At 34.3% G+C, this 72089-nt stretch overlaps 1 protein-coding gene, 1 long non-coding RNA gene and 1 other non-coding gene across 7 annotated transcripts; 2 read left to right on the forward strand and 1 right to left on the reverse strand.

The window, feature by feature from the left end:
- The first annotated feature begins 30724 nt into the window (after positions 1-30724).
- On the forward strand, positions 30725-30831 carry LOC121228649 (small nucleolar RNA R71). The gene has a single exon (XR_005926225.1). It is a non-coding gene; the product is annotated as a small nucleolar RNA R71 (small nucleolar RNA).
- A 9730-nt stretch (positions 30832-40561) lies between these two features.
- Positions 40562-46998, forward strand: LOC107931233 (TSL-kinase interacting protein 1). Of its 5 annotated transcripts, none has more exons than XM_016863054.2 (14): positions 40584-40767; positions 41588-41943; positions 42045-42237; positions 42358-42440; positions 42516-42563; positions 42667-42776; positions 43190-43274; positions 43375-43654; positions 43993-44124; positions 44214-44365; positions 44465-44703; positions 44788-45160; positions 45691-46245; positions 46371-46998. In XM_016863054.2, exons 3-14 carry the CDS (start codon positions 42111-42113, stop codon positions 46593-46595), a joined length of 2409 nt encoding a protein of 802 aa, XP_016718543.2. In that variant the 5' UTR covers positions 40584-40767; positions 41588-41943; positions 42045-42110; the 3' UTR covers positions 46596-46998. The 5 variants fall into 5 exon arrangements, with proteins under 5 accessions (XP_016718541.2, XP_016718543.2, XP_040967250.1 ...); XM_041111316.1 differs by having other exon boundaries at positions 43993-44100; XM_016863055.2 differs by having other exon boundaries at positions 41810-41943.
- A 12110-nt stretch (positions 46999-59108) lies between these two features.
- On the reverse strand, positions 59109-60087 carry LOC107931205 (uncharacterized). The gene is made up of 2 exons (XR_001693172.2): positions 59718-60087; positions 59109-59396 (listed from the first exon to the last, which is right to left on the reverse strand). It is a non-coding gene; the product is annotated as an uncharacterized lncRNA (long non-coding RNA).
- Positions 60088-72089: the final 12002 nt, after the last annotated feature.

Below are 72089 nucleotides of genomic sequence, written 5' to 3' on the forward strand. Positions count from 1 at the left end.
TCCCATTTTACATGAAGTGGCTAGCCATCATGTTGTTGTAGACAATATGAGCACTTGATATCCATAATTTATGGTACAAATTGATAGAAATTGATAATAGGTTAGGTAAATGTTCCATGATAATAGGTTAGGTAAATGTTCCATGATAATGGGTTAGGTAAATGTTTCATGATAATGGGTTAGGTAAATGTTTCATGATAAGAATTTCATGTCTTTTGTATTAAAGAATTAAATGGATGAAATATGAAGTTTTATTAAAAGAAAAAGGGGTGAAAAGAACAAAGTTTTGTCCATCTTTGTTCATCATAGCTGAAAGTTAGAGAAGAGAAAGGAGAGGAGAAAGCTCTTGAGTATTCGGTCATTAGGAGGAGGAAAATTGAAGGTAAGTTCTTGGTACCTTGCTTCTATTTTGAGGTTCATGAGTTCTTCTTGATTCTACCTTAACTCTCGAAGTATATTTTGATTTTTAGTTGTGTTGTGAGCATTTAGTCATGAATTAAAATGAAGGAAATGGTTGTTGTTTCATGTTCTTTTGATGAAAAATGGAAGATAGGTGAAGTTGAGCCAAACAAATGAGCATGCATGTGCCTTAGATGTTAAAGGGAAAAATCAGCTAACATGTTGTGCTTTAAAATGATGAAATGGAGATTATACTTAAGTAAAATCATAGATATGTGATGATTGATTGGTGATATACATGTTTAAATAACAAGCATGCAAGTTAGGTGTGAAAGAGTGATTTGGTAATAAATCTGCTTGGGACAGCAGCGGTAACGTGACTTTGGAAAATCACCATAAATTGTGGGAGATGAGTTAGAAGCTGCATAAATTATGTAATTAAAGCTTAATGAGTCTAGTTGCAAATAGAATAAACTAGAACATATTTTGAATTCTGTACAATGAGAAATTTGATTCGTAATGAAGAGTGGTCAGATTAGTCAAACAGTGAAACATGGGAAATTTTAAGAAAAATCTGGTATTGATTGGCCATACCAAAAATTCTGAAAATTTTATGGATAGAAGATATATGAGTCTATTTTCAGGGAAAATTAACGGAACTTGATTTGGAGTTTTATAGCTCCAGTTATAAATAATTTAGTGATTGTTGCTCAGGAAGACAGCTTGCAGTGAAATTATGATTATGTGGTAAACATTGACAAAAATTTGTTAATGAGTTGCTTATTGATTTCTTATAAGCTTACTATGATCTGTAGCTGTGCTTGGTCGAATATTGTAAGGGGTTAATACGTAGTTTGTATTTGAATAGTTAGATTAACGTGTTAGTAATCCAATTGTAGGCGGTTCGTGTGTGGATCTCGGCAGCATATCGTCGCAAACAGGTGTGTAACTAACACCCTCTTTCTTAGTCTAGATCGGCAAAAGTCGAAAAGCCGAAAAGCCGAAATGCCGAAAACCGGTATTTTGTAGATTTGCGAGTGTGCGAATGCTCGTGAGGTAAATCGATTAATGTTTTTGGTAAGCTGCAATGTTTGGACTGCAAAGTGCATGATTTCTGTGCCCTTGATATTTTTGGGCTTAATGGGCCAAAATTGGAATGATGGGCCAACGGGCCCAATTCGGTAAGAACCCTCGGTAGTGATTCTGTTAGTACGTGAAAGGTAGGAATGTGCATGAAAAACCCTAAAATAGATAAATTACTGAAATACCTTTAAAAGTGGAAAATTTATAGTTTTACCCCTAGGAGATAAATTACCGAAATACCCCTAGGGTTAAATTAACCTAAATGCATGTTTGACTGTTGTTATTTACTGCATGCCATGTTGTTATTATCTGATGCATGGGACTGGGATATTGACGGAGGAAGTACTGAAAGTGGCTTGTCCACGTACTGGAGGCTTTGCCTCAATTTACTGTTAACTGAGCAGCAAGGCTGCAACTGTGGAGTGTTGGGCTGGGTGGGTTGAGCTATTCCCCACATGGAGTGTATGGCTGGTACGGGTGGAGTGTAGTGGTTGGTAGGTTGAGTAGTCTCCCCAAATGGGCTTGCATATGTTTACTGATGTTGCATGTATTTTGAAATGGGCTTATGGGCCATACTGTTATCTGAATAAGGGGCTAAGGCCCAGTTTATTGTAATCTGAAAAGGGCTCTGGTCCAGTACCACTGTTACCTGAATGGGCTTAGGCCCAATAGGCTTGAGCTGACTTGGGCTTTGAATGGGTTTTCCTTACACACTGAGTTTCCCCAAACTCACCCCTTTTATTTTCATCCACGCAGGAAATCTCCAACCATAGTGGGCTTGGAGCTGTGAGGGAATTCGGAGTGGCCACCCGTTCTGAAAGTTTGATTTTCTTCTGGTGAACTGGACATCCTTTTAATTACGTTTGAGGTTTTGGGCTTTTAAATGTAATAAGGCCGCTTATTTATTTTTGATGATTTTTATATGTTTTATTAAGATAGGTAATATTTATATTTAACTGTTGAAATTGGATAGCTTTAGGGCGCGTTTTCAAAAACAGTAATTGATTTCAAAACAACACGAAAACAAGCAAAGCTTCCGCAATGAAGATATTTCCAAAATTAACCACTTTTCCTAAAAAGGACTTAATCAAATCGGTTTCCTAGAAATATACATGACGTTAAGGTATGGCAATGGTGGTTTGCATGTCTAGGATTGGATCCGAAGGGAGTTTGGTACTTAAGCAGTCCGATGGACTCACCTCCTCTTTTCCGGTTTCCTACCTGGTGCACAGCTTCCATTCACTTTAACCTATAATGAAATCATCTTTTAAAACACTTAGTAAGTTTTCTTTCTGGATCAGAAATGTTTTAAATGCTTCGATGTGGCATGTCGGATCCGGCCATGACGTCTGGGCCGGGTAAGGGGTGTTACAGTATTGACTCTTCAACACTTTCATTTAAAATCAGTTGAAGCTTTGTGTAAATTGTTAATTTATCTTTCACTTCTACCTTTACGATTACATCTGCTACTATGTCTATTGGATCAAAGACAACTTCAACTATATTCAACTTATCCCCATGATCTCTGGTTCCAAGCTCTCGTTGAATTTTACCATGAATCTCATCATAGTTGTTGATAGTACAGGGGTCCTCATAATCAAAGTTGCGAAAATCAAGCATAACCTCTTTTCTTGGAGGCAGTGCTTTGAATATTTCTTGAACCATTTTCATCATTTGTGCCATCATGTCTAACATGTTCAATAATACCTCAGAGTTGAATGTCTTAGTGGTTTCACATGAAGGCATCTCATACGAATCACAGGGAGGCTTGTCTAAATGTTCGGGCATATCATAACCTTCTTCAATGTCCTCATACAACTTACTAGAGGACTCGTGTGGATGTTTGACTATATCAGTGCCTTGGTCATTTCTCCACTGGTTCGTTGAAGCTTCGTTTCCTCGTTGGCTCAACTCTATCATGAACATTTTTTTATTCTCTATAATCTCCCATTTTTCATATACTGCTTTCAGAGAAAAATAAAGAAGTTAGTAAATTAAATTAACAAAAGAAAAAATACAAATCGTATCTATAATTCAAAAAATTTCTAACTATCCTATTAAGAACAAAAATTAAAATTAAAATTAACTTAGTGGTGTTGCCTCCCTGACAATAATGCCAACAACTTGATCACCTCTAGACATACTAACGTCTAGAGTATGAATAATATAGCCAAAATATAAGCACTAGACAGTTTCCATAAGTATATGAGTTAGGTTGTAATATAGTTTTACAAAGAAGTATGGAAGTACTCTGAGGATTGTACCCAAGTGAAGTGAGATTAAATTAATCCTAATCCTTACGCTAACAGGTCTAATTAGTAATTTAGTTAAACTATATTACTATTAATCCTAAAGTGATAAAAAATAATAGTTTATAGAAAACCCTAAAGAACATAAAATTAAATAAGAAAACTAATTGTAGATTTTATCAGATCTAATTGACAGAAGACTAACTCATTTTGGTGTTCATAACTAACTCTTATTTTGAGTTCTATCCAATCAACTAGTTATTAACTTGGCAGGGTCTCTCGACCTTCCACTAACCTAATGAATCAACAAGAACTATTTATCTTTCGACCTTACAGTCCAAACCGGATTGGGGTAAAGTTTTTACAGATAGCCAATATCAATTTTGGGTTAATTTCCACCTATATGACTTCCTAGTGTCGTTAAGGTCCTTCCTATCCCAACCAGATGATCTACTAAGAAACCCTACATAGAAGTTAATTAGTCCTACGTCCACTTGTTAATCTCTCATTAACAAATTAGTTCCCCAAAGATTTAGCAAACATCATAAACTTGATTAGAACGATAAACATTAGAAATAAATCGAGAAGAGAGTTTAGAAAAATCATGGTATATTTATAGCAGTGCGAACAGTAATCCGTCAAATAGTTTGGTGAATCCACAATCTAAATTCTATGAAGAACGAAATAAACTAATTAAAGTTACAACTAAAAGGAAATCGAATTTACAAATAGAAAATAAACTAATTAGGAAACAAAAAATAAAACTAAAATAAAAATTTTCCTTTAACTGAGCATAGCAATCCTATTTATAGGCCTAGGGTTGGTCGTCAGTCCTTTACCTAATTTGGTTGACTATTTCTCATTAAACGTTGTCGTGCGGACGAAAACACCTTGGCAAATTAATTGACCTCGTCATGTCGGTGTTATAACACCGAAGGTAATCTGCTCCTTTTGAGTACTCTGTTTGCTATGTTGTGACATTGAAGCTTCATGTTGCAACATCGCAAGTGGCCTACTATCTCTAGGCCTCCAAATGGTGTCCTACACACTCAATGAGTAGGTTAGTGTAACTTTATGCCTCTCTTAGCCCACATGGCCATATAAATAGTCAAAATTGGTCATTTTATAATTTACAAACTAAAAATTAAAACTAAACAAAAGCATAACTAAATTAATTTCTATGAGCTCCGTCAGTACGAAAAGTAGTTTAATATGATACAACAAATTGCAAGATATCAGTCTTTAAAGAATATTTCTTTAAAAATCGACATTCATTCTTGAAATGTCCCGGCTTACCACAATGGTAGCATGAGCCCTTTTGTTTCTTTTTGAACTTAAGTGCTCTAGCAGTCTATTTAAACTTTCTCTTGGATAATTTAGTAGTCTATACTTCCTCCGTAACATGCACTTTGGCACTTTCAGAATCTAGGTTCTTATCTTCTTGTTAATATTCTTCTTCAATGCGAAGATTATTTTCCAAAGCTTCAAGAGATATTTCCTCTTTCTTACTTTTTAAACTTCTTTCAAAATCTTTCCAAATGGAGGAAGTTTGTATATAATGAAGGATACAAGTAACACCCTTACCCGACCTAATCGTTGGGTCCGAGCTACAAGATGCTATATTTATTGCTGAAGAAGTTACGATCAATCAAACAACACACAAGCATTACTACACATGATTAAATGTTCATCAAGTTCTAAATATGTTAAACAATCATTTACAGGTCTTAATCGAGCTTACAGAAGTACAATATCATCCCTATAACAGCCCATTTTTCAATAAAATCGAAACAGTAGTTTCGAGACCACAAATTCGAACCCAAAATAAGGTTTATTTTTATTTTATTATATGGCCTGTGCTATAATAGGCATGTCATGTGAAAATTTTGACACGAAAATTTTATTGATTAAGTGTTTAATTACGAGAAGGACTAAATTGCATAAAATGCAAGAGTTGAATTCTAGTAGCTATAAGGATTAAATAGCTATGGAATTCAAAACTTAAGGTCCTTATATGGTAATTAGATCATTAAGAAAAGTATGTAGATTTTTCTTGATGACTCATCCATGGAAAAATTAGAAAAAGACAAGGACTAAAATGGAAATAGCAAAACACTTAATTAATTAAAAAGATGATAAAAGAAATCATCTTATTTTATGTCATCTTCAACCTTAAACACATAGAAAACCTAGGAGAGCGAGAAAAATTTCAAGGCCTAATTGGATCCATACAACACTAATTCGAGGTTAGATCGAGGAAAAAAAATGTTTCGGATTAGTAGACTTTTTACGCGAACAAGTGTCGAGGTAAGTTCATGTAACTTAATTCGGCATGCAAATATGTTAAATTGAATGTGGTGTTGTATGGAATGTGACTTATATTTATATACATTACTTGTATGCTATGATGGAAAATTTGATACATGCTTGAAATGGTGATAAAGGGTTAAATCTCGATTGAATATTGAATTCCGATGATTATATGTGCTTTCCCGAAACTAATAAGGTCTTGCATTTTTTGCGAACAGGATTTAGCTCGGCTGAGTAATCCCATTGACCTTGTTATAGAAAAGATTTAGCCCGAACGGGTAATCCCGATATAATACCTTCGAGCATACGTTATGATTAGGGTTTAGCCTAGACTGGTAATATTAATCAAGCTCTTCTAAACTTACGTTATACAAAGGATTTAGCTTGGACTGGTAATCTTGTTATACGATAAGTGGCTCGAGAGAGTGTTTCTTGGTTAAATGCCCTAATGGGTACCCTTGAATAAGAAATTGATGGATTATTAAATCGTACACTTCGAGTGTACTACTTAAGCATCCATCGAAATTCAATGATTCAACGGATATATAACACTAGACGTGGCATGAAAATCTTGAGATGAAATGATAATGACTTGAAAGAATATTGCTTGATGAGGTTATCTATGTTACTTAATTGATATGAAGTTTTTGGTGACTAACATGTTTGATTGAATGCATGTGTTTAGGCAATTTAGCCAAATGGATGGAAAACTTGTTATTGTATGCTTAGATTTGATAAATGGGATTGGTAAGTTTAGTTTCCGTTATACGAACTTACTAAGCATGCAATGCTTACTCTGTTTATTTTTCCCCTGTTTTATAATGCTCGGAAGCTCGCGAGGGATGGAGATCACTGAAGCATCGTCACACTATCAACTAGTCATTTTGGGTATACTTAGAAAAATCATTTTGGTATAATGGCATGTATAGGTAAACTTGGTCAATAGTGGCTTGAAATGTTATTTTGAAACCTAGCCATTGGAATGACAAGTAATGTTTCATTTTGGTATGACTAAGTGGATTTTTATGATATGTATATACACGTGTTATGTTAAGCATAGGTGATCAATGTTGTGAATGCCTAAGTTAAACTAAGGTAAGGTTGTAATCATGTATACTTGTTGTGATAAGCCTCGTGAATGATGAAATTTACTCAAGTTGAATGCTTGGATTGGTTGGTATTGGTTGTGTATTTCAAGTGCAGGTCTTAGGTGAAGTTTTGGGTGAGAAATGAAGCTAGGAATAGATTCATTTTGTCCACATGGGTATGTGTCTATACCGTGTGTGACACACGGCCTGGTAACATGGGCATGTGGTTAGGCCATGTGTCCCCTGCACCTAAATTTTGAGAAACAGAATGCTCAAAATTGGGCACACAGGTAGAGACACGAGCGTGTGTCTCAGCCATGTGTCCCACACCACCTAAAACACGGGTGTTTGTCTTGACCGTCTGAAACCTGGACTTAATTTTGAATTGAATTAATTAACCACACGGCCTAGCTCATGGGCATGTAGCATGGTCATGTGTGCAAGTTAGAGAGTTACACGGGGTCGAGCACGGCCTCCAACACGGGCGTGTCCTAGGGTCACACGGGCGTGTCCCTTGGACCACACAGACATGTGAGCCCTGCACCTTGAAAAAATTTTGCAATTTCGCGAAAAATTCTTAGATCTCCCAATTAAGTCCAGATTCGATTCTAATACTCGTATTATGCCTCGAGGGCCCGATCAAGGGACGTTATGGATGATCTCAATAAATGAATAGTAATTTACATATATTAATGGAAAAATGTTTTGAATATTCTGGTAATGCTTTGAAACCTTGTTTCGATAACGGGTACAGGTTAGGGGTGTTACATTTAGTAGTTTCAGAGCTATGGTTTAGCCGATTCTCGGATTTAACGTAGCGAACACGAGTTTAGCTATGCATACCATTATATAAATTGTGATTGTGTGATGACTCCTGATCATTTTAAAATGTGTTTTTCATATAGTAATGTCATCCAACCGAGCTAGAGCTGAATCCGAGGAAGCTGAGAGCAATGCTTCTGCTTTAGTGCAAAGAGTTGGGTCTGCGTCTGGTAGTGAAAGGCCCGTGTCTGAGGGCTAAAGTGAGGAAGCAAAACAAGCCTTCTTTCAAATGATGAATGAATGGTTTACCCAGTATCTAAGAACAAACCCTACTGTACAACGACCTCCCCCACCTGCTCCCCAACTAATTCTTGAGGTACCACAAGGTGTTGAACCTGTTAAAATTGGTAAGCCTCCGATAGATAAAATCCACAAACATTAGGCAGAAGAATTTAGAGCTACCGCAGATAATGATCTGGAAAGGGCTGAGTTTTGGCTAGAGAATACTATTTAGGTTTTTGATGAATTATCTTCTACACCTGCTGAATGTCTAAAATGTGCAGTATCCCTAGTGAAAGATACAGCTTATCATTGGTGGAATACCATAACTTCAGTGATACCGAGAGAGAATGTTACATAGGAATTCTTCCAGGCTAAATTTAGAAAGAAGTATGTGAGTAAAAGGTTTATGGATCAGAAAAAGAAAGAATTTCTAGAGGTCAAACAAAGAAATACGACTGTGTTTGAATATGAACGAGAATTTGTTCGACTGAGTAAATATGCCAGAGAATGGGTTCTGACCGAGGATAAGATGTGTAAACGCTTTGAAGAGGTTTTAAATAAGGATATCAAGTTATTGATTGGAATTCACAAGATAAGGGAATTTGCAGTGTTAGCTAATCCAGCCCACAAAGCTGAAGAATTGAGTAAAGAAAAGAGACAAGTCGAAAGAGAGGCTCGAGTTTCTAGAGAAAGAACTATGAGTAAATCACAATCATTTGTTTCTAAGAAATTAAAGAAGTATTATGATCGTGTTACCACCTCTACGTGATATTCTGAAAGAAAGCGGGGCTCTCAACGTTCTAACCCAAGGTCTTCATCTCCATCTGTAACCAGTGTGGATAGTGTTGGTAACCCCAAACCTAAATGTAAACATTGTAACAAATTTCATCATGTCGGTCTAGAAGTAGAGCTTGTTTCGGATGTGGTTCACTTGATCATTTTCTCAGAGATTGTCCAGAAAGAGTTGAAAAGGAGATAGAACCAGCTCCAAAGCCGAGTAATCCTGTCTCGAAGGGTAGACCACCCCATCACCCTGGTAATGTTAATGGTAGTCGAGGTACTACCAAGGATACAATAATTATCCTGTAAGGACATATGCTATTCATGCTAGAAAAGATGCCTCTGCGCTAAACGTCATTGCTGGTACATTTTCTCTACTTAATACTGATATTACTGCATTGATTGATCCTGGTTCCACATATTTATACATATGCACAAACCTAGTGTCCGTTAAAATTTACCTGTTGAATTCACTGAATTTATGGTTAAAGTTTCAAACCCCTTGGGCCAGTATGTTATGGTGGATAAAGTTTGTAAGAATTGTCTGTTGATGGCAAAAGGTTATTGCTTTTGGGCTGACTTGATGTTATTTCCATTTGATGAATTTGATGTGATCTTGAGGATAGATTGGTTAACCCAATATGATGCAGTGGTGAATTGTAAACAGAAATATATTGTATTGAAATGTGAGAATGGTGAATTACTTCATGTTGAATCTGATAAACTGGATGGATTACCTAATGTGATTTCAACAATATCAGCACAGAAATATGTTAGAAAGGGGTATAATGCCTATCTTGCGTATGTGATGGATACCAAAGATCTGAGTCAAAGATTCAGTCAATGCCGGTTGTATGTGAATTTCCTGATGTATTCACAAAGGAATTACCTAGTTTACCACCGAATAAAGAAGTGGAATTCTCTATAGATCTTATTCAGGGTACAACACCTATATCTATAGCACCCTACAGAATGGCTCCTACTGAACTGAAAGAGCTGAAAGTACAATTACAAGAATTGATTGACAGAGGTTTTGCACGACCTAGTTTGCGTCGGTTCTATTTGTAAAGAAGAAGGATGGAACATTGAGGCTGTACATTAATTATAGACCGCTCAACAAAGTTACAATAAAGAACAAGTATCCATAGCCTCGTATTGATGACTTGTTTGACCAGTTAAAATGCGCCACTATATTTTTGAAGATTGATCTCCATTCTGGTTATTATCAATTACGGGTAAAAAAATCGGATGTACCAAAGACAGCTTTTAGAACCAGGTATGGACACTATGAGTTCCTTGTGATGCCATTCAGCTTGACAAATGCACCTACAGTGTTTATGGATTTGATGAATAGAATTTGCAACCCGTATTTAGACAGGTTTGTGGTGGTATTTATAGATGATATTTTGGTTTACTCTCGAAATGAAAATGAGCATGCTGAGCACTTGAGAATAGTGTTGCAAACTTTGTGAGAGAAACAACTGTATGCCAAATTCAGTAAATGTGAATTTTGGTTACGGAAAGTCAGTTTTCTTGGGCATATAGTATCTGCTGAAGCTGTCAGAGTAGACGGGAATAAAATTTCAGCCATTGTTAATTGGAAGCCACTGAAGAATGTGTTTGAAGTTTAAAGTTTTCTGGGACTAGCTGGTTATTATCGGAGATTTGTAAAAAGTTTTTCAATGATAGCTTCTCCGATGACTCATTTACTGCAAAAAGATGTAAAATTTGAGTGGACTGATAAATGCCAATAGAGTTTTGAGAAGTTGAAAGCTTTATTGACAGAAGCATCAATGTTAGTTCAGTCAGAATCGAGTAAGGAATTTACAGTTTACAGTGATGAGTCATTGAATGGTTTAGGTTGTGTTTTGATGCAAGATAGTAAAGTAGTAGCCTATGTTGTAACAGCTTAAAATTCAGTGGTGTCAGAATAGTGATTTGAGATCACTAAATCCAACAAGTGAGATTAGGAAATTAAAATAAAATAATATTTAGAAGTCGAGTGAGGTATTAGAAATATTTTTAAATAGTTGAAATTAAGATTTAAAAAGAAATTATTAAATAAATTGAGTTGAAAACAAGGTATCGAGACCTCAATTTCGTAAAACCAAGTCAAAAATATTTTTATAAATATTTATGGAGTGTTAGTAATGTGTTATTAAAATTTTGTTAGAAAATTTTAACGTTTGGGTAGTCAATTGAATAAAAAAGAGTAAATTGAAAAAGGTGTAAAAGTTTCTAGAAAGATTAAATAGCTCAATTGTCAAACAATGAAGGACTTAAAGAGCAAAATAGCCCAAGGGAGATATTTTGGGCGACATAAGCAGAGAAAAATCAAAAAAATTGATGAAATAAGGGCAAAATTGGAATATTGCAAAATTAACTAAATAAAGATAGGACTAATATAGGAAATATCTAGATTTCTCTTCATTTTTCCTCATTCTCATCAGCCAAAAACTCCATAGGAGGGTTTTCTAAGCTAGTTTTTCATAATTTTTGCATCAAATCAAGAAATTGAAGATAAACGAGGAAAAGATAAAGTTGTCGAATAGTCCCTGAAATTTCTACAACTACTGCAAATCGTTCTGGGTAAGTTCATACGGTTAAATTATCAATAATTTAAATTGTTCCTGAATGATAATTAGTATTTATTCATATTAATTGTTAAAAGTAAGAAAATCATGTGCTAAAGCTATGAAATTGAATCGATTATTACGGAGAAATGGAACGCAGGAAATGAGTACGATCGTTCAGTGAAAAAGATGAATTGATAGTGAATTACCCAAGGAAACCGAGATTCAGTATTTGTTGCAAATTCTCGTGTTTGGTTTCTGTTTAGCTCTCACAGGCTTTCGTTAACTCATATGAGTTTTAGTTAACCCTTACGGGTTTCAGTTCAACTCTTAGGAGCTTCAGTTTAACCCTTTCGAGTTTCAGTTTTAGCTTTTTTAAGCTTCCATTTAACTCTTATGGGTTTCCATTTAGCTCTTATGAGCTTCCATTTAACCTTTTTTAGGTTTCTGTTTGGCACTTATGTGCTTCAGTTAGCCTCTGAGCTTCAGATCACGATGTACTCAAATCCATAAGTCGTTCCTTGAATGGAAAAGTTGGTAAATAGACAGTGGATCATGTGCGGAAGAATGTGAGTAATATTATTATTGTTATTATTGAGCTCAATTAAGTGATTTTATCAAATAAGTTGTGGTTGACAGGATAAATGTCAATTAATGAAATGTCCTTTTGTTTTAATTATAATGTGTACAATGTTCGGTAAGATTTATATTTAAAGCTGACGAACTTACTAAGCTATATTAAGCTTACTTGTGATGTTTATTGTTCTTTGTAGATTAACGAGGGGGTCAGAGGATCAGATCAACACATCAAATCACACTATCTAGATTACTCCAGTAAATTTTATTATGCATCTGAAGGTTTATATGGCATGTATAGGGTTTAATTGAAAGAAAGTGAAGGTGTTATAAACTTAGTTATCAACATTTTGAACTAAAACAATTTGGACAGTAGCAGTAGTCTAACTTTGAAAATTCTCCAAAAATTTTGGAAATTGAATTAGAATTTGAACAATATAAGAAATTAAAGTCTATTGAGTCTAGTTTTACATAGAAGAAACGTTATAAGCAAAACAATTTCATATTATGATATATTTAAATTTTTGTGTTTAGAATGATTTCGGATTCCCCTATTCTGAATTTGAAAAATCATTAAAAATTTTATGAAAAATAATTAGGGGTTAAAATTTATATGCCTAAATTATAAATTAGTCTATTTTCAATAGAAACAAACAGAAACATCATCCAAACTCTGTACTATGAGATAATTAATTTTTAGTAAAGAAAGGTCGAAGCTGTCAAATAGCAAAACAGGGTTAAGTTTAAAGATTTCACTGTACTTATTGGCTAAACCATATATTCTAAAAATTTTATGGTAGAAATATATTTAAGTCTAGTTTCAAAAATATTAAGCAGATCTTAACTTAGAATTTAGTAGCTCAAGATATAAATAATTTAGTGACCATTACTCTTAGAATTTAGTAGCTCAAGATATAAATAAAGTGACCATTACTCGAGTGGACAGCTTTGATATAAACATAAGTAAATAGTGGAATTATGTGTAATTATTCTGTAAACTCTGGTAACATCCTGTAACACTATTCTGATGACGGATGTGGGTTAGGGGTGTTACATATGCTTCACGAAAGCTAAAGCCACATGAAAATAACTACCCGACACACAATCTTGAATTGGTGGCTATAATGTTTACATTGAAAATCTGGCAGCATTACTTGTTTGGTGAAAAATGTCACATATTCACCAATCATAAATGTCTAAATACTTGATGTCATAGAAAGATTTGAATTTGATACAGCGCAGATGGCTTGAGTTATTGAAAGATTTTGATCTTATTATTGACTACCATTTGGGAAAGGCCAATATAGTGGCAGATGCTTTAAGCAGAAAATCCCTGTGTACTTTGCGAGCGATGAATACATGATTGTCATTATCTGATGATGGTTCAATCATAACTAAGTTAAAAGCTAGACCAATATTTTTGCAACAAATCTTTGAAACTTAGAAAAATGATAGTAAGTTGCAAGCAAGACGGGTACAAAGCGAATCAACTCTTGACTCAAAATTTCAGATCGGATCTGATGGTTGTTTGCTATTAAGAGGTAGAGTATGTATATCGAAAAGTTCAGAACTAGTACAGAAGATTTTGAATGAAGCTCGCAATGGTAACATGTCTATTCATCCTAGTAGTAATAAAATGTAAAATGATCTGAAAAAGACGTACTGGTGGCCGGGAATGAAACGAGATATTTTTGAGTTCGTATCTAATTGTTTGATATGTCAGCAAGTAAAAGCTAAACATCAGTTGCCTTTTGGACTATTACAACCAGTTACGATACCGGAATGGAAATGGGAAAGAATTACTACGAAATTTGCAACGGGATTACCCTTGTCTCCAAAGAAGAAAGATGTCATATGGGTAATTGTTGATCGGTTGACAAAGTTTGCACACTTTATTCCGGTATGTATGGATTATTACTTGGATAGATTGGCTGAATTATATGTTTTTGAGATTGTCAGATTCCATAGAGTGCCCGTTTCCATTATTTCAGATAGAGACCCTCGGTTCACATCTCGATTTTGGAGTAAATTGCAAGAAGCTCTGGGTACTTAGTTGCACTTTAGTACTGCATTTCATCCCCAGACAGATGGTCAATCTGAACGGGTAATACAGATCTTGGAAGATATGCTTCGGTGTTGTGTACTTGAGTTTGAAGGTAACTGGGAAAGGTATTTGCCTTTAGTTGAATTTGCTTATAATAACAGTTATCAATCTAGTATTAAAATGGCACCGTATAAAGCTTTGTATGGCCGAAAATGTAGAACTCCATTATATTAGATAGAACTCAATGGGAAAAAGTTACACGGAGTTGACTTGGTTCAAGAGACCGAGGAAAAAGTAAAGGTAATTTGAGATAGCTTGAAAATAGCCTCTAATCATCAAAAGTCCTACATTGATTTGAAACGAAAAAAAATAGAATTTCAAGTCGATGACAAAGTATTCTTGAAAGTGTCGCCTTGGAAGAAAGTTCTCCAATTTGGTCGCAAAGGAAAACTGAGTCCACATTTCATTAGAACATATAAGATTACTGAAAGAATTGGACCAATTGCTTATCGGTTAGCTTTACCACAAGAACTTGATCAGATTCATAATGTTTTTCATGTGTCTATGCTACGGCGGTATCGATCCAACCCATCACATGTTATCTATCTGACAGAGGTAGAGATTCAGCTTGACATGACATATAGTGAAGAACTGATCAGAATCTTAACTCGAGAAACAAAAGAGTTAAGAAATAAAAAGGTAGCTTTAGTAAAAGTTCTTTGGCAACGACACGGTATAGAATACGCTACCTGGGAGCCAGAAGATACTATGAGGAAGCAATACTCGAATCTTTTTACTAGTAAGATTTTTTAGGACGAAAATCCCTAAAGGGGAGAGAGTTGTAACAACCCATTTTTCAGTGAAATCGGAACAGTGGTTTCGGGACCACAAATTCGACCCAAAATAAGGTTTATTTTTATTTCATTATATGGTCTGTATTATAATTGGCATGTCGTGTGAAAATTTTGACACGAAAATTTTATCGATTAAGTGCTTAATTACGAGAATGACTAAATCTTATAAAATGAAAAAGTTGAATTCTAGTAGCTATAAGGATCAAATAGCTATGGAATTCAAAACTTATTGTCCTTATATGGTAATTAGATCATTAAGAAAAGTATGTAGATTTTTCTTGATGACTGTCATTATTCTGAGCTTCCCGAATCTCTTGCAGAAACATTGGTCTAACTCTCAACTCTGCTAGAACTGAACCATCTTCTAACAATGCTAGATTGGCGTTCAGTACTCTTAACGCAAATAATGATTTTCTACTCAATGCATCGGTGACCACGTTTGCCTTTCCTGGGTGGTAGTCGATAATCAACTCATATCTTTAATAGCTCTAACCATCGTTGTTGTCATAGGTTCAACTCCTTTTGAGTCATCAAGTACTTAAGACTCTTATGATCGGTGGATACTCTGCATTTCTCACCATACAAATGGTGTCTCCAAATTTTCAGCGCGAACACTACAGCCACTAGTTCCAAGTCATGGGTCAGGTAATTTCTCTCGTGTGTCTTTAGTTTTCTTGAGGCATAGGCTATAACCTTGCCTTCTTGCATGAGCAAACACCTCAAACCATTCAAGGAAGCATCGCTATATATCACAAATTCTTGTCCGACTCCAGTTGCACTAACACTGGTGCTTCGGTCAACAAAGCCTTTAACTTCTCGAAACTTTGTTGGCACTTCTCTGTCTATCCGAACTTGACATCTTTCTGTAATAGCCTCGTCACTGGAGTAGCGATTATTGAAAACCCTTGAACAAACCTTCTATAGTACACGGCCAAGCCTAAGAAGCTTCGTACCTTAGTCACATTCTTTGGCTGTTTCCACACAACAATAGCCGAGATCTTGCTTGGGTCAACTCTAATCCCATCACCCAACACGATGTGTCCTAAAAATCCAACCTCCTTAAGCCAAAATTCACTCTTACTAAACTTGGCATACAATTTCTTGTCTCTCAAGGTCTGTAACACAGTTTCCAAATGTTTCGTGTGTTCACCCTCATCACGTGAGTAAATCAATATGTCATAAATAAAAACGACTACAAACGTATCTAGATACGGTCAAAAAACGTGGTTCATCAAATCCATAAACACCACTGGGGCATTAGTCAAACCAAAAGGCATGACAAGGAACTCATAATGCCCATATCTAATCCAAAAAGTAATTTTCGGTACATCTTGCTCTTTAACTCTCAACTGATAATAACCAGACCTCAAGTCTATCTTGGAGAACACCGTGCTCCCTTCAACTGATCGAATAAATCATCTATCCTTGGCAAAGGATACTTGTTCTTCACAGTTACCTTATTGAGCTGTCTATAGTAGATACATAACCTCATCGACCCGTCTTTCTTTTTCACAAAAAGTACTGGAGCACTCCACAATGAAAAACTTGGTCTCGCAAAGCCCTTAACTCTTGCAACTGTACCTTCAATTCTTTCAATTCCATCGGAGCCATCCTATACGAAACGATCGAGATGAGTGCCGTACCGGGGACCAACTCAATTCCAAACTCAACCTCCCTCATTAGAGGTAATTCAGGTAATTCTTCTGGAAACATATCTATAAACTCACAAACCACTGGTACCGATTTTGTAACATCCCAAAATAGGGCTTAGTCGGAATAGTGGTTTTGGGACCACAACTCCGACATCAAAATATTTATTTTATAATTATTACAAGGCTTAGAATATGAAAATATGCATGTGTTAAAGTTTTATGAATGAATTCTTTAAGTAAGTGCCCAATTGGAAAATTAGGGACTAAATTGAATAAATTGCAAAACTTGGATTCTAGAAGAAATTTGCATGAAATTGCTTTAGATTATAAGGTATGTGGGAGCAATTTGTTCAATTTCTAAGTTTTTGGACAAAAATGAGCTTCCATGGATGAAATTTCAAAGAAAGAGCTTAAGGGCATTTTGGTCATTTGGCATATTAATGAAATAAAATGGGAAAAAGAAGGAAAAAATCAGCCATTCTTCTCCCTTGTCCAGTCGAAATTCCTAAGCCACCATAGCTAGGGTATCCAAGCTTTTCAAGCTCATTAGTAAGTGCTCCCAAGCCCCGTTTTTATTGTTCTTTGTAATTTTGAGATCCCGGTAGCTTACTCTCTCCATTTCTACCCATATTTCATGCTAGGGTTCATGTTTAAAAATTTACCCATGCATGAGTTACTTGTATTTTGATGTTTTATGGAGGAATATGAAAGTTTGAGGTGTGTTAAACAACTTTTCCTAGGTGATTTTCATGAAAAAAAAACCCCTAAAGGAACCTTTTTGCGAAAGTTGTAAAATGTGTGGTAGAAATGTGAAAATAATGGAAAATTTGGGCAACCATAAGAGGGAAAAGTGTTCATCTAGGCTTGAGTAAGGTAGAAATTGCATGCGTTTCATTATACGAGCCTAGGGGCTAAATCGTAAAAATATGAAAGGTTAGGGGCAAAATGGTCATTTGGACTGGGGGTGGAATTTAGACTTGAAATGTATAATGTGGAGTGTTAATGATCCATTTTTATTGTTATAGACCTCGAGGAATAAATTTTAGAGGTCGATCGAGGAAAACGAAAGGTTTCGGAATAACCAAAACATGACACTGAAACGAATACCTGGTAAGTTCGGATAACTTAAAGTAAACACTCAATGTGCCTAATTATATGATTTATGAATGCATGATGATTGCATTTATTAATAACATGAAATTCTATGAAATGCATGTTTAAGTATGAATTGTGATAAATGTCTCGGTTCAGGTTAAAAAGGGAATTCGATGGATAAACCATGATTGACATGTGTAATGAGGTCCTGCATGTGTTGCAGTAAGGATTTAGCCCAGACGGGTAATCTGTTGATCTCATTTATAAAAGGATCTAGCCCAGATGGGTGTTCCTTGGAATGGTCGAGCCTCCCGAAGAATATGTGTGCGTTATGGATTTAGCCCGGACGGGTAATCCGATTAGGATCTAAATTTAGCCTGGACTGATAATTCAGATTCAAGCTCAATAAAGGTGTTTGTCGTTATAAGGGATTTAGCCTGGACTGGTAATCCTGACATCACCTTATGAGTTTATAAAATGGGGGATTTAGCCTAGACTGGTAATCTCGCCATAAGATGTGAGGTTCGCGGGAGTGCATATCTGAAATGATCATAGTACAAATTGACGGTAAATGGATATTCCATCGAAATTTCCTAGAAACTCAATGAGATTATTGTGACATATATATACAAATGAGATGTTGAATGATGAGCTCATCTAAGATAACTTTCATAGTGCATTGCTATGTGACTAACTCATTGATTGAGTGTACCTGATAGGGAAGCCATCCAATGCTCATTGAATTTATTACCCAATTTGATTGCATGCTAATTACTTGGTAAGTTTACTTTTCGGTTATTTGAGCTTACTAAGCATGAAAATGCTTACCCTTCTCTTTTCCTTGTCTTTCTCAGAGCTCGAGGACTCGTAAAGATTAGAAGATGGTTGAAGAGTCAGCATTCTATCAAATAGACTAGCTTTGGTATAAAGACATTTCTAAATTGTTCAATGGCATGTACAGGTCTTTTGAGTATTTTGTTATATGTGTCATTTGATTTTCCAAATGAAGGCTTGTAAAGATAAATCTATCTTTTTGTTTATGGCCATAGAGATCGGCTTGTTTTGAACTAGGCTATGTCCTACAAAATTTCCATGCAAGTTTGTAATCATGTGCGATGGTTGAATTCCAATTGGCAATGAGTCATAAGAACGAGCCAATCTTGAATGTATTAAAGTGGTATGACAACACATAAATACAAGATAGGAAATAACCTAGCATGTACAAAACCAATGATATGAGGTTTCCATGCTATGAGTTTTTGCAAAGATCATTTATGAGAGCATAATTATGTTTTACTTTGTTTTTAATATTCATTAAATATAAGTGTTAAAAGGGGGTGACCATAGGTTTTGAAAATAGCCTAATAGGGTCTACATGGTTGGGTACACGACCGTGTGCCTAGGTTGTGTGTGACACACGGGACACATCCGTGGACGTGTGGCATGGTCGCGTGTCTCCTGCATCTAAAATGGTAAGTCTGTTAAGTGAACACAGGTGTGTGTCTTGGTCATGTGAATTTAACAGAATGCTCAAGTCTTGGACACGGGGTGATTGCACGGGCGTGTGACACTTCAAGTTAAAAGAAAATTTCCAAGGTGCCCAAAATTTATCAAATGTTCTCGGTTTTGTCCCGCACACCTCTAGGCACCTTTTAGGTCTCGAAGGCCTGTTTAAGGGAAATGATATACATATTTGAAAAGTTTTAAATTAGAGCACAACTTAGTGACTTGATTTAATATGTTTATGAACATGAAATCTCGGTAACGCCTTGAACCCTATCCTAGGGTCGGATACGGGTGAGGGGTGTTACAGATTCTATCTTCAACTCAGACACTTGAGTATTCAACACAAAATCAAGATAAGCTTCATATCCTTTTCTCAAATATTTCTCAGTCAACATAAACGTATCACCACAGGTGGTTTATTCGGTTTATTTGGTCCAACCTGAAGGATATTCTCGTCTTCACATTTCAGTTCGATAACATTTCTCCCACAGTCCACTACAACACTATGAGATGTCAACCAATCCATCCCAAGAATTTCATCAAATTCATTAAACGGAAATAACATCAGGTTAGCCGGAAAAAAATTACCTCTAATTGTCAAAGGACAATTTCTACACACTTGATCTACTAGCACATGTGTGCTTAAAGGATTGGACACTTTTATCACAAACTCAATGGACTCTACTATCATGTTCATATGAGGTAACAAATCCATACAAATATAAGAGTGGGTAGACCTCAGGTCAATTAAAGCAACAACAGATATTTCATGGATAGAAAAGGTACCCATAATCATGTCGGGGGACTCTGCCTCTTCACTGGCACGAACAGCGTAAGTCCTTGCAAGCGCTCTACCCTCGGACCTCACTGCAATATTTTTGGATGCACTTCTACTAGAAGCCCCGCTTCCAGGGTTCTTTTGCGGTCTACCCCTTAATGGAGCACTACTTGCCTTCACTTCTTACTTTTTCTCTCCCTCTTCTACATCAGGACAGTCTCGAATGAAATGGTCAATGACACGCATTTAAAACACCCTCTTTCTTTACCTCGGCACTCACCGAAATGGCGTCTACCACATTGCGAACACTTTAGCCTATTTGGCTGAGCACTACCAACACTCGCGATAGAAGTAGTCTGAGCTCTAGAAGTTGCGTTCTATTGGTTCTTGTTTCTATTCGAGAACCCTATTGAAGTATTCGATCGGGTCGTGAACTCTCTTGATCTTTTTTATGAGGACTGATGTGACTTCCCTATCTATCTTTTATTTGTATCCTGTGACTCAAAAGCTGCTTTCCTCCTTTCTTTAATTAGCTCTTCGGCCTTACAGGCTCTTTCAACAAGTGCTACAAATTCTCTTAGCTCTAGGATGCCAACAAATACTCGGATATCTTCATTAAGACCATCTTCGAACCTTTTACACATCGTGGCTTCTGTAGACACTCACTCTCGTGCATACTTACTGAGCCTCACAAACTTACCTTCATATTTCACTATTGTCATATGGCCTTGCTTTAACTCTAGAAATTCCTTCCTCTTTTAGTCTATAAATCTCTGACTAATATACTTTTTTTGGAACTCTTCCTAGAAGGATTCCCAAGTTACTCTCTCTCGGTACCACAGACACGAGAGTACTCCACCACTGGTAGGCTGAATACACTTTACGCACTCCTCAGGCGTGCACGACAATTCATCAAACACTCTAATGGTATTCTCTAACCAAAACTCTACATTCTCCGGGTCGTCATCTATGTTAGCCCGAAATTCCTGGGCCCCTTGTTTCCAAATCTTGTCTACCGGAGGCTTCTCTCTCCTAAACAGTCCGCGCCTTGCAGAGCTACCAGGGCATACTGAAGAATCAGAAGAGGTAAGGTAGGTGGAGTGTTCGGGTTCGCATGAACAAACTCCATGTACCAAGCATCCACCATTCGGAGATAGGCTTCTTTAGCCCCTTCGCCTTGGCCCATAGTCACGGGCTCACTCTCAACTGCCACGGTCCCTTCAGCGGGAGCCAGCGCATTACTCTCCATGTCATCTGTCGTGGCTCTATCAGGATCCATTTACTATATGAAAACATAATTTATAATCGTCAAGAGTCGTCACACTGTCAATATACAGTTATGGCATGTATAGCTAGACTCGTGCTCGTGCTAGGTTAGTCCTAGAACTGACTAAACCATAGCTCTGATACCACTAAATGTAACACCCTATACTTGTAACTCACGTCGGGGTGGAATACGAGGCGTTACCTAACTCGACCTCATACACACAAACATTCCCCAAAATCAAGGCTTGGTCCAAATTAGAACTTTTTCTATTTCTACTTTCAACTTCTTATAATGGGCCTGCGAGCCCCGAATCGACCATTGAAAACTACTCGAGATCAACTCGGGTCCTTAAACTATCTGTAGAAAAATTTAACTTGAAATAGGGCACATGTTTATGTAGAAAGGCAACACGCCTGTGTGGTCATTTCAACATGGTCGTGTAAATGGCCCGTGTGCCTCACACGGCCTAAGTAATATAGAGACACACCCGTGTTCTCCACTCGTATGGAATTAATTCTAATTACACGCCTACAGGGGTTTTCACATGGCCTAGCACACGCCTGTGCCCCTGGCCTGTGTGCAAAAACATGGACATTTTGTTTCTGACGTCAGCATTCTCAAAATGTAACACGGTCAAGGCACACGCCCATATGCTAGGCCGTGTCCCTCACACGACTGAGACACATGGCTGTGTCTCTACCTATGTGTTTACTATCATGCATACAGACTAGAAATTTTTATGTTTAGGGGACACACGGCTGGACAACACGTCTATGTGTCTATCCGTGTGGACAATATAATGATATTTACCAAGCCTCTTTACCACCCTTACTTACACAATAACCACCAAATCCAAAACAAGACTATCTCGGGCAACCAAATCATCCACAATAAACACCATTCCATTTACGCATTTTACTCAACCATGAAAATAACTTCATTCCATACAAATCAAAATGAACATTAGCCATCATTTGATGCTTAATACAAAATGAGGGATTTATCCCAAGCCAACACATTTGGCCAAATTGATAATAACACAAAACACAATTCTAGTTCCCTATACATGCCATATTTAAAAATATAAATCAAACTATACCAAATGCCTCAATTGATAGTGTGATCGATATCTCTGACTTCCGTTGATCCTTGAGCTAGATATGCAGCACTATAAGAAAAAGGAAAAGGAGAGGGAGTAAGCATAAAGCTTAGTAAATTGCATATAAATATGTATACATCAACAATTTTACCATTCATTAACACGCTCATAACACAAAAGTTGGCACAAGCATAACTTACTCAACACTATCCATATAAATCTCATAGCATATATCAAGCTTATATCTCATACATTTTAAATAGGTACCTATACCACTCACAACACGGTTATACCATGCTCATTAACCTAAAGTCATAATACTCACTGTTGAATCATTCAGAACACTAACGGGTATTCATTAAGCCTCAAACGTGGGTAAGGTGCCGATGCCATGTCCCAGACACGGTCTTACACTAGCTCATATCTCATGTCGATGCCATGTCCCAGACATGGTCTTACACTAACTATCATCTCGTAGCCTATGCATGTCCCAGACATGTCTTACACTGGCTTACATCACGAGGTCGATGCAAGTCTCAGACATATCTTACACTAGCACTCATCTCGATACCGATGCCATGTCCCAGACATGGTCTTACATTGGCTCTCATAATCTGGCTGATGCATGTCCCAGACATGTCTTACACTAGCCTACAATAACCTATATGTCATGGCATAAATTCCGATATATTTCCTAGGTTCGAACGGGAACTCTACTATCTCTATTATCATCATGCTTTCTCAATTTCAAAATCAAGCAATTCATGCTATATTAATTCAAATACAATTCAACACATATACATTAGTGATGTAGTTGTATTATTTACATACAACTTACCTCGGATTACAAAAGTAGGAGACTAGTCAGCTTAGTCTAATTGCTTGGCTTTCCCCAGGTCTAGTGATACGTGATATTCGCGACAGGTTTTAAAAATTTATAATTAAGCGTTCTTGAAACTAACTATTACCACGATGAAGGCAAGTGTACCTATCGAATAGTAGTATAGCTTTAGCAAGACCGAATTATCGAACCCAAAGGAACCAAGAGTACTAGTAATTACTTTCTTTTTATTATCTAGCCTAAAAATTAAGGGATTTGTTTATCTAAATTAATTAACTAAACTAAGAGTGCACAGAGAGAAATTGGGGAAAAGCTTTTGGAAAGATTTGATTGATTAAGAAAATACGCAAGGAAAAATCCACCTAGACTTCACTTGTTATTTGACTCTGAATCAAACGATTTATTCATTTGACTTGATCCATAGAAATCCCTAAGTTATATTATTATCTCTCTCGAGACTAATAACGTCTAACCCTAGGTTGATTAATTAAAATCTCTTTCTTATTAACACCTGGTGTTGCATTAACTCGATCTATGGATCCTCTTATTAGGTTTCACCCTAATCTGACAAAATCTTATCACCCTATCTCTAGGCGTGCAATCAACTCCTCTTAATTATGACAAATTTACTCTTAGATAGGGTCTATTCCTCCTCTGAATAAGAGCATTAACTCGAATCAATATCCTAGAATATTAAAACAAGAATTAAGAACACATAATTAAGAACAAGTCAATTATTTATCATACAATTTAGATAATAATAACAAGATCCGTCTTAAGTTTCATTCCCCTTAGGTATTTAGGGGTTTAGTTCAAAATTGTAGAAGAAAACATCTCAGAAGAATAATGAATACAAAACATAAAGAAAATCCAAAACCCTTGAATGGAAATTGAAGGGAAATCTTCAGTTTTGATGATGAATCTAGCTTCTGAGATGGACCAATCAGCTTCCTTTGAGTAATTCCTTCCTCCTACTCTGTGTCCCCCTTCCTAAGTTCCTCCTCAGGTGTTTAAATAGGCTTTAGAATGCCTAAGAGCCCTCAAAATTGGCCTTTTTCGAATAGGGTTATACTTGGGCTCGACAGAGACACGCCCATGTGACATGCCCATGTGCAATTACTCCAGCCTGTGGTCAAGGCTGTTGAATAGGCACGGGCGTGTAGTCTACCCGTGTAAGTCGTGCTTCGATCCTGCCAAAAGGAAATGGCCGTGTGACACGCCTGTGTGAGGAAGTCCAAGCCGTGTTGATTTCCCATGTGGGTCTATTTTCTTCGTTCTTGACCCGTTTCTCGCTCTTTTTACCCTCCAATGCTCACCTAAGTATAAAACATGAAATTAAAGAATTAAGAGCATCGATTTCACCAAATCTAAGGAGAAACCATCCATAAATGTGCTAAGCATGGGATAAAAACATGTATAAATTATGGTTTATCAAATACCCCCACACTTAAACATTTGCTTGTCCTCAAGCAAAATCCTCAACTCACAATCAAAACAAATTCTTTTCAATTTATAATCCCTATCAATAATATCTCAAAATAATCTATAAGTATTCTTACATTGAAAATTCAACTAAAAGTACATCAAAGTTTCAAACATTCCAAGTTGAGTATTTTATCACGAAAACATAAGTGTCTCCCATTATCTAAGTGATTACCTTTGATCAAAATATCATAGAGTTTAACATCCTCACTAAAGATTCACTCAAATCACTCTAGGTGTTTAAGGACATCAATTAAAGCATCATTAGTCAATATGAAAAGTTATTACCATAGGCTTGCTTGAAAATCAAATCTCCACCACTATATATTCAGCTAATACATCAATCAAAAAGGTCTTTAGAGGGTTGTAACGTGGCTTTGGTTAAGGGGTGTGGTCTCAAGCTGAAGGAAAAGGTTAGAATCGAGATTGAATTGAAAAATTACCTAGCTAGAAAAATAACTAGTCATCAGTTGAATACAAGTGAGCTTTTTCTTAGAATATGGAATTAACACCCAAGCTCAAAAACGACGAATTACTACTAATATGTATTGAAGTAATTTTTTTTTAAAAAAGTCAAATACATAGAAGAACAAAACATAACTAAGCAATTAGTTCAAATCAAATCTCGACAAAAATAGGGATCAAATTAGGGGATTTTAACAATAATGGGTTATGGGTTAATATTGAGGGTAAATCAATTAATGGCTTGTTAGGCTCAAAGGGGTTCACTATGGGTTAATTATGAAGGTAGGCTTTTGTGGAGTGAGTGGGTTAAACCTAAGTGCCTTTATCATCTGATATATCAAATCAAATGGTGTGGTCTTGACATGCATAATCAAGCAAGTTCTAGAATAACAAATCAATACTGACGCACTCATAATAAAAGTGAGCATGAAAAAATAAAATATACTCTAAAGGCTCAAGATCTCACAAAAATTATGGCTTTTTGATGTTTAAACTTGTGAATTTCAACTCACGATAATACCTAAACTTAGGGAAACAACCTAAAAGTTTATAATTCTTCAAAAATCAACTTATCATGTCTGATTGCCTAATGTCTTAAAGTTTAAACAATCAATGCATAAATGCCTATGTTTTAATTCAAGACATATCAATAAAAATCATAAATTAATTAAAATTCATTCTAATAGTGATATGAGTGATTCACGTGAGAATAAGATAAAATTCAGGGATTTCTAATGATGATATGAAAGACCCCCCACACTTAAGATATACATTGCTCTCAATGTACAAAGATAGATATATTGAAAAATATAGATAAATAATAATAAGATAGGGAGATTTCACTTCTTGAATGATGAATGAACTCCTTGATTTGGAGTTGTGGAGAATAATCAGCCAAGGCAATGATGAGAGTGGAGGAGGATACTCCGGTGGTGGTAGAGGTTCATTAGTCCATAAGTCCTGCGTCAAAATAATATTATATCTGGTGGTCGCTATGGTCATGGTCGAGCAGGACATGGCAATTGTTAAGATTTTTTTCCAGTGGAGTTTTTAGTTCCTATGCGATGATGAGCTTTGGAGCTCTTTAGAACTGTGATAGAATCAGGAACTTTTTAGGAAATATAAGGAAGCATAATTACTCATAATGAAATAGCTGAAACTATAAATTATTCAATAAAAATTATAAAAACTAAAATTAAAATAATAATAAAGGAAAATGAAATAAAAAGTACTTAAATAAGATAAATAAAGATAAAAGTGAAAATAAAAATAATAAATAAAAATTTTTAAACATCGTCATCGCCGGATGGTTCGCGAGGTGGTGGTGGCGTTGAGATGTGGAAGTGCTGACAAATCTGATGTAGAGTCTCATCAATGTGATCAAAGCGCTGAAAACATTGCTGCTCAAATCGTGTAAGGAGCTCAAAGATGTCAGAGTATGAAACTGCTGCATGAACTGGACAATGGATGGGTAGTGGCTAAGACGGTGGGTCCTCATGAGGTGGAGGGACATCATCAATAATGTCCTCTGGGTCCTCCTCCTCGGTGAACTGGACGAGGCGGTACTGAGGAGGGTAGATGCCATGTCGTTTCTTGATCATCTTCATGTTTAGCATGTTCGAGATGCCCTGTAGGGACATCTGGCCGATGAGAGTGAGGGAGGATGATTGTGCTGCTGTGTTGAGGAGCTCAAAGTGTCGTGCCAATCGAGTCACATAGGGCTCGATAGAGATGACCCCCCTCCAATGTCGCTCCGTTTGATGGCAGATGGCGAGGGCGATGAAGTAGGCGAGGTCGAGGATGTGCCCGTTCACCATGCTCCAAGGCGTCGTAAGTGGTGACGATACCGGTGCTCTCTCGTCATCCTGTTAGAGTGTGAGCCAAGATGGCGTGTAGGTACCTCAAGGATGGAGGGAGAGCTGATACCTTGGAGTGGCTAGGATCGTAGGTGGCCGAGGCAGGTACGAGGTACTTCCAGCATTTTGAGGAAGAGTAGTGGATGTGGCGGTTGAGGGGGTCGAGTTCATTTTCGTCCATGAACTCTTCCGTGACCAGCCCTAGTGCAATCCCGAACTCGAGTACGCTCAATTGGCACACTAGACCACCAAGGCTAAACTGGACCGTTCCAAGATCATCGAAGTTGGTCATAACGGTCTGAAGATGGAACGTCGAGTAGAGTTCCAATATGAGCTCGAGATACATCGGCTCGATGATCTCAAAATCCCCCACGGGTTAGTCGTCAAGAGGGATCAGACCGCGTCAGCTAATTGAATCTGTTCAAGTACGGCCCAGTCAATGCAGCGGCCCACACCTAGGGGTCGGGCCCGTAATGTCTGAAATAGCTCCTCCTAAGGTCGCAAGGGGAACTCAAGGAAAGGGTGACGAATCTCAGCGGTAGGACCTGAAGATGACACTGCTCCTTTCCTCTTCTTCGAGGCGGGGACAACAGTCTTCTTACCACGTGAGGATGACATTGTATATCTGTATTGAAAAGTCAAAGTTCAACCAATATGTCCCAAGAATAGCATAGAAAACAAAACTAAATAGGAATATTTCATGAGACTCACGTACTAGATGAAGTAAACAAAACTAAAACAACTAAAGCAAATATATTAAGTTATTAAAATAGGACTATGAGAATAATGCTACGGGAATATCTAATGCATGAATGCATGTGGATAAGCATAAAATCCATGGAAACGAGAAAAATGGATGAATGTAGTATGAAAAATGGCAATATTCTTTAATGACAAGCATGAGTATTATTATTCTACTATGAACATTCACTTAAGATAGTCAAATGGATCAGAGAAATCATGAAATAGGCAAAATATTTAAAGAAAATAGAGTGAAAAAAGTAAACAAACGCAAAAGGGAGAAGCTTGGGTCGTCGGAAACACTGTTGTAGGCGGCGCACGGGCGTGGCAGGTAGGGCGTGTGGAGTTGCAACGGCTAGGGTTAAGGATTTTTGGGGAGGGGGATGATGAATACTGAGGGGTTTATATAGATTTTGGGGTACACGACCGTGGGGCACGCCCGTGTGCCCTAATTTTTGCCTGTGTGTTTCGTGATTTTTAAATTTAGGCGGGTCTGACTTTCGCCCCACGCCCATGTTCCTTGGGCGTGTGGGTGCACACGGCCCTATCGTACAGACGTGTCTTGCTTCGTTCGCTTCTCTACGCCCGTGTATGATAGCCCACGCCAGTGTTAGTTTGTCAGTGTCGACCACGGGGGCTGGGCACGGGTGTGTCGAATGCCCGTGCTAAATTGACAGGTTCGCCCATGGTTACAAAACACGGGCGTGTCGCACGCCTGTATTGGTTTGGAAGTTTTGCCCATGGTCTTATCACACGGCCGTGGTGACTTATCGCATCTCGTGTTGGGGAAAATTTTTTACCCTGTTTTCACACGGCCGTGTCTCCTCCTATGGTCTGTGCACGGCCTAAGGCACGCCCGTGTGCCTGGCCGTGTGGATGGGAAAACCCTGTGTTTCAAGACTCAGTTAGTAGGTTAGATGTGAAAAACTAGAATTAAACTTGACTTACCTCTCTGGTGTGTGATCATGGTGGCTCGAGGAGTTTACACTCTTCGTTCCTACTATCAACTTTATCAATATAAGGTTTAAGACGAGTATTGTTTATCTTAAAAGTTTCAAATTTGGGGTGAATTACCTCGACTGTAGCATATGGGAAAATACTGAGTAACGTGAGAGGACTTTCTTCATTAGGTTCAGAAGTGGTAATACGAGGATCTGCTACATCTAGTAGTACTTTGCCTCCAACCTTAAGTTGATTTGGTGATGTATTGAGCTCGTCCTAGCTGGGTTTCGGTTTATCGGGTGTTCTCGATTTTTGTATCCGCTATTCATCTAATTCCTCGATTTGTAGCCTTCGTTCTTCATAGATAGGTCCTTTGTTGTTGCTTGCACATGACTCGTGTAGGTTCTTCAAACTTATTTCTTGCAAAGTAGGTTGCACCACATGGTCAGTTTTAGTAGAATGATTTATACAACCACCTTCAATTTTCGATGTGTTACCCAAATTACGAGATTGAAGGGTGATTGTTTCGTCTCCCACACGAAGTGTGAGTTCACCTGTGCCAACATCAATTATTGTTCTAGCGGTTGCTAAAAAGGGCCTCCCTAAAATTAAAGGAACGTTACTATCCTCTTTTATGTCTAGAACAATGAAATCAACTGGCAATATAAATTTGTCAATTTTAATGAGTACATCTTCAATAATCCCCCTAGGAAATCTGATTGTTTTATCGACTAATTGAATACTCATCTTAGATTGTTTGGGTTTCCCAAGACCTAGTTGTTTAAACATTTTATAAGGCATGACATTGATACTAGTCCCTAAATCAGCCAAAGCATTATTAACATCTAGGTTACCAATTAAACAGGGAATCGTAAAACTCCCTGGACCTTTTAATTTGTTGGCCAGCTTATTCTGTAGTATGGCTGAGCAAACCGCATTTAGTTCTACATGCGACGCCTCATCCAACTTCCGCTTATTTGTTAAAAGCTCCTTTAAGAATTTGACTGCGTTTGGCATCTGCGAAAGAGCTTTAATAAACGGTAAGTTAATATGTAAATTCTTTAATAATTTAAGGAATTTACCGAATTATTCTTCTGTGCGGTCTTTTCTTGTCGCATTTGGGTATGGCACACGAGGTTTGTACTCTTTACTTACTGGTTTCTGGTCATTGTGGTCCACCTCACCCTTACCTTTACTTACCACAATTTCTAGCCTCTGTTCTGGTTCAGGTGTAACTAACCCTTCCTCATCTTGAATGGTAATTGCATTGATTTGCCCCCTTGGGTTAGATTCAGTGTTACTCAGCAGGCTACCTTGTGGTCGTTCAGATATCAATTTAGCGAGTTGACCTATCTGAGTTTCAAGCCCTTGGATCGATGCTTGTTGATTTTTAAGTGTTGTCTTGGTATTCTAAAAATGAGTTTCTAACACCGAGATGAATTTTGTTAGCATCTCCTCAAGTTTCGGCTTTTTCTCTTGTTGGTAGGGTGGTTGTTGGAAGCCTGGAGGTAGTGGTGGTCGCTGGTTCCCTTAGCCTCCCCATGAGAAATTTGGGTGGCTCCCTCAAACCTGCATTGTAAGTATTACTATAAAGATCATTTTGAGATCGAGGATTATTAACCATGTAATTTAACTGCTCATTCTCCATATTGTAGCCATAGGGTGGGTATTCTAGATTGCTCAATCCACCTCCACTTGCTTCGCACTGCATTACTGGGTGAACCTGTGAAGAACTAAGAAAACCATTAATTTTCTTATTAAAGAGTTCTACCTGATTAGAGAGCATGGTGACTGAATCAATGTTATAAACGCCGGCTGCTTTTGTTTACTTTATCCTCGTGACTTGCTACTTATAATTATTCAGTGACATCTCTTCTATAAATTCATAAGCATCTTCAGGTGTTTTATTATTGATAGTCCCACCAGCGGCTGCGTCAACCATTTGTCGAGTCGAAGGATTCAGGCTATCATGAAACGTTTGAACCTGTAGCCAGAGTGGTAACCCATGGTGAGGGCATCTTCTCAAGAGGTCCTTATATTTCTCCCATGCATCGTAGAGTGTTTCTAAATTCATCTACATAAAAGAAGAGATAACATTACGTAATTTAGCCGTTTTAGCCGGCAGAAAATATTTTAATAAAAACTTTTCAGTCATTTGTTCCCAAGTAGTGATTGACCTTCATGGTAATAAATTCAACCACTGATTAGCTTTGTTTTTCAATGAAAAAGGGAATAACCGAAGGTGAATGGTGTCATCAGAAACTCCATTAATTTTAAATGTATCACATAGTTCCAAAAAGTTTGCCAAGTGAGTGTTGGGATCTTCGTCCTGCAAACCATCAAACTGAACAAATTGTTGGATCATTTGAATGGTGTTAGGTTTCAGTTCAAAAGTATTTGCAGCTATAGCAGGTTTAACTATGCTCGATTCGGTTCCTGTTAAAGAAGGTTTAGCATAATCAGACATAGTGCACGGAGCAGGATTCTGATTAACAGAAATCGCAGAAGGTAGCGGATTTTCTTGGCTTTCAGCCATCTCCTCGGTTGTGGTTGAAATATCGTCCTCTTGCTCTTCCTCTGTGTATCTTCAGCTTCGCCTTATTTCTCTTCGATTTCTGTGAACTATGCGATCGATCTCACTATCAAACAGTAATGGTCTCGACGAGTTTCTTCTAGTCATACACTATAAAAACCTTCCAGGAACGAATAAAAGAAAAATTAGAAAAGAAAATAAAAATTTAAATTGCAAATAAAGTAGAATGGCTAAAGTAATAAAAATCGAGTGTTCCTAATATCCTAGTTCCCTGACAACGGCGCCAAAAACTTGATACGCGATATTCGTGACAGGTTTTAAAAATTTATAATTAAGTGTTCTTAAAACTAACTATTATCACGATGAAGGCAAGTGTACCTATTGAACAGTATTATAGCTTTAGCAAGACCGAATTGTCAAACCCAAAAGAATCAAAAGTACTAGTAATTACTTTCTTTTTATTATCTAGCCTAAAAATTAAGGGATTTGTTTATCTAAATTAATTAACTAAACTAAGAGTGCACAGAGAGAAATTGGGGAAAAGCTTTTGGGAAGATTCGATTGATTAAGACAATACACAAGAAAAAATCCACCTAAACTTCACTTGTTATTTGACTCTGAATCAGACGATTTATTCATTTGACTTGATTCGTAAAAATCCCTAAGTTATATTATTATCTCTCTCGAGACTAATAACATCTAACCCTAGGTTGATTAATTAAAATCTCTTTGTAATTAACACCTGGTGTTGCATTAACTCGATCTATGGATCCACTTATTAGGTTTCACCCTAATTCGACAAAATCTTATCACCCTATCTCTAGGCGTGCAATCAACTCCGCTTAATTATGAAAAATTTACTCTTAGACAAGGTCTATTCCTCCTCTGAATAAGAGCATTAACTCGAATCAATATCCTGGAATATTAAAACAAGAATTAAGAACACATGATTAAGAACAAGTCAAATATTTATCATATAATTTAGATAATAATAACAAGATCCGTCTTAGGTTTCATTCCCCTTAGGTATTTAGGGGTTTAGTTCATAATTGTAGAAGAAAATATCTCAAAAGAATAATGAATACAAAATATAAAGAAAACCCAAAACCTTTGAATGGAAACTAAAGGGAGATATTCAATCTTAATGATGAATCTGGCTTCTGAGATGGACCAATCAGCTTTCCTTGAGTAATTTCTTCCTCCCACTCTACGTCCCCCTTCCTAAGTTCCTCCTCAGGTGTTTAAATAGGCTTTAGAATGCCTAAGGGCCCTCAAAATTGGCCTTTTCCAAATAGGGTTATACTTGGGCTCGGCAGGGACACGTCCATGTGACACGCCCGTGTATGATTACTCCAGCCCATGGTCAAGGATGTTGAATAGGCACGGGCGTATAGTCTACCCGTGTAAGTCGTGCTTCGATCCTACCAAAGGGACACGGCCGTATGATACGCCCGTATGAGGAAGTCCAGGCCATGTTGATTTCCCATGTGGGTCCATTTTCTCCATTTTTGGGCCGTTTCTCACTCTTTTTACTCTCCTATGCTCACCTAAGTATAAACATGAAATTAAAGAATTAGGAGTATCGAATTCACCAAATCTAAGGAGAAACCATCCATAAATGTGCTAAGCATGGGATAAAAACATGTATAAATTACAGTTTATCATCTAGGTTCGGATTCGGTAATTCCTGATCTATAATAATAAAATACACTTATTTAGTCACTAATTAGAATTAAGAAATCGAAAATTCGCATCTTTGGTAAAATAACCATTTTGCCCCTAGATTTTGTCAAAATGGCTATTTTACCACTAGGCTCGAAAATCAATTTTTATCGAATTTATTTATTTCTCAAGACTAGCCGAACCTCTTTGACTCATATAGCAACTCCAAATTCTCACTATTTCACACATTTATTATCTATTTTTCAACTTATGCACATTAGTCCTTTTAGGTGTTCTCATGCTAGCATCTTTCACAAAAGTTGTTTATAAGACACCCAAGACTCATTTTTATTCCATAAAAACTCAGCAAACATCAAAAATCCTTTCATGGAAAAACCCTATACTCTTAATCATTTTGCAAAATAGTACCCTCATCTGAAAGCTCATGCTTCAAGGGTCTCAAAAGTACAAAAATATTTAAGAAAAACCATTAGGATCGCTTACTTGTCAAGACTTAAAGTTGCTGAAATTTCAATCTCTTAAAACCCCATTCTTTTCTGAAAATTTCAGTGGAGGAAGAATATGAAAAGGGATGATATCATCCTTCTTTTATTTATTTCTATTTTAGTCAAAACAATCCACCTAACCCACCAATTTTTAAAATTTTGTCTCCTCTATGACTCTATGGCCGCCTATACTCCTTTAAAAGGGTCTAATTGGCCTTTAAAATCCCTCAATTTTGATTCTTTAATAACTTTAGCTATCCAATTAGGACTTTTGCACTTTATGCGATTTAGTCCTTTTCCGCAATTGGGCTCACAAACGTTAAAATTAGCTCACCAAATTTTTCATGCACTAATATAAACATGCTATGACTCTATATTAATAATAAAATAATTACTCTGACTTCAAATTTGTGGTCCTGAAACCACTGTTCCTACACGGCCCAAAATCGGGTCGTTACACCTTATATGGTAATTAGACCATTAAGAAAAGTATGTAGATTTTTCTTGATGACTCATCCATGGAAAAATTAGAAAAGTTCAATGACTAAATTGGAAATAGCAAAACACTTAATTAATTAAGAAGATGATAAAAGAAATCATCTTATTTTATGTCATCTTCAACCTAAAGCACATGGAAACCCTAGGAGAGAGAAAAGAAACTTTCAAGGCCTAATTAGATCCGGGCAACACTAATTCGAGGTTAGATCGAGGAAAAGAAAAGGTTTCAGATCAGTAGACTTTTTATGTGAACAAGTGTCAAAATAAGTTCGTGTAACTTAATCCGGCATGTAAATATGTTAAATTGAATGTTGTGTTGTATGGAATATGACTTATATTTCTGTACATTACTTGTATGCTATGATGGAAATTTTGATACATGCTTGAAATGGTGATAAAGGGTTAAGTCCCGATTGAATATTGAATTTCGATGATTATATGCCCTTTCCCGAAACTAGTAAGGTCTTGCATTTGTTGCAAACAAGATTTAGCTCGAATAAGTAATCCCATTGACCTTGTTATGAAAGGATTTAGCTCGGACGGGTAATCCCGATATAATACCTCTCGAGCATAGTTATGATTAGGGTTTAGCCTGGACTGGTAATCTTAATCGAGCTCTTTTGAACTTATATTATATAAAGGATTTAGCCTAGATGGTAATCTTATTATACAATAAGTGGCTCGAGAGAGTGTTTCTTGGTTAAGTGCCCTAATGGGTACCCTTGAATAAGAAATTGACGGATAATTGAATCGTACACTTCAAGTGTACTACTTAAGCATCCATCGAAATTCAATAATTCAACGGACATATAACTCTAGACATGGCATGAAAATCTTGAGATGAAATGATAATGACTTGAAAGAATATTGCTTGATGAGCTCATCTATGTTACTTGATTGATATGAAGTTTTCGGTGACTAAAATGTTTGATTAAATACATGTGTTTATGCAATTTAGCCAAATCGATGGAAAACTTGTTATTGTATGCTTAGATTTGATAAACGGGATTGGTAAGTTTAGTTTATGTTATACGAACTTACTAAGCATGTAATGCTTACTCCGTTTATTTTTCCCCTGTTTTGTAGTGCTCGAAAGCTCGTGAGGGTTAGAGATCACTGAAGCATCGTCACACTGTCAACTAGTCATTTTGGGTATACTTAGTAAAATCATTTTGGTATAATGGCATGTATAGAACAACTTGGTCAATAGTGGCTTGAAATGTTATTTTGTAACCTAGCTATTGGAATGGCTAGTAATGGTTTATTTTGGTATGACTAAGTGGATTTTTATGATATATATATACCATGTGTTATGTTAAGAATATGTGATCAATATTGTGAATTCCTAAGTTAAACTAAGGTAGGGTTGTAATATGCTTGTTGTGATATGCCTTGTGAATGATGAAATTTACTCAAGTTGAATGCTTGGATTGGTTGGTATTGGTTGTGTGTTTCAAGTGCAGGTATTGGGTGAAGTTTTGGGTGAGAAATGAAGCTAGGAATGACTTTATTTTGTCCATACGAGCAGACACACGGGCATGTGTCTAGACCGTGTGCAACACACGGCTTGGTAACATGGGCATGTGTTTAGGCCGTGTGTCCCCTGCACTTAAATTTTGAGAAACAGAATGCTCAGAATTGGGCACACAGGCAGAGGCACGGGCTTGTGTCTCAGTCGTGTGTGCCACACGGCCCAAAACACGGACATGTATTTGGCCGTGTGAAACCTGCACCTAATTTCAAATTGAATTAATTAACTACACGTCCTAGTACTCGGGCCTGTGGCATGGCCGTGTGTGCAAGTCAGAGAGTTACACGAGGTCGAGCACGACCTCCAACACGGGCGTGTCCCTTGGACCACACGGGTGTGTGAGCCCTGCACCTTGGAAAAATTTTATAATTTTGCAAAAAATTTTTAGAGGTCCCGATTAATTCCTTATTCGATTCTAATGCTCGTATTAGGCCTCGAGGACCTGATCAAGGGACGTTATGCATGATTTCAATAAATGAATAGTAATTTATGTAGATTAATGGAAAAATGTTCTGAATGTTCTGGTAATGCTCTGAAACCCTATTTCAGTGACGGGTACAAGTTAGAGGTATTACAATCTCGAGGTCGAATTAGGACTAAACTGAAAATTTAAAAAATGTGAAAAGAGGGTATCACGATATCCAAAGCTTGGTATCGCATCCCAAAGAAAGGTTCCAAACATCAAAATATGTCAATTGGGTATTGCGATATCCAAGGCTTGGTATCATGATCTCGAAGACAGTAGCCAAACTTCCTAAATTGAGGAACAAATTGCAAAGTTCACAAAACATGACAAGTGGGTATCGTGATACCTAGGATGTGGTATCGCGATATCGAAAACAGTCCACTAAATCCATGTTTTAGGTAAAATACCATTTGGTACCTATTTCTAAGATTTTCTCAAACTTACACATTCAACTCAACAATTCACTATTTTAAATTGAATCAACCCTACAAAAGACATGCCAAAACAAACCATTGAATCATTTCTAATCAACTAGTTCATTATAGCTTCATTTTAGCACAAATCATACCATTTTAAATTGTTCAACTATAAGCATTTATCTAACCAACTAAGCATTCAACAATCAACTTCTCATCTTTGCAATTTATGTTCAACCATGCTCATTTAAATGCCATACATAACTTATTCACATTACCAAAAATATTTCATTTCATGTAGGCTTTATCCTTACCAAAATCAAGCACTATAAATGTTTCAAGCTAAAACTTATCTTTTCAAGTTAACATATACAAACACATATGTACATGCCACAAAACCATCTTTTAAAATGATTGAAAAGCTATCGTATCAATAACGGGATAGTGTGAGCTTCTCGATGATCCAATAGACACGTTTCGCAAGTTGATAGTCTACAAGGGAAGAGAAATAAAAGGGTAAGCATATACAATGCTTAGTAAGTTTATAGGTATTTAAACAAGAAACTTACCTTATCTTACAATAAAACATAACAAACTAATTAGCTTGGCAAAGTTTACCTAACATGGCAAGGCACAACAACAAGGTGAGATAACATATAATCAACCATAATGTCATTTAAACATACACCAATTCAATTCATTTTCGAATCAATATTTCAATATCATGCTTTTATTCAATTTCACATCTATTCATTTAAACATCAATCTCATGTTAATTCATTTCAAGTTTTCCTTTTCATTAGATACTTAGCCCGATGAACTCTATTAAATGGATTCGGTTACACAGGTATTTCCGGTACAATAATTGCTCATCTGAGCTGAATACATACTCATGTCAGGTTACCAGTCCAAGCTAAACATTTAAAACAACATCAGGTTACCAATCCAGGTTAAACATGTGTTACATGTATCTTCAAGTCTGCAACAAATGCTGGATCTCTGTAATCATTTGTAATCAATCCATACAACTATGTACGAAACCTTTACTATGCTCATCCAGGCATTTTCAACACATATATACATATCATATCTTTTCAATTTAGTCAAATTCTCACGTCTTGTACCAAATCACAAACAATCCAAATTTCCACCAAACATACACATATTCATAATTCAAGTATATAACAATCTAAATACAATTATACCACATGAACTTACCTGGTCAAAATAAAAAACTTACCTAGTCAAAACAACAAACAACAAACAACCTAATCTTCAAGGGCTAATCAACAATTTTACCTTTTCCCCAATTATCCTCGGTTTGGTTTAATTTCCAATCTATACAATTATTCAAATTGATTTATCAACATCAAACTATTTTATATCATCACATAATATGCATGAACTAGTTTGATTTCATTTTTTGAATGTCCCTAAAGTTTCTCATTTTATGCAATTTAGTACCTAAAATCGAAATTGTTATAACTTTTAATTTTGAGCTTCGGTTTCAAAACTAATTTCAATTACATCCTTCTATGATCCTCTATTATCTAATATCATAAAAATTTCACTTCAATTTCGAAATTTATATACTTTAGTGCTTATGAACAAAACTAACAATTTACACTTTACAATCTAGTCCTTTTTCATGTCTAAACTTAAAATCTATCAATTTAACACCAATTTCTTTAAGAACTCATCAATGACAACTTTTAGAAAATTTAACAGTTTTACAAATTAGTACATGGGCTAGCTAAATCAAGCTCCCAATACCTAAAAAGCATAAAAAAAATTACAAGAAAATGACTTGAAACTACCTTAAAATTAAGGACTAAATAGTTTTGAGCTTTCAAATATGGCTTCAGGTTTCCTTTTATAGTTTTGAGCTTTCAAACATGGCTTCAGGTTTTCTTTTATGTTCATTTGGTGGAGAAGAAATAAATAAAATATGACCACTTTATGTTTTATTGCTTATACTTAGATTAAAGCTTTATTTACTTTAAACCTTAATTAATTAAAGTCTAATTATAAATTAACCAAAGTTAATGGTTTTCATGTCATCCACCACCTTTAAAGATTTAGAATGGTTTATTTACCATTTTGATTCCCTATCTATTTAAGAGTCTATAGTAATAAGACTTTTACAATTTAGTCATTATACCTTAATTAACTATCAATTCAACAAAATTAAAGGACAAACTTTAATACTAATCTTGTAAATATTTAATATTTATGGACTCAGATATCAGAAATGGGATTCCAAAACCTCCATTTTCGATACCACTAAAAATCGGACTATTAGAATACAACAATCATTTCATCCATTTTCATATCATATTGCTTAAACTAATTCAACATTTTTTCAATATAGCAAAATTGCTCCATAACATAACGACCACCAATCATTTGATAATTATTGAAACAACTAACAAGAAATTTCTTACTTTTAGCATATTCGATCATATATCTTGTCTCCAATTTGTCCCATTGTTCCTTAGCAGTGACCTCGTTTTGGTTGGTGTCGAACAAACCATCGGATAAACCATTCAATATGTGGCCTATGCACATGTAAATGACATTGTCCCATTTTTGCCTCTCTCGAGTTGTAACAACAGATTCATTTCCACTCTCTTCCGGTCTTGGAGTATCCAAAACATAAGCAATCTTCAAAGTTGAAAGGAAGAAGTGCATCTTTTTTTTGCCATCGTCGGAAATTGTCACCGTCAAACTAATCAAGCTTGATAAAGTTGGAAGTCAACTCCCTTGGTGTTCCACTTTCATGTATTGTAATAGTCATCATGAAAATGATTAGAACCTTAAAATTATTGATGAGGAACTTTGGTGAGGAAATTTTCGAGTTAAAGTGTTCTATCATTAGAAACCCTAGGTTAAAAACATGTTTTGGGTTAAATAGTACATTGACATATTCATTATAATGATTTATTTGGTCTTCTATTTAAAAAAATATATTTTAGTTCTCTATTTAATTTTTAATTTTTTTATTTTTTAAACTTGGGTTATTTATCAAATCACTCCAAAATGGATAAAAGTTAGCGTCTACTAATTTTTTTTTATCTGGCATACATGTGAATTATCATTTGGATATCATATTAGTAATTAATTAATTTTAAAATTTTAAAATTAATTTAAAAAATATTAAAACTATTAAAAGATATTAAATTTTTAATATTTTTAATATTTTTTAATTTTAAAAATTAATTAATTACTGTCGTGGTGCGCACGTGAATGTCACATTAGTAAAATTAATACATTTTGACTTTTCGATTTATTTTAAGTTGATTTGACAAATAATATAACTTTAAAAATTAAAAAGAGTGAAAAATTAAATAAAATATTAAAATAAATTATTTTATAAAACTGAAAGGATAAATAAATAATGATGCTTATATAAAAAAACAAAGGAATAACTAAAAGAGAAGTAAAGGACAAATCCAAATAAAAAGGTGTTAAAATTAAGAGACAAGTGTTGAATTATTATATAGATAAAAAAAACTAACAACGTAAATATCAATCACATATTAGTCGGTCCAATTTTATTTTGCCACCCCTTAATATCTTTTCATCAATTTTTGACAACTAATTCCAATAACCTTTTCTTAAAAAAAATTTAGGAATTGATAAAATATTAAAAAAAACACATTGTGTACCAAAATATTAAAAAATATTCATTAAATTCGCTTTAATTGAACAAAAAAATGATTATTAGTTTCATGTTTAACTAAATAATCCAATTTACTTCTAAGCACGTCATGTGCCCTATTTTTGCTACATCATGAGTACACATGTTAGTTTGACCATTCATATAATATCATTATTTTTATTATATATAGTAATAATTTATTCTATAGAAATTTTTATATATAATCATATATTTATTTGTATTACCATGTATTATTTTTTTTTAATGTTATTAGAACCGTTACTTATTTTTCAATCACGTGTACATGTATTTTCATGTTTAAAATTATTGATTGAAATATTCAGTAAATACATAAACAAATAAATAAATAAATATATATATAGATATATAATAAAAATGAAATATTCCACTTTTACCTTTTTACGTGAACATAATAATAAAAAAAATTTGGTGAGTCGGTCCAGTTATTTTTTTTTTTTTTGTTGACATTCAATTTTAATTATAACTCTAAGGTACCGAGTTAAAATCAATTTATTTATTTATTTTTATCATCTTTCAAATTACCAAATAAACTTTTTTTTGGGGGGAGGGGGGGGCTCTTTCTTTTTCTTCAAAGTAAAAAGAATAATAAAAATATTAAAGGAAAATTCGTTTCCAATTTTTTTCTACCGTAGACGTCTGTCGGAAGTTTCTTCCGGTACCAATGATTTTCTTCTTTGTTCAAAATCTTAGCCTCTTCGATTCCTCCGGATCTCTTTTTTCTGTTTCAGGTATGTTCAAACTAATTTTAGTTTCTTCTTCATTTTCTTATTTTCTTATTTCTTTTTTTGGTATGTTATTAAGCTTTCTCCGATCAATTTTTACTGTAGTTCGAAACCCTAGATTTTGTTTGGCTGTCGGGAAATTTAAATTATTCTATGTTCTTATGTTCCCCCGTCCTATTTAGTTTATTTTGATGTGGAAAAATGGAATTAAATTTGGTCCATCAGTTGTACGGTTGACTTTAATTTTTTTGTTCTCTATGGGATCTCATGCACTTGAAACAAATTAAGCTCGAAATTTTCCTTTTTTTTTAGATTTATCGCATTTCATAGCAAGTAGACAGAGGGTTCTTTTCCCCCCTTTTTTAAGGCTGCGTATTTTAAAGCTGTAAAGTTTTCTCGTATTAGTTGAATTCTATTGTCAGCTGACATATCCGGAGGTAGAATTTGTTGGTTTTAGGGTTTATTATTATAAGGAATTTCAAATGTTCTCAAGATAAATAATGACTGGTTAAGAAAGATTGTTTTGTTTGGTATGAAATTCTTAGTTTCTTCTAACATTGAGATCCATTGTGTGATGAATTGAAATGGATTATTTAGTTTCATTATTGTTGAATATATACTAATACTGTTGTGCATATTTTGTTTATTGATAATATAAATTTGAAAGAAGAGTTTAATAAACCGGAGAAAAGGATTAATCAATTGCTTATATATTAAACCATTAACACATTGGCTATGGTAGTCACATTGGTGGATACCAGGGTGCTTAGTGATCACTTAGTTGCATGTTTGATGTTGGAGTTCATGTTTCTAATTATGACAACAGGCTTCTGATCCAAATTAGAGAGAAGTTTTAAGTCTTCAAAGGGTATTATCGGGTTAAGCATTTGTGCCACTAGCATATAAAATTTATTTTCTACCATTTACCGAAGAGAAGTTGTTTTTAAATGCCTTGATTGATGTGAAGACTTGCAACATAATGGGAGATGACAGGAAGCTGATCTTGTGAAAACCATAAGCTATATTGCTGTTGATATGCTCTGTGCAGTTTGGCCATGAAATTCATGATCCTATCTTTCAATAAGAATCTCTGGTATTTGTTGGGGTTCAAAGAGGGTCAACTTCGTTTTTCACTATTTTCCTGAGGAAGGGGACATTTATGATTAACTGCATTTTCTTGAGGTGCTTCAGCCTGCTTATTATGACCACATAAAGATTTGTGTTCCTTTATTCTGTCTTTCTGGGTTTTCTGTATGATCTTAAACTTAATTTCCCTGTGACAGAGCTTCTTGATTTCTATACAAATCTGAAGAGGGAGAAGGTATTAGTTTTCATGTGATGCCGTCAACATGCAGACAGAGTCACTGGTCTCCTTACCCTCTGAGGCACAACATAATCAAGAAAATGTTCCTATTCAAGTTGGAGATCTCGATGTAGCCTCATCCACCTCGAATAATACGGTGCCAGAACAACCTGGTATGTGAATGCAGTTTGATGCTCCTTATTAAGATTTTGATTGTTCTTTCTATGCATCATCTCCTTCTATGGAAAATAGTGATTGTATCTTTAATTTTTGTGTGAATTGATCTAATGCAGCTAAAAAACCAACTCGGCAATGGGCTGCTTGGACACGTCAAGAGGAAGAGAGTTTCTTCACTGCATTACGACAAGTTGGGAAGGTATGTCAAGGTTACTTTTCTTTTGGCTTTTAACTTTTTCCGCAAAATATTTCTTGACACATGCATTACTTGCAGAATTTTGAGAAGATCACATGCCGTGTGCAAAGTAAAAACAAAGATCAGGTGATTTGCCACTAGATTTTGTTCTGGTTGCTTCATTATTGATTTAAGTCGGATGTTCCCTTGTAAATGTTTTGGTTTTTCTTTTTCTTTTTGAAATTTGCAGGTCAGACATTATTACTATCGTCTTGTGAGGCGCATGAACAAGCTTCTGGGTCCACGATTATGCTTGGATGCCAAAAACTCTAAAGATACTAATGCAGCAATGCTTCGCTGGTAATGCTGGGAAGTTTGCCTTCATCTTAAAATTCAGTTAGATAAATTCAATTGTATTATGTGGAGGATTCATTATTACATCACTGCTAACTATATTATGCTGGTAATGCATCAGTAATTTCTATTTAGAGCAGATTTGTTGAGCTGGGATGACCCACTCCAATGCAAAAGGTTGCTTATCTGCAAGTGTTAGATACCCTTTGAATATGTTAGGTGTATAACTATGTTGAACCTTCAATTAATATCCATCTTGAGGGCAAATGACAAGCATTTTCTTTGTGGCCCCTTGTTAAGCATGAGGTTTAGAATCTTAATTAAGGATTTTTTATAGTATCATGCTATGACAATGCTCTACATTAACAAGGGCTTAATGTATTATTATTTTTATTCAAAATGCACGTCTTCTTTTGCAGGTGGTCTCTGCTGGAAAAGTATAGCTGCAGAGCTTCAAAACTTCATCTTAAACCCCGAAGATTTAAAATTTTTGTTGAAGCTTTGGTTAGTCAAAAGAATCTTTTGTAGTGCTTTTTAACCTCTCTACATGTAACGTGACTTTTAATGCTTGTCCTGGACTGACTGCTCTGTTGTCCCAATGAAGGAGCATCAACTTTTGAAGGACCGGAAGAAGACTGTAAGAAAACGACCCTCCCAAGGGGAGAATAGCTCACCTACATCTCCGAACAGTGTCACAAATCAGAGTAGGGCTTCAGGACAGGATGCTCGTACTGTCAAACTATTTCTTGTAGACAGTCAAAACATTCAGAAATTAGGACCTGGAAAAGGGTCATTTAAGCGTAATAACAATGTAGGTGTCAACCGTAGCAATAGTAAAGGAGAGTCAAATACCATGAAACCTGCAAGGCAACGGCTGAAACCAGGTAATTCAATTCCTCTTCCCCAAAAATAAGTGGATAAGTAAACATCTATTTCTTGCAGCACAATAGCACACTTGGGTTTACAAATTTGCTTTTAATTTTATATAGTTATATCATGATGTTATAGATGTTCTGAATTATAATAAGCATTGTTGTTGATGTCAAGAGTCAAGACCGGTGTTTATTACTAATAGTGACCTTCATTTTACATTTTTCCCATTGTTCTTGTTTGTTATTAATATTTAGAGCTTTCAAGGTGTAGTACGGGCATTCTCTCTGTTCAATGTTCTTTTTCCCATTCAAATTTAGGTAAACTTGTATTGCTATACAATGCTTGGCAGGTGCCTCATCATCTGCATATAAAAAATGGGAAAAGGCTGCAATTGCTGGGGTTTCTTTGGTTGCTGATGCTGCTGAGCATTTGGAGAAAACGATTAATGATAATGGAGGTGAGCATGAGCAAGATACCGCAGGTGCATTGAACTTTATCAATTTACCAATTATTTCCTTAAAAGGAATTGAAATTACCATTCCTCAACTCCTATTTTTTTCTCTACTGCAGGTCCTGGCCAACATGACCCGGTTGAAAATAATCAACTTCCTTTGCCATCTTTCTCACATAATCCTTTCACGCAAAACTACATACATGCTACTGGGAAACTTAAGCTTCAACTGTTTCCAATTGATGACAGTACTAGAAGAGCCTTGGAAATGGTGAGCACCAAAAGGAAATTATATTTGATGATCTTATAAAACATTAAGCGTTGTCAGTTGGGAGTGTTAAAGAAATAATTGGTCTTCTGCTCTTATCAGGATAAACACAATCCACATTTGGAGCTCACTCTTAGTACTCGAAAGAAGATATCATCGGTATTGGAGCATCTGAATCGAAAATGGGGACACTCAAGTATAGCATCAGGAGAACTTATGCTTTTCCCTTATGGTGTTCAAAGAGAAAACCTTAGGGGTCATCAGAGATGGAATCAAGCCACCACTGTCAGTGCAGCAGATGTATTTGCAATGGTTGGAAGCCCCCAAGTATTTCGCCTAAGGTACTTTCCTGTCTATTTTTGGTCTCATCTTGTTGCTATGCTTGGTTTGTAAGGACAAGTGCTGATTTATAAGCTTTTTTGAAGGTATGGTTGGTTTTCTGATACTGAAGTTGCATCTTTGTCCTGGCAAGCACCTGTTTCCTTGCCCTACATTCCAAGTGTGCATAATATGAATGTTGAAAATAGGAAGGGCCAGATTGTCAAAGAAGTACAAGCTGTCTCATGTACCAGTGATCAATGTAAGGAACTTAATGATCGTTACAAGAATCAGCCAATGATACAGAAAGAAAATCTAGTCCTTGAACCTTCTTTAACTGATCCTCATGATGAGATTAATACATACCTTAACACTAGTTCTAAAGATGATCTTGGGGATTCTCTTGTTCCTGCAAGAAATGCCTCCTCAGATAGAAGTGAGACTTGCAATGTTGCTATCATGGGAAGGTTGGAGGATACGGTAAGTGTCCATCCTTTCTTAAAGAGTTTGAATCTGTTTGAGATTTTCAGTTGTCAGTTATTATTTAAAACTTTCCAATCTGTTCTAGCGCAAAGCTCTGCATCTTGTGCTTGTTATTCTAGTTGGTTGTCTGGTAGCTTTCGTGTAGACTTATCAACCAAATTTATTCATTATCATGAGTATCACAAAATAGTCTGCTCCAAATGACCGACAACTAATCGGTTAGTGCAAGAGATCATCTCTTATGAATTTCACTGTTAGCACTGATATGGGATCTTGTTGCATATGACTTGTTAGACACTTGCACATTATCCTTTCTGTGCTTGCTGGCTTCCCTTTTCAACCAACATGCCTGATGTCAAGCAACTTTACTCTTTCTCTTCTGCCCACTTGATCTAATTTGGTTTTATAGATTTGTTTCAAAGAAATGCTGTGCATACCTTTGACATCCAACTTCTATTAGTCACGAAGAGTCTTCATATTCAGCTTCCATGTGTTTCTGACATTTTAACTCTCTTTTGTTTGCTTAGGATGATCAGAGATTGAACAATAGCAGTACTGCATTATGTGCTGGAGAATGGGCTGACAGTCTTACAAACATAAGTGTTGGAGATCTTCTTGCAGAAGTGCCTCAGGACTTGAATGATAACTGTGTTGACCACCCTGTTCCAGAAAGCTCACTATGTTTTCAGCAGATTCCATTCAGCTGTGATTCTTTTGACGCAGCTATTGCTGCTCATATATCTAGGCATCAAAACAAGATGGGGGTTCCATCATTGGCATCCCGTGCGTCGTCTATTTGGGATGCCGAAGAAACATGCGATGCCTTCTTATTTCCTAAGAATCCTATTCCTTGTGTGGACGGTGCTAGATTATCTGGTGATGCTTCCCCAGCTGCCTGCAAACAGATTGCAACATCAGACTCTGCGGGATCAGAATATATGCAGCTTTTCGTGCAATCACCTGATCCAGAGGAGCCAATGGAAAATTCTGCTTGTGAAGAACTCGTAGATGAGCATCCATCTGATCCCTACATCGTGGATACTACAGAAAAGGATTTCAATGGGCTGACTGACATTTATTGGGTGTGTTAGCTCTTCTAAGCCTTTGATTACATTAGCAAAGCTGGTTTATTTTGTTCTTAGGGCATATGTCATTAGTGGTAAATTCTTTAGAGAACTGACCGATTTTCTTGTTCTCCACATTGCAGCCTGACTCATTAGGACCATTAGATCTTGATGCACCATCTCGCAAGTATCATAGTGAAGATTTGATTTTAGGGGACAGCCTTGGAGGTTTGAACCGTCTAATAGCCAGCAGTCTGGATGCATTTCAAAATTGCTCATTTTTCGGTTTGGACAAGAAAGAATCTACATCCACAGTTGAAGGTCGGGACACTGCATCCCCGGCTTTCAAAATCGGCAGCGAGGGCTGAAAACCTTTATCATGTTGTGTAGACAAATTGAGAGTAACTGATTTTGAGGTTGGAAACGTTTGAATCTGTGAGGAATAACAAGTTCGCCTGACCTGAAAGGTGGAGGTTGGTGCGCGGCAGGGCAGGGCAATTCTGAGTTTATTAGTGGAATTCTTCCCTGATGGAGCCTGCCTCGTCAACTTGTACAAAAACTAAAGCACTTGTTTATGATATGATGATGATCAACCACACAACTCAAAAATAGACGAGGGTGAACCGATCTGTTTGTGACACTATCACTATCTTCAATATATCCATAACTAACATCGGCTGTTTGTTGTTTTTAGTCTCTCAACAATGACATATCGAACAGTGCTTTTATTACCCCCACAAGTTTATCTAATCATTTTCTATGTTTTTCCAATGCCCTTGATCCTTTTTCCATATTTAAAGAAAAAAGAAAATTATGTATATTTTTTTTATATAATGTTCGCTCGCAAGAAACTTGGGTTGTTTTAATGGATATTAGTTATAATACAAAAATATTTAATTATTTAGTATTTAATCAATATATTATAGATATACAAACGAAATATTTTATTGGATAAAATAATTGTAAAGTAAATATAGAAATTTTATTATCGTCTTTTTTAACTGATATATTGTAGAGAGTAGAAAAAGAATAGTTGACTCATCTGATTACACCCCCCAACCAAGAGAAATTTGATAATTTTAGGCTGTTACCTAACACCTATCTGTATTTGAAGTTGAGCTCCTTTGGAGTACAAAATAATCCCTAATCAAACAAGTAGCAGATTATAAAGAACGAGAGATGATTTATTACAAATTTCTCACGATGGAGGACAGAATTCCTTTCCTTGCATAAATCATAAAGTTAATAGGTAACTTGATATGCTCTACATCTTTTCACAAAATAACCACCTCAATTCTTATGTGCTCACAAAATGCTTAAGGGCATAACGTCTTTTGACAAGTGAGAAGGTCCATCAATGTAGCATCATCACCACTTTTCTTGAAATCGGAATAGATCAATCGGTTTCATTAATAGTAGACTGATTTAGTGGTTCAACTATCATTTTCTTTTAATTGAAAATTTTAAACATCTTTAAATTATATAAAACTAAAATAAAAAATTTTAGAAAAATCACTCCAATTAAATTTCTCTAAACTATATTCAAAATCATTAAATTCTTAGTAAGTTTATGTTTAGGTTACTAGAGCTTTAAAAAGTTAGAAAAATAGTCACTAAACTATTTGAAAGTTTTTATTTAAGTCACTTAACTGTAAAGTTCTTTTCTTTTCGTTTTTTTTTTAAGTTCGGCTAGCGAGCTCCAAGCAATGATTGATACTATGGATCAGTACCTATCGACAAGTAGAAAAAATACCTTGGATCTAAGTCAATCAGACAGTCAATGTCAGAGATTGGAGAAAAAAGTTGTTTGTATTTTGGTTCATAGATTTGTGACGTTTAAAGTTGCTTCATGAGAAAAAAAAACTAAACCGTAAAAGAGAAGGGAACGAGAGCTTTCGATTGGTGCAGGCGGTGTGAACAGAGAAACCAATACAATAATAATTTTAATATCCCAGTGACTTAAATGAAAACTTTTGAATAGTTCAATAACCATTTTTGTAACTTTTTGAAGTTGAGTGATCAAAACAGAAACTTACTAATAACTTAGTGACCTTGGTGTAGTTTATCTTTAATTTTTAAGCTTCTTTTAAGGCTTAATTCATAAATTGACCCCTAAGTATACCCTATTTCCCACATTGGTACCTAAAGCTTTTCTTTAGCTCAATTAAATACCTAAAGTTTTAAAACGTTACTATTCTTAGTCCAAAAGTAAGATACAATTTAAAAAAAGAAAAGCAATAGGCGAATGACATGATGCCATATATGTGGCTATTATATTTTCATAATATAATTTTTCAAAAAAAATTAAAATAATATATTATTTTATATTATTTTAAATGAAGTTAAAAATGTGGTTAAAAAAGTTTTTATTCTCCTCCCTCTCCATCTATGGTTCACTCCTCTTTTTTACCTTATGTTGGAAAAGAAAGTAAAGTAATACTATTTCCCTTGTTTGAATAACAATTTTTATTTAAGGGAAAGAAAAGTAAGTTGATTATCCTTTACTTTTCCTAAGTTGATTATCCTTTACTTTTCCTTCTGTTACTCAATTTTTAATTACATCAATTTAGGGGAAATGTTGAGGAAAGGAAAGTGATGTTTAATACCATTTTTATTCTATTAACTTTTTACATAAGTTATTTTGTAAAATGATATAGTTAAAAAAATATTATAAATAATTATTTCTTTAACTTTTCACTTTCCTTTATTAATTTTAACTATTCAAATGAAATAAACATTTATGATTTCCTTTCTTTAACCTTTTTTTTTCTTTTACTTTTTTTCTTTTCCTTTACAATTATTTACCCAAACATAATATTAAGTTGAAGAGGGAATTTCAAAAAAAATATTTAGGGTTTTAAACTCAAGTGATTCCCTTTATGATTCAAGAGTGATATATTGCTAGTACCAAAAAAAGGTGTCAGTATGTAATTCTAATACAACTTCGAGTAAAGAGAAGTTCTTAGGATGTTCAAACTAAAAAAAAATTGATTATTTTGAAACAAAATTTCAAAATTTCCAATGTTTAGGATTGTATGATTTCTAGTATCAAAAAGATTATGTATAGGGTTGTTTGGGGATAGCCAAATGAGAAGGTTGAAAATTATTTTAATTCTTTGAGTTAAATAATTAGTTAAATCTAACTGTCAGAATAAACATATAAATATAGACTTCGGCTTAGTGAAGTAGAAAGTATAAAATACCCAATGAAATTATTGACTAAGTATTATATTTATTGTAGGATGATTGTTGTAATGATCCGATTTTCAATGATACTGGAAAATGTGATTTCGGAACCCTATTTCTGTAAATCAAGTTTGTAAATATAAAATCAAAATATTTACAAAGTTAATATAAAAATATATTGAAGATTGGTCGAGTAATTTTTTCGGCTTATGGACTAAATTGTAGAAGTTTAATCGCTATAAAGTTTTAATTGATAAAAAGGCTTGGGTGTCACACCCAGTTATCTTGAATACCCGAAGTCATGGAAGAGTCGAGGATATAATTGAATAAGATTAGAAATTCACAGGCACTAACAAAGCACTTAGAAACTTAAGTGGCAGGTTAAGGAAAGTTAGATCTCAAATCTAGTTTGGTTAGATTAGAATCGGTTGGTTTCATAGTGGAAAATAGAATAATTAGGATTGAGTGGTAGCAACAGCCTATGGAGATCGTGCCAAAGAAGTATAAATAGGACGAGTTGGAAACAAAATTCTTTATAATTCTGTTTACCCATCTTCTCCTTCTCTAAACCAAGTATCATCTTCTTCAGACAATTTGAAGAAGAAAAGGATGTAGCTGTAAAAGGCTTTACATTTTGTTACCATTGTGAGAAGCCAAGTCTGGCAGTAGAGAAATAAGGAATTGCTACTAGGACGAGGGAGGTTCTAACGAGTTTGACAAGCTAAGATACCAAGAATAAGGAAGAAATGTGAGATTCTATACTCCAACACAGTTGGTATGATCTCTGTTGTTTTAGTATGACATGTATGCATGGAAACATGAGTATTTGTCGATGCATGTCAATATGCATGAAATGATCATTGTATTATTTTGGGGTTTGATGTACTCCATGCTATTATGTTATATGAAAATACTTACATGTACTGCATGATAACCGCAGGGAAAACCATTGAGGGGATAGATTAAGTTAGGAAGGGAAACGAGGGTGACTCTGTCAAATACTGCCATAGACGAAGCTCCGAGCCTTATGGAGGGAACATTATGATGTTCGAGCATCAATGTTAAGTGGTTTTAAGGAGGTAATGGAGAAGGATTCAAGAAATGAGAATCATGGAAAGGTATTTGTTGTGATGGCAATATCGACTGGTTCTTTGGGATGACACCGTGAAGATGGTATATGGCGTAAGAGCATAGATGAAGTATGTTATGGCAGTCTAGTATAAGGTATACTATGTAAGAACATAGATGAAAGATGCTATGGCAGCAATGTATAATGAGTAAGACCATAAATGAAAGACTACATGTCATCTACAGAGATAGTCCGTTGGGACAGTAAACACAGAACAGATAGTCCGTTGTGACAATAAACACGGGGTGGTTTACCAGGACCAAGGGAATACATGGTGAGAAGGGTGTAAGACCTTCTTGGCTAAGGAAACCAAAAGAGCCCACCGAAACATAAGAACAGATAGCCTGCTAGGACGTTAAACATGGGGTTAGGTAAAGTATGACCATGGTTGTATGACACTAGGGTATCATGGGTAATCTGTATAGACAGTAAAAGTGGAGACGTCCACCAAGATATAAGTTATGGGAATCCCAACGAGGAAATTTTCCATTCAGAAGGTACACCAGGAACTAAATCCGTAAGAGAAGCGTGATTGGCGTGATAAGTCACAAGTATATGAGCGAGTGATCGAAATGCATAGACCCAAGAGACAATAAGGGAACTCACTGAAGGTAATATGAAATGAGGCCATGAGCATGTCAAATAAGTTTGCTAAGGAAAACTTAAGGAAGAGTTATCCGTTATGTATTGTCTGACACCTCAAGGATGTAATGAAAGGATAACTAGAAGTGGGAAAAGTCCTTTAGGGTCATTATGCGAATACAAAATTGCAAAGAATAGGGAGTCTGCATATTCGCTAAATCTCATAAGCAAGATGGCCGATGAGAATGATTGAAAAGGGGATTTTACCCCAAAGGAAGGTTTAAGCACGTGCCGAATCGTAAGAAGGACATAGTAAGGATAACGCAGTAAAAATCTGCCAATTGGGATGGATCATTTGATATACCACCATTACATTATTGAATGGAATCTCACTTAGTTCGTCTAAACTATAACAAAGTCATAAGTTTCGTTAAGCTATAATAACTGTTCGGGTTTCTTAATATGGAATGGTGACACGAGCCTAGTACATGTATGGAATAGTAAATATTTCAATGTTTAAAATGAGATGTTATTATTATTACTTATGAAATTGAGTAGAGGAGGTATAACAGATAAGGGTATATAATTTGGCTAAGGTTGCAAATAATCAACTAGGAACTTATTAAGAAATTCAGGTAATTGGGGCACTTGGTATCCTGATTTGGTTGTCGGATCGGTTATAAGGTGTTACATTGGGGATCTGAATAGCAATTAATTAAAGGTTCAAAATTAATTAAAGCATTTTCCATAGGGAGCTAGTGGAGGATGATGACATTCTCCATTATATATGTTTAAAAAATAATTATGTTAATTAAATCATAGTTAAATTAATTAAACTAAGTTAATTAGTAACTAATCAAGGTATGAAAGCATAACTTAGTGGCATTTTGTCATTATCCTTATTAAGTCATTGTCCTCCATAACCAAAAATTGAAGAAAACTCTGAAGTTGCTCTTTTACATTCAGCCAATTGTTAGGTATGAAAATTAAGTCATTTTCTTGTATTTTTTATGAATTTGTAATCATGGGAGCTTGATTTAGCTAGTCCATGTATTAATTTGATAAATTGTTAAAATTTTAGAAAGTTACCGTTGATGATTAATAGATGAATCAGGCTTGAAATTGATAGATTTTGATATTAGATTATGAAAAGGACTAAATTGTAAAGATGATTTAGCTTATTTGTTAATTTTGTTACATTAGGGACCAAATTGAAAAATTCAAAACATGTCATGAAATTATGTTAGAAATAGAAAATAAAATATCCCTAATGAGAATATTTGAAATTGGATTTTAATTTGAAGCTAGGAATTTAATGCTTACTTGTAATCAAGTTATGAATTACAAAAACGCTAATTTTGCCTGATCATTCTAAATAGGTAAGAATATAAAAATAGAGTTTATTTAAAAAAACAGGTACAATTCAGAATTTTGAATCGTTAACCAAACCCAAAAAAGAATCGAAGTTATTAAGAACCAAACTTTTTTTCTATAAAATTTGTTAAGGAATCAGAAGTGTCAACAAAGCAGAAGAACCGAGACCTACTATCTATAGAGATAGGAACCTACGGTATGGTCGATTGCTACACTCTATAAAGGGATGAGAATGAAAGTGATAAGATCGATTGGTTGAATGCCACAAGGCTCGTGTCTTGATAAGTTCAGATATGTTCTCAAAGTACGAAAGAGAATAAACTCTCAAATGTATATATTTCATCAAAAGTTTTGAAAGGCTTACAATTGAAGTCTTATTTATATAACTAGCTAGGTAGTCTAATAGCCACAACCGACCATTAATGTGATACATGTATCAAACCATACATGAACCAAGATAAGTAGATGCATCTCCATGTTCAATGAATGACTGAAAGGTTATATTCATCTCTCTTGGATGTTCATGTATCTTTGCATGCATGAAGAGTCACATTACTTTCTCATTGACTAGTGCATCCCTCCTTACCATGTATGTATCTTGAAGTTCACTCTCCCTAAATGAATGTGCATGTATCCTTTGGTGCATGAACTCACGAATGGTCAAATACATGGCCCTTGAGCATGCATGCATTTGTGTGTTCAATGTCCTTATTTTATTCCATAGAACCCCTTCAAACGTACATGAAATTTTTTAGGTTCATGAATAAGCCAATAAGTTACATTAATCCCCCTTTATTGCACTGTCCAGTCATGGTAAGTTCATACATTAAAACCAGCCATGCATGCATGTATAGAATCCTTGAATTGGTGATGGAATATGAAGAACCACATGGCCTTGGTTGAGTACATGAATCCAAAAGTGAATCGGATATTCAAATGCATGAATTTTGGTTGTAATATGAAAAGTCATAGGGGCTTTGTTGGTCATATGGCCAGCCGAATGTACCAGACAATGTTATAAATAAACATAATCATAATTGTCTCAATTCAAAACAAATCAAAGATGTAACATATCACTTGAGGAAAAGATGAACACTTAAAATTTACTACACATCAACAATATGAAACACAAATGACACATGAACATAAATAGTGAAACATACTAAGAAAACATATATGACTCACTATATGAAACAAAAACAAACATCACTATAAACAAAACAAATGACACAAACATGTATAAACCTAATGTGCATGAACAACATTGATGCGTGACACAACACATGAGCATTACGAACACACAACAATATCATCACAAAATTATTATAACAATACACATAAGAAAATGACGTATAGAAATAATGATCTAAGCATAAACGATATGAAGACATAAAAACTGTGGAAGCAAAATAAATATATGACAAACATGACTCAACGCATAAAATGTAACACATAAGAAATAGAGCATAGGATCATTAATAAGTCCATAAAATTCAAACTTCAATTTGAAAGTTTCATTTTACATTTGGGCTTCACATTTTGGAGCCCAATATCTGGATTTAGCCCATGGTTGATTTCTTTAATTCCAGCGCTTCTAATTTTGAACAAAGGTCCAATTGATATAATAGCAATGATGTTCCTCTTTTTGCACTTGGTCCCTCCACGCTTGAGCCAATTTTCATGGTTGGATTCTTTAAGCCCATCATTTTTTACTTCCATTAAAGACCTACTAAGATCCAATGAGACAAAAACCTAATTAAGCCTAATAAAACTTTGCCCATTGTAATGTACGATTGGATCTTGGCCCAACAAGAGGCCCACTTAGTTGTTTAATAACATGATGCTACCATGTATGTATTAAAATTAAAATTTATGCCTATCCTGAGTTTAAGGACTAAATTTAATAAAATGTAAAATATGTAGGAAAAATTAAAAAATAGATTTACTATGATCATGCATCTCATGATAATGTGTGCGAATGTTTGGTATTGATTTGGTATATGCAATAATTGTATAGATGAAGAGTTGGATCAAATGTGGAGCTAATAAGGGAAAAGCTAAAATTAGTCCCTAACTGATCCACTCATTTTGTACTTTGAAAAGGTAAGTTCATAAGGAACTTACTATTTCATCTTGTATGATATGTATGCTTGTGTTTAATTTGATATAAATTTGTTTGAGTATAATTTAAAATATTAGTGAATTTGGTATATATGGCTAATAATGAAGTGAACTGAAATATTATGTGATAATTGACTATTATGAGATAATACTCAGTATAAATGTGAAAATCTGAATGAATACATGGTATAGAAATGAAAAATGTGATCATTTATAGGGGTGTAATCGTAAATATAGATAATTATAGGGTATACTCATGTGAAAAGGATTATTTACAGGGAATGGTAATGTATATATGTATAATTGATGCCCATGTGAACTTAGTAAAATGTTAGGATGCGATTGGCATGTCAATAGGGTCTTATGCGCCCTTGTTCAAGATATGTGATTGTACAGAGATTATTAAGGGTTATATCGAGATCTAACATATGTTATGGATCATCAAACATTATATGTCTTTACGGAGATCCTGGTGTGGTAGAGGGATGTATTTGCATATGAATATGCATATGATGCCTACAGGATTTACACTTCGGTGCCTTGGTGTGGTGTAATTTAAGTTCTTATGAGCTACCTAGTGTGGTGTAGTTAACCCATGTATCCGAGTCCATTTTACTAAGGTTCCATCGGACGAAACATTATAATTGAAATTGGAAACTTGAAAATGTATTGAAATGAATAATGTGTAAATGGTGTAATCATATAGATTAATAACAAAATGTGACATTGAAATGAACAATGTGTAATTGGATGTTGGATTTGAAAAAGGGAAAGGAACTGATTTGATATGTTGTTATGATTTGTGATTCAAATTGAAATGGTATGATTTAGGTAACTTGATAAGTTGTACATAAGTAATTTGGTATGAATTGATGATATTCTTGATATGTAATATGTCTAACCTATTTGGATTTCAATGCTGGCATGTGTTTAACTCTGACATCATATTCCAAGGTTAGCCAAATTTATGCCAAAACTTTGATAGTTAATATGCTTAAATGTGAACAAGGCAAGCATAATATTTTCCATTTGCACTTACTAAGAATTTGTATGCTTACTCTAGTTGTTTTCCTTACTTATAGATCATCATCTTAGGGAATTTGCTAAGTTGAATCAATGCGAAGCACACATTATCAACAAGATGGTAGAAATATATTCGTTTTGAGTCTAAATATTGTGGCATGTATAAGGGCACATTGGTATGAAAATGGTCATTTTTAGGTGGCTAGTTATGCGGCAATTGTGGCTATGGTTGATCTTGTATGATAAGCTTGCCATATGACTTATTTGATACATGATGTTCGTCATGTATAATGCTAGCATGAGTAATGCTCTTAAACTTGCATGACTTTAGCATGTTAAATGTTTCAAAGTGAAGTAATTAGGGTAGCTAAGTTGATGAATGGTTTGGAAATGGTATGTTTGAATGTTAAGCATGAAATATAACTTAGTGTGTTCTTTGTTTGATTCATGTTAAGTTCATTTAAGTGCTTCGCTCTCAAATTGCATAAGTATGATATCTTTGAATTTGGAAATGAAATAATTTTGTATAGCTAGTTCGATAAAGGGTTGAATATGTCTAGATGATGAATATTTATTTTGGACTATGTTGAATGTTTGATTCTGAATGTTTATAGGCTTGATTTGGTATTGATTGGTATGGAATAGTGGTGTCTTGATTGTGGAAAGATGTATGAAAGTATATATGTGTTTGATTGAAAGCATGAAAAATGTTCCAATATGTTCATTGCCAAAATAGGGGCAATGTCGTGACCACGAGTCCTTGATGTTGCGACTGTAATGACCCAAAATTCACAGGCATCAGAAAAGTGCAATATCAAGCCCCTGTTTTAGTGAAATGAGTTCGTAAATAATTATTAGAAATATTTATGAGTCTAGTGATGTGTTTAATTAGGTTTAAATTAGATGAATTTAGCTTAATTTAGAGTAATTAGTAAAAAGGACTAGATTGACTAAAAGGTAAAAGTTTAATGATAGTTTAAAAGAAAATAGTAGGGACCAAATAGGAAATTAAGCCACATTTGGAGGTTGAGGCAACATATAAGGAAATGTCTAGAAATTTTGTTGTTATTTTATTATTATTATTATATTAGAAAAATAAATTAGACTATGACAAGTGTAAGGTGATAAAAATAGACGAATGTAGGAAAATATATGTATACAATTGTAATACAAATAATTAATTCGTAAATAGATATTTAGTATTTATATTTATTAAGTAAAAGATAATTATTAATTAAATAATTACAATATGAGATTTTTAGTTGATAAATAAATTAGATTTATGACAAATATATGGTTGAGATAAAATCCATGTGTATTAATTAAAATAAAAAAATTTGTAATACAAATATTAATAATTAAATAGATATTTATTATTTATTATTAAATAAAAGATGTTTATTTGATAATTAATTAAATTATAAGATATTTATGAGGTAAACAAATTAAATAGAGACAAATGTAAATTATATGATTGTAAAATTGTATTAATTATATTTTTTATTAAATAGATTTTTATAAAAACAATTATCAATATAAACTAATATATATATATTAATTATAAAAGAAACAAAGATGAAACATAAAAGAAAAAGAAAGAAAGTTACAAAGAGCAAAACGAGAAAGGAAGAAAGAAAGGAGAAAAAGAAAAGAAAAGGAAAAATTAGGGATTTGAAGCTTTAAACTTTAAAAGGTAAGTCAATCAAGTCCTTTTCTCTTAATTTTGATGTTTTGAAAGCTTTAGAACAAAGTTTTGATGAAATAAAATTGAGGTTTTGAAGTTTTATGGTTTTTGAACATAGTTTATGTTGAACAAAAAGATGAATTAGGGATTTATTTGATAGAATTATTGATTAGAATTGATAAAGGGATTAAATTGTAAAGTAAGTTTTAAGTTTTATGTTGTAGGTACTAAATTGAGGAAAATTCGAAATTAGTGAAATATACTGAAAATTTAGTAGTTGAATTTGAGTTTGGATGAAATTTGAATAGAAATAGAGTGTGAATTAAATTAGAAAAGTAGATAAATCTAGTTAGGACTAAATTGGAACTAAAATATAAATTGGATAGAAATTCAATTATTATTATAAATTAATGTTGTAATTAATAGTGTAAATTATTATTATTTTCGTAGCTAACAAGGAACTCGAGGCATCGACACACAAAGGAAAGAAGAAGGTTATCGAGGAATAATCGAGTAAATCCGGGTTTGTATTACTATAATTCAAATATATTTATTATTAATTGTTATATTTTAATTAAAATGCATGGTAGATAAATTTAGGAAAGTAATTGAAATAATGATATTGATTTGAATGAAATTGATTTAAAAGTGTTTATTGCTATTGAAATTAAATGTGAACAAATTCGAAATTAAAAGTGATTTGAATTGAATCAAAATGAGTTGAATGAAGAAAATATGTGATTATTTGAAATGTATATTAATTGAAAAGTGATTAGTGATTTGAACTTGATTGGAAAATGAATCGAAATATGAATTGATTGAAAGTAAATTAAATTATGAATATGGTGAATACGTGAATTGTGTATTGATTGAAAAGTGGATTGAATTGAATCAAAGTATAATTATATGTGCTTATCTGAAATATATATTGGTATTGAATTGTATATTTATTAGAAAGTGAAAAAGTGAATTTGAATTGAATTGTGATTGAATGGAAAGTGAATTTGAAATAGAAAAAATTATTTGAATACCCTATTAATTAGTCAGGCTGAGTCGGATATAGTTGGCATGCCATAGGATTGGAAGTGTTCAGGGATACTTCGACCTTGAGTCGATGAGGCAGTATAAGTGTCGTACTGTTACTTCAACTTTAATTTGATGAGGCACCTTCTGTGTTGTACTGTTACTTCGGTTTAATCCGATGAGTTACTAAGTACCATACTGTTACTGTTTACTTCGGCAAAGCCGATGAGGCACTGAGTGCCATATTGGTGTGTTGGTTGGATCCGTGTATCCGCCAAGGTCCAGGTTTGTTAATAGGGTGAATAACTGAAATGAGAAAATTAAATAAATTTGATTAATCGTACTATTAAAAGTATGAGAAAGAAATTATGAGTTGAATTGTGAATTGAATTGAAACATGAGATTTAAAGCATGAACGTAAGGTTCATGAAATTGTTAAATATCGAATTATCGATATTGAAATCAGTTGAATAAATGAAATGAGAAAATCGAATGAATTTAATCGATTGAACTATTGAAAGTATGAGAAAGTGAAATTATAAATTGAAATATGAATTGAAATTGAGATATTGAAATAAGAAGTGAAAATAGAATGAATAGGAAATAATGAAATAGTGTATGAGTTAATTGAATATAATCATATGAATTAATATGAGTTAATTGAATATAATCATATGAATTAATTATAATTATTGTAGTGGGCCAAATTTGCCTGGCCCAAGCCCAAAATAAAAACAAAAAATAAATAAAAACAAAAAATAAAACAAAACAATAATTAATGTCCATTTGCAGTACATCAGTCCAAAAAAAACTACTATGGCCCACAGCCTATTTACAAAAACCAATCCCATAACCCAAGGGTTGACCCAATACCCGAAATGAGCCCAAACGGCCCAATTGCTAAACAAATTTCTCCAAACCCTATCCCTAGCAGTAGATGCGCCGCAACCATTCAGCCTCCACCGCCCCGGTACGCTCCAGCATTTCAGCAGTCACGCGCGCTCCCGTATGTCAACTCCCGTACCCGAACGCCAGCACGTCTTGTACCTGCAAAAGGGGCGAACACGGTAGCAAATACAAACACACAGCAAAACAGACAAAAAACAATGGGAAATATTGTATTTTTTGATTTATTTTCTACCATTTTACCCCTTCGGCTATAAAACCAAAGGGATTTGATCAGTTGTAAGGTTACGCGCAATAGGCAATACAAACGCATTATTCGCATATTAAAGAAATAGCAAAAAGAAAAGGTGATTTCTGTTCTTGAGTTTCTGGGTTTATTACGCCTTATTCTCGATTCATTCCCGTCAATTTTCTTTCTTTTTAGTATCTAAAAATGAAAAGAAAAAGGAAACAAAACCTTACCTTGAAAATAGGCCATCGATTCTCCTTTGTTTCGCCGAAATCGGAGACTTAAGGGGAACTTCAAGGCCATAAAGCAGTCGCCCATAGCCTGAGGATGCTGGTCATCTGTATGATGGCGGCTTGGCATTTGAGGAGAGAGGTCTGGGGGCTGCTGGAGAGAAAGGAGTGAGGCTAAGGTTAGGGTTCGGCCTAATCTGCCGATGTGGCCTTTTTATAGGACCTCAAACGGCACCGTTTCAGGCCTTGCCTAGTGGCTTTCCAAACGGTGTCGTATTTGTACACCCGAGCCGATCCGGTTCTTTGACCCTCAGGATCCGCGTGTCATCGCAGTGAGGGGTTATTTCAAGTTAAATCCCTCCCCTTTTGCACCGCGTTTAAATCGGCCCATCTGCTCCCTTTTTTGTTTTTTTTTTATTTTTTTCCTTGTAATTTACATTTGTTTGCAATCTAATCTGCGCCTAAACGTAACGTTTTGGGATCTGGTATATTGCCAGTTTTAGTCCCTATGAGTTTTCGCGTATTGAGTATTGATCCTTTTATTATTATTACTTTATTTTCAAATTATACCTTTGGTTTTGGATCGATTCTAATTAAATCCTTTTAGCTTGTAACCTTTTATTCTTATTTGCTTATTTGTACAGTTGTTTTGAGGATTTTTATCATGTTAATATCTTGTTTTTTTGTATATATTATATTTGCTGTATATATATACATTTGTACATGCATGATTTTGTTTTGATTTATGAAGTAACCACTTCGAATTTCCTTTTGCATTAAGCTCTTTTAATTTTCTTATACAATCTCTTTTAAATATTAATATATATACATACGTATACTTTGTATCAAAATTAATTTTATTACATGTATATATTAATTAACCTTATATTATTTTACGCACATGATGCCTTTTTTAATTTATTTTCGTATTGTATCATATAATCCTAAGTAATATTTTTTAAGCTATTATCATTATATGTATATGCATTGTGGATACCATATTTAATCTATACATTATTAAACTCGCATATTTTACGCATATGGTTTTCTTTCTATATAGGTATGCTTTTAAATCTATCATATAACTTACAATAAAATCAAGTTAATTTTGTATGTATTACATGTTTTTACGAATAATTACTTTTAAAGTTATATATATATACACGATGTGTAAATTCATTAAGTTTCTAAGATTATGTTTTATTATACACTTTTTTTGTAATCTTTTCATCTTTGGTACATATTTTAAAATTTTTTTATGGAAATTCTCATTTTTGAGCTAATATTCTTCAATATTTTGTATGTTAATTGATTAAGAATATTTATTCCATAACATATATTTTAATAATTATGTATATATGAAACTATTTTAAATATATATATCATTATTAATCTCATGATTTTTTATAATAAACTTACATGTACACATGTCTTAAATCTATTTTGTGCATCTTTATCATTCTTTTGTATCATATTTTATCTAAATTATCATGTACTTTGTCAACTTTTAAATGAATTTGTGTTTAAATTATTTTACATACACTTTAATTTAAACTTTCATTTTCTAATATCTATTTTAATAGTATATATATTCCTAGTTTTTGTTCAAACTTGTCAACTTATATAGCATGAATTTATTAATTTTATACCACTTTGACTTCTAAATTCCATTTTGTTTTGCATATGCTTTGTTGGTTGTTTTATATTATAGCATATATATATATATATATATTCCTTGCATGGTATTCATCTTATTAATATGTTAATTACTCTTCATACATTATTTACATTAGGCTATAATTTCTAGATTAATTATATTTAATTGCTTATTCTGATAGTCGATTAATATTCTCATTCATCAAATATCGTATCTCAAGTGTGCCTGTTACCCCATATCGTCATTTCCCACTTGGTTTATGAAATGTGTGTGTTTTTTTTTTAAGAATCCAAATTTTTATGATTAAATTTGTTTCATTTCAAAAATGCATTAATACATTTTAAACTAGTTTTATAATTATTCACTTAAAAATTCTTTAAAACGAAGACAAGATTTAATATTTGGCAATTCGTGGAATCGTGCCTTAACGTGCTGGGTTGCAATTTCGCGTTTGCTCAAAATAATTGAATATCCCTTCAAAATTCCACCCATGTCTTTTAAAAGTCCCTTAAACGAAGACAATACTCGGTGTTTGACAATTCGGGAATCATGCCTTATCGTGCTGGGTTGTGATTTCTCGTTTGTTCAAAACAATCGAATATTCCTTTAGGTTTTCACTCATGTTTATTAAAAAGCTTTCAAAACGAAGGCGATGTTCGATATTTGGCGATTTGAGAATCGTGCCCTATCGTGCTGGGTTGCGCTTTTTCATTTGTTCAAAACAATCGAAGATCCCTTCGGAATTTCACTTGTATTTTCTAAGGCGAGGCAATGTTCAATGTTTGGAAATTTAAGGAATCGTGCCCAACTGTGCTGGGTTTCGGTTTTTCGTTGGACCAAATAGTCGAACTTCTTTTTGTAATTTTCGAATTATAAATTTTCGGACGTCAAAAACAAGAAGATTTTTGGTAACCAACTCAGGTTATTCAAATGTTATTAAAAAAGAACCACATTTCAAAAACATTTCTAATTTTAGACATAAGGACAGTATTTAATCGATTTGGTACCAATTTTGGGCGTAGTGAGGGTGCTAATCCTTCCTCATACGTAACCGACTTCCGAGCCCATTTTCTCATATTTTCGTAGACCAGAATCATTGTTTTAAACCAAAAATGTTTTATTAAAATAACCAAATTCTTAGGTGATCCGATCGCACCAAAATAAAAGGATCGGTGGTGACTCCATTTTTTGGATTCCCCGTTTTTATTAATCTAAAATAAAAAAAAGAGCGGTGGTTTCGACAATTATTTTTATTGAAATTTGTTGGTTTAAATAATTATTGAAAGACTAATGTTACTGAATAACTGATGATTACTGAATGATTATATTAAAGTACTGAACAACTGATTGTTATTGATTGATTATGAATAGAAATGAATATTTTCTTGAGAATAAGTTATTGAATTGAGATATAGAAATGAAATTTATGAAATAATGATTTATGAAATGGTTATTGATGAAATGCATGAAATGGATATTGATGTAGTAAGAAGATATATAAATTAAAATGAAGAAAAGCTATTTAAAATACATATTATTAAATTAAAAATTAAAGTTTAAATCCATGAAAGATTTATTAATGGTAAAATGGTGGTAAGATTTAATGTCTATACATTGTTTTACCTTAAGTATTTGAATTATAGTAATACCACTGGGTGTATACTCAGCATACGGTTTGTTTCCGTGCGCAGATTAGGTACAAGAATTTTTGAAGAGTTGAATTTTGAGATTGCAAGGTTTCATCTCATCACATCTTCAAGCAACAACACGGTATGTTTTAAAATTTTAAATAGAATGAAATGTACTTAAGAAAAATATTAAGTATGTTCCAAGTGTCCGTTTTTATGTTCTAATATATTAGTGATTAGCAAAGAATTACTTTGGCACCAAATGTAATATTCCTATATCAGGTTCCTTGAGTTGATCATGGTATAGGGGTGTTACAGCGACATAGATCAACAATTAGTAGGGTCACAACATCGAGATGTCTAAGGTTGTGACATAACTCGCTGATTGATGATGTCGCGATGTTGGCCCAAAATTTTGAAAACTTTACAATTTGGTTCTAATTCAACCTCAGGTTAGCAAAAAAGCTTTGGTAAGTTCATATGAGACTTGGAAATGATTATGTATCATAGTATGATGACATAATATACTTATTTGTATATGTAAATGGTTGTATAATGTATACTTGATTGTCGTTGCTCAGATGATTATGTAGCATAATATGATGGCATAATTTATGTTGGCTAATTCAGTTAACCCTAACCCCAAAAATCTTTATCATCAACTCAATTGATTCAGATTTTGGGTTTGTAATTTAACCAAACTAAATATTGCAATTTTTAGTTTCTCAAGTTCTTTTGGGTTTTGGGGGTTTAAAAGAATGATTCAAAAATTTTAATCTAGGTAATAAACACTTTGTCACGTCTCAAAAAATGAGTTAGAAAAATCGGGTTAGTAGACCGGATTTCCAATCTGGATACTGGAATTAGGTTAAAAGTGTTTAATAAATAAAATAAAATATTATAATGATTATCAGGTCTAAAAATTAGGTTGGGAAATTCTGTTCAAGTGTTTGGTTATTAAATAGCTTAAAACGGATAAAATGAAACCAGATTTGAAATTAATTATGAAAATATGTTTTAACTTACAGAAAATGAACTGATTTGAAAAAGGGAGAAAACTGAAAGTTTTTAAACGGCAATTTCCCCTAAATTTAATTTTTTTTCCTCTTTTTGCCTATTTAAACAACCCATGTCTCTTCCCTCTTTTATCATCTTTCATTCAAAAAAAATTCTCAAATACAAATCAGAGCTATTTCTCTCAAATTACCCAAACAAATCTAACTTTCTAGCCTTCCAAACACCAAATCATCCTTTCATTTTAAAGAAAATCCTCATTTTCATCATCAATTCCTTCATTTCTCTTCAAACATTCTTCATCGAATTAGATCTACAATTCATCATTCTTCTCAAATTGAGGTAATATTATGATGTCTAATGATCAAAACTAAGCTTTTTGTTTTTACAATTCAAGATTTGATCAACTATATTGAGAATTACATATATCTAATGTTTTGAATTGAAATTTAGCTAAAAAAATGTTGAAATCTAAATCTTTAAGTTAAATCACATGTTTTAAATGATTTCAACTTGCTTTGAACTAAATAGAAGGTTTGTAAAGTCAATTCAATGGACCGTTAAAGAATTTTGAAGAATTGAGAGTTTTCCCTCTTTTAATGTTCATGCATGATCAATTTTTTGAAAAAGTTATATTCGAGAAATTAGATGATTTTGATGGCTTAAATCTATATGATATGTTATTTAGGATGTTTAAAACCATGATTAGGGATTAGAAATAAGAATTATGTCATACTCGGTTTTTACTAAAGTCCTTAAGTTAAAGGAAAATTGGGAGTTAATTGAATAAAATAGTAAATCAGCGGGCTTAACTAGGAAACTTGGAAATTTTGGTAGCCGATTGGTAATTAGTTGAGTTTCAATTATGGTTCGGGTAAGTTGGACCCGACTGGTTCCATAGTGGGAGACAAAATGATTGTTGATGGATGGCTTAATTAAGGCTTGGAGACCATACAAAATTGGGGTATATATATATGGTGTGGGAAGGGATATTTCTGCAAAGGAATTCTTCTCAATTATGTTTATATTTTTCTTCTCATCTACACCGTTTTCTTTGGTTGTTTTGAAGAAGAGAAAGTTAAGGAAAACTCTACGTAGGGTAATGGATATGAGACTCGAGACTGGAAAGTAAAGAATCTAATAAGTTGGTAAGCTCCTAAGTCTCTTAATACTCGTGAATTACAGGAAGAGAGAAGTAAGGAATCCTGAAAAGTTTCTATATAATAATGAATTTTGGGTTTTTAAGGTTTGACTACCTTCGGTTTAATCAATATATATGATTTTCATGCTTAACTCTTAAGACAAAGGAGGCTCTAGTATTTTGGATAAGCTAAGCTTATGAGGATGATGGATTTAAGGTGAGTTTCTGTACTCCATGTAACATCCCGAAATTGGGCCTAGTCAAAATAGTAGTTTCGAGACCACAAATTCGATGTTAAAATAATTAGTTTATTATTATTATGAGGCCTAGGATATGAAAATAAGCATATGTTAAAGTTTCATGAAGAAATTCCAAGTATAAGGTGTTAAATTGGAAATTAGGGACCAAATTGAATAAATTTAAAAAGTTGGGTTCTCGAAGAAATTTGTATGAAATTGCTTTGGAATATTAGTTAGGAGGTCTTAAATAACAATTTTCCCAATTTCTAAGTTTTTGGACAAAAATAGGCATTCATGGAAAAATTTGAAAGTTTAGTATGGAGGGGCATTTTGGTCATTTGGTAATAAAATTAATAAAAAGGGAAAATGAAAGCTAAAATCAGCCATCTTCTTCCCCATAGCTGCCAAAATTTGTATGTTCTCCATAGCTAGGGTTTCAACATTTTCAAGCTCAATAGTAAGTGCTCCCCTAGCCCTTTTTTAATGTTCTTCATATTTTTGAGATCCTCGTAACATGCTCTATCTATTTCTACCCATATTTTAATCTAGGGTTCATGGTTATAAATTTACCCATGCATGAGATGTTTGTGTTTTGATGATTTATGGAGGAATAGGAGAGCTTAAAGGATAGTAAACAACTTTTACTAAGTAGATTTTCATGGAAATGGCTTAAAGGACCATTTTGTAAAAGTCGTAAAAATGGGTAGAAAAAATGTGAAATGAAGGAAAATGTTGGCTGCTATAAGTATGAAAAATATTTGGCTAGGCTTGGGTAACTAAGAAATTTACATGCATTTCATTATACGAACCTAAGGACTAATTTATAAAAGTTGTAAAAGGTTAGGGGCAAAATGATCATTTTTTCTGGGGTTGAATTTTATGCTGAAAATGAATAATGTGAGGTATTAATAATTTATTGTTGCTTATATAGACCCCGAGAGACCAATCCCAGAGGTCGACCGAGGAAAACAAAAGGTTTCTAAGTAACCGAAATTCGAATCCGAAACGATTACCAGGTAAGTCTGTGTAACTTGAATGTAGGCTATTTAAATACATTAAAAATGCATATTCATGTGTGAATTATAACATTGCTATTTGTTGTGAGATAATGCATGAAAAATATTGTGTTAATGAAAAGTTGATAAACTGTCCCGGTTGAATAACAAGTATATTTGATAGATTTTTCCGGAAATGAAGTGACAGTAAAAAGGATCTAGCCCGGAAGGGTAATCCTAAAGTGATCTAGCCTCCCAAAGAATATGTGTGCTGAAATGGATTTAGCTCGGACAGGTTATCCGATTAGGATATGAATTTAGCCTGGACTGGTAATTCAGATCCAAGCTCATAGGAGTATATGTTGTTGTAGGGGATTTAGCCTGGACTGGTAATCCCGACATTACTCTATGAGTTTACATTACAGGGGATTTAGCCTGGACTTGTAATCCCGCTGTAAGAGCGAGGTTCGCGGGAGTGCGTACTTAAAATGATCATTTGCATGAAATGACGGTAAATGGGATATCCATCGAGATTCTGAGAAATTTAACGAGGTTAAAATGAGAAATGAGAATGAAATTTCTTGAATCGATGAGCTCATTTAAGATTAATGCTATAATGTATTGACATGAGACTAACTTGATGATCGAATGTATGTGATAGGGAAATTATATTATACTTGTTGGAGTGAATATCTAATATGGTTGTATGCTAAACAACTAGTAAGTTTACTTTCCAGTTATCTGAACTTACTAAGCATTCCCTCTCTCTTTTCCCTTATCTTATAGAGCTCGCGAACTCGTGAAGATTGGAAGACAGTTGGATCTCCGATCACACTATCAACTTGTCTTGCTTTGGTATATAGAAACTTTTATTTTGTTATAATGACATGTATAGGATTCTTGGTCATTTTTGTTATATGTGTCATTTGGCTAGCCAAAGTAAAGGCTTAAATGATATGCTTACCCATTTTGTATATAGCCACGAGATATGGCTCATATTGATGTAGTATGTAAACCTACCAATTGTACATATTTATGCTCGAATGTTTCACGTGATGGTTGCTACGATATACCATGAATGGACGTATGTAATGTGGCCAAATCATTTGGAAATGGGTTATGTCTTAATTGGCATGGGTTATAAATGGGCCAAGTATAAAATGGGATTTTTGAAATGTTAACCCTAACACAAAGAGGTAATATTAATATAGGTTAAAGAGGGACATGAAGTAATATGTATGACCTTGGCCAAGAAGGTTTAAAGTGTACATTTATACCATGATAAATGTCCAAGAAGTATATTAGTGTGTATGAATGTTTGAGGGTGACCAAAGGCTTAGAAAATAGCCTCCAAAAAGGTCCATATGGGTAGACACACGGGCATGTGTCTAGGTCATGTGTGACACACGGTTAGTCCCCATGGGCGTGTTGTAATGTCGTGTGTCCCCTGCACCTAGAATTTTAAGGCGGTATGTATGGTAGTAAACACACGGGCAGAGACACGGTCGTGTGTCTCAACCGTGTGGAGGATACGGCCTCTAGCCACGGGCGTGTGCCTTGGCCTTGTGCTCCTAAATGAATGATGACGTTATAAACAAAATGTCTAGGTTTTCGCACACGGGCGTGTCGTGACCATGTGAGGGACACGGGCTTGTACTCGACCGTGTGAAAACCCCTATAGGGTCAAAATGAAAAATAATTCCACACAAGTACAGAACACGGGCATGTCCCAACCATACGCGTGTGAGTCTTAAACATGAAAATTTTTCTAAAATTTTCTTAAGTTCTCGGTTTAGTCTCGGACCGCTTTTAACGCATGTTTTGTGTAACAGCCAAATTTTATAGTGATTTGAGATCACTAAATCAGACAAATGAGTAGGAAATATTATTTATTTAGTGAGTATAAGTTAAATGTGAAGTTAGGAAAAATTTTGAAGTAGTGAATAGTGTACTAAAAATAAATATTAAAATAATTAGAATAAAAAACGAGGTATCGAGACTCGAGAATTTTAAATCGAGCCATAAATATTTTTATAAATATTTATGGAGTGTTAACAAGTCCGTATTAAAGTTTCGTCAAGAAATTTTAAAGTTCTGATAGTTAATTGAACAAAAAGGACTAAATTGTATTAAATGCAAATTGTGGGAAATCATTAAATAGCTTAAATGATAAAAGAAAGAGGGTTTAAAAGGAAAATAGACCCAAGGTCTCTTTGGGCTGGACGGCAATGGCATGAAATCAGCAAGAAAATAAGGAGAATTAAGGGCAAAATTGGAAAATTACAAAATTTACTTAATAAAGCTAGGACTAAAGTGGAATTATCTAGATTTCTCTTTATTTTTCTGCATTCTCATCAGCAAAAACACCATGGAAGAGTTCCCTTAAGCTGGTTTTTTCATATTTTTACTTCAGGTAAGTTCAATTCTTGATTATTTCTTGAATTTTTTGTGTTTTTGTGACTTTTACAACTAGGTCCACTTGTTAAATTCATTAGTTTTTGATTCTATGAAAGAAATTGAAAGTTGCTATGAATATGTGCTGGAAGTATATGATGATTTGGCATGGAATTAGAGCTTTAAATTGTTTATATGTTGATTTTATTGAAAGAATTGAATAGAAAGTGAATGTTTGGGACCTAATTGTAAAAGAGTTTGAAGTTAGAGTTTTATGTAGAAATTCTAAATTTAAATAGTTATGAAATAACTTATAATGTCTAGGAAAAGTATTAATTGAGAAAATTATCTTAATTGAGGGGTTAATTGAGCAAGGACTAAATTGTATGAATTGTGAACTTTGGGGCAAAATGGAAATCAACATTTTGCACTAAAACTGTTTTGGATAGCAGCAGTAGTCTAACTTTGAAAAATAACCAAAAATTGTAAAAATAGAATTAGAGAATGAATAAAATATGAAATTAAAGCTTATTGAGTCTAGTTTCTTATAGAAGAAATGATGTAAGCAATGGAATTGTAAATCATGAGATATGATAAATTTTGTGAGACAAGGTCAGAATGATTTCGGGTTCCCCTGTTCTGACTTTGTAAAATCATAAAAAAATTGGATAAAAATAATTATGGGCTTAAATTTATATGTTTAGAATCCTGAATGAATCTATTTTCAAGAGAAACAAATGAGAACATTATTATAATCCTGTACGAGGAGATAATTAATTTTTAGTGAAGAAGGGTCGGAACTGTCAAACAGCAGAACAGGGGAGACTTCAATGAATAAACTGTATTAATTGGCCTAACCAAAAATTATAAAATTTTTATGGAAAGAAGATATATGAGTCTAGTTTCATGGAAAATTAGAGGATCTTAATTTTGTGTTCTGTAGCTCCAGATATAAATAATTTAGTGACTACGACACGGGTGGATAGTCTGAATATTCACATAAGTAATTAGTGAAAATTATGGATAAGGTTACTTACAAGTGTGTTATTTATACCAAGGATGTGGATGGAGAGGAGGAGGAGGAAAAATATATGAATGACTCGTGTATAAATTAAACACATGCCCGATTATAATCGATAAGTGTTGGATTAGAAATGATATAATGTTTTATGTGGAATATTTATTATGAAATTATGATTATCGTTATAATACAAAATTTGTACTTGTGAGTTTATATGGCTAAATTTTAGTGATTATTTGTTAATTTTATGAATTTCATGATGTGTTTTTTCATATGTATTAATGATAAAATCGTGAATAATGTAAAAGCATGAAAATTGAATAAATGATCAAATTGAGCATTTCAGTTCAATGACAAGATGAATTGAAGGGAAAGACCATAGTTGGACCATGGAAACAAGTGATAAGTGATAGCTTCGGCTACACTTATCTGATCAAGGATAAGTGAAAGTGATAAGTAATAGCTTCGGCTACACTTATCTGATCAAGGACAAATGACAAGTGAAAAGTGGTAGCTTTGGCTACCTAATTAGTGAAAAGTGGTAGCTTCGGCTACCTGATCAGTGAAAAGTGATAGCTTCTGCTGCCTGATAAGTGAAAAGTGGTAGCTTCTGCTACCTGATCAGTGAAAAATGGTAGCTCCGACTACCTGATTAATGAAAAATGGTAGCTCCGGCTACCTGATCAGTGAATAGTGGTAGCTTCGGCTACAAGTGACAAGTGATTTTCGTATAAGACCATATCTGGGATATGGCATCGGTGTGATATATGCTACTGTATAAGACCATATCTGGGATATGGCATCAGTGAGTTATGTGATTCGTGTAAGACCATAGCTGGGCTATGGCATCGATATGTGATATGTGATTACGTGTAAGACCATAGCTGGGCTATGACATCGATATATGAAGATGTGTAAGACCATAGTTGAACTATGACATCGAGTAAACGAAGTACTCAATTCCGTAAGACGTTCACTAATTTGACAAAGTTTGGTAAGTGTTACATGGAACTATGTGATACTGGAAGTACGAGTTGATAAGATATGAGTATAGAACTTGGTTGATAAATGAATTCATTTGTGATTACATAATTGTTCATCTTGAATGTATTGTCCATATGTATTGATAATTCAAACGTATTAATGAATAAAGTTCCGACATGGAATAAATTGAACACGAGACAAATAATTATGAAATTGAACTCGGAATTCATGAAAATGATGGTTATTGATATATGAAGACATGAGACATTGGTATATGAATATGGAAAATATTTGATAAATGTGTTTATTCATAATTATGGAATTATATAACTCATGTGTACTATTTGCATAAAGATGATATTTCAAATACTTTGGTTATTTAAGCTTAAATTTGAAACAGTATGAAATCAAGATAAGTTGTTATAAAAATATATTTAGATTACAGAGATATGGCTGATATATGTTGTATGATTATATAATGTGAAATTGTGTATATATATGAGAAACTTAATGAGAAATAAGCCCATACACGTTTCTTGTTATTTATATGAAGTGTATGACTGACAAGGGTGATGAAGTTATAAATAGAAAGTTACACGGGTTGAAAACAAGGGCGTGTGACTCTCCAAAGTGTGAAAATTTTCTAAGTGTTGCAAAAGTTTCATATGTTTATGGTTTGGTCTCGAACCACCCTGAATGTATGTTTTGGGCCCCATAGGCCCATATAAGGGACGTTAAACATATGTATGAAAGTTTTTAATTTAGAAGAAATTTTATAGCTGATTTTTACATGATTGATCATATTAAGTTCGGTAATGCCTCGTACCCTATTCTAGGCTCGGAATACTGGTAGGGGGTGTTACATTTTGGACCTCGTAGGCCCATAATAGGGACAATATGATTTTGTTCAATTGGTTTTAAATTGGAATGAAATTTTATAACCCATTCTTCCTAGAATGTTTATAGTTGTGTATGGTAATGCCTTGTACCTTGTCCCAGTCTCGGGTACAGGTAATGGGTGTTACACTCCATTTGGGTGTTTGTTGTTGATGAGTTGGAATGTTATGTTCATGTCTGCTATGAGCTTAATCTGAATTCTATGGTTGTGTATGATCATGGTGAATGAATATGTCATGCATGCATAAAGTCGTGAAAATTTATAGATGTTTACAAGTATGTTTCTGGATGCCAAATGTGGTTGTGTATTGATGTATTGATAAATGGTGTATTGTATGTTATAGTAATAAGCACAATGCCTTGCGCGAAACATATGTTAATAAAATGCAGTGCACAGAGGGAGTT

This window comes from Gossypium hirsutum, chromosome A04 (genome assembly GCF_007990345.1).
Source record: "Gossypium hirsutum isolate 1008001.06 chromosome A04, Gossypium_hirsutum_v2.1, whole genome shotgun sequence".
Taxonomy (NCBI): Eukaryota; Viridiplantae; Streptophyta; class Magnoliopsida; order Malvales; family Malvaceae; genus Gossypium; species Gossypium hirsutum.

Excerpts from the sequence above, each read along its gene's own strand:
- LOC107931233 (XM_016863052.2), top strand. The coding sequence starts at position 42,111 with ATGCAGACAGAGTCACTGGTCTCCTTACCCTCTGAGGCACAACATAAT. Across the intron at positions 42,238-42,357 it reads TACGGTGCCAGAACAACCTG|CTAAAAAACCAACTCGGCAA; the intron begins GTATGTGAATGC and ends GATCTAATGCAG. Across the intron at positions 44,366-44,464 it reads CTAGAAGAGCCTTGGAAATG|GATAAACACAATCCACATTT; the intron begins GTGAGCACCAAA and ends TGCTCTTATCAG.